The sequence below is a fragment of the Tiliqua scincoides genome, chromosome 10 (assembly GCF_035046505.1).
Source record: "Tiliqua scincoides isolate rTilSci1 chromosome 10, rTilSci1.hap2, whole genome shotgun sequence".
Lineage (NCBI taxonomy): Eukaryota > Metazoa > Chordata > Lepidosauria > Squamata > Scincidae > Tiliqua > Tiliqua scincoides.
The window spans coordinates 4,392,561-4,463,316 of NC_089830.1; the positions used below are offsets into that span (position 1 = coordinate 4,392,561).

Genomic DNA, 70,756 nt, shown 5'->3' on the forward strand with positions numbered 1-70,756 from the left:
CTTTGTTTCAGTGGGTCTTCTCTGAATTTTTGTGTGCTACCCTGTGTGTTTTCCTTTGACCCTTCTCGCTGCTTTTAAATTTATTGTTTTGCTTAACTCTTGACTTTGGTATTACCGTATTTTTTGCTCCATAAGACGCACTTTTTCCCCCCAAAAAAGTGGGGGGAGGGAAGTGTGTGCGTCTTATGGAGCGAATACTGCAAAGCTGCAGGCGTTCTCAGGGCAGCAGAGCCTCCTTGGCAGGTGCTTCTGCCCCTGACCAGGGTCCTGCCTAAGCTCAATGGTAATGCAAATGCAAATGCAACTGCAAAGGTAATGCAAATTGTAATGCAAATGCCGGCGCTTAATGGTAATGCAAATGTTCATCGCTTAGTGACAGTGCACTTGCAGAAAAATACTACAGTACCTCATTCTACCAGTGCAAGGATGATAAAGCAGAAAAGGCTAGCATATAAAATTCCTTTTAAACTAGAGGTAGTAAAATATGCTAAGGAGCATGGAAACAGAGCAGCGGAGAGACATATTTTACTACACTATTTGGTTTAGAATATTTTTTTTCCTGTTTTCCTCCTCTAAAAACTAGGTGCGTCTTATGGTCAGGTGCGTCTTATAGAGCGAAAAATAACGGCAGATGTTTTTAACTTTGTATGACAAGAGAAAGGTGGGGGATAATTGTATTTTTAAACCTCCATGCAAAAGAACAACTCACTGCATGTAGCAAATGCAGACCTTGGAGGTTTAATGCAGACCTCTCCCTCATTTATTGCATTCAGGATGTATGTTGGATTTTCTTCTCTTTAGTTTGAGCATGGCTCCCACACCGGCAGGCTGAAATGGAACCACCCGGAGTCCTGCCCCGTCAGCACTCTTTCTCCTTCTGTGCTGCATATTGTGGGTCTTAGAGAAATGATTCACCCTTTTGAAAAGCCTTGGCATTCAGAGCCATTGAATGAAATTGATTTTGGAGAGAGGCTCATAATGTGTGGAAGTGCTTCACGGGCACGCGTGGCTGGAATTATGGAAATGCTGGGTAGCGGCTGCTGTGGCGGCCCTGAGCTGCCTCTAAAAATTGGTCAGATTGGAATGGGGAGGGTCTGTGGATGGAGCTTTCACCCAGGTGTCTTCTGCTATTCAGAAGATGGTGTGATAAATGCAAAATGTTATTAGCTGACTTCCCTCTAGGGCTTTCCGTGGCTTTGGAGTGATCCACTGGTGGCATTTTTCCACTTAGAGTGGGAGATGAAGGAGCTGCTTGCTGTGATGCTCTTCTCACTGAAGGTAGCTCCCTCCCCACGCTTTGGTCTGCACAGATAAATGAAGGCTGCTCTTCCAGCACTTGCTCACTCTCAACATCTCCAGGCTACATCTGGGTAAAGCTCCCTGAAGATTTAATGTGCGTCAGCTGATTCTGCAGAATGTGGGAAACCTGAACTGCTTCCTCAAAGCAGCCAAGTTCTTTCATGGCTGCTGGACGTGGGGTTTTCCCAGCTCCCACTGCTAGTCTCCTGGCAACCATAACTTCCAGGACCCACAGCTGGGCAGAGGAGGAAGTAGCCTGGCTTGGTAGGCTGCCCAGTCAAGCCCTTCTGTCTGGGGTCAGACAGCCAAGTTGACTTCCTTGACTGCCAAACTGCTCCACGTGGAGTCTAGAGAAGCCAGCTAGAATTGCAGCTCCTTGAGCCTGGGTCCGGTTTGCAGTCCTGCATCCTCTGCATGGAGAGTTGAGTTCTGAAGCTTTTAGCATAAGACTGCTGGGCGGGAATCCAGGCAGAACAGTCAAACCAAATCCAAGCTCCTCTGTCTAACCATTCAGGCTCTTCAAGGCCTGTAAATTGCCTTCGGATTTGCTCAGCCTGAAGAAGCTTTGGCAGGAGAGGGCGAATGCAATATGGCTTGCTACTCCTGAGTCCAATCAGTAACCTGCTTAAGAAAGTCAGAAGGGGGGGGGCTGGGAACAGAAGGCCCTCAGGTTGGCCCTTCCAGGACGCTGACTGAAGCGGATGCCTCAGGTAGCAGTTTGGCAGGAGTTGCCAAGCTTCACCCATCTCTGCCATTCCTCTCCTGTGGAAATGAGAAGGGACAGGGAAACATACCCACCTTTCTACACATTCTTTGCTTCTCCCTGAACTCTTTCCTGCTGCCTTTAAGCAGCGAATGAATCTTAATTTGCTGAGCAAGTCCTTGAAAAAACCAGAAGCCTGGAGAAGATTCCAGTGCCTGTGTGGGGAGCCTTTCCCATCCCACCATAAACCAATGGCCGCACCAGCTCCTGTGGCCTGCCATTGCTTTACCTGGGTTGGGCCCAAGTTTCAACAGGCACCAAAAGCTGCCTGCATGGAAGGGGAGGTGGGCACTGCCTCCTTCACCTCTGGCATCGTGAATTTGCACCCAGAGAGGAAAGCCGGAGCATCTCCGCTGTACAGCTGGGCCATCTGGCGCACAGGCCCCTGAGCTCACGCATCTCATTGCAGCCCCCTCACTCTTCCACAGGCTGAAAATTTAATTCCCTTTTAGAAAACAGCTCCCACAACGTGTGCCTGCTGTTCTGAGGTCTTTTTGGGCTGCAGCTTGATTCGTGGCAGAGCACAATGACCTCGGCGTGAGACATGCACATCTCTTTGTGGCCAGCCTCTCTCTCTTCACATCCCCCCTCCCGTGAAGTCATTGCCTGCAGAGATCATAATAATATGTGGCTCCAGTGAAAGGTTTGCTCGGCTCTGATGCTTTGAAGGAACAATTCTTCAAAATAAAAAAAACCCTGAGGGGTCTTTTATGTTCCAAGTCTGGTGGGAGAGGTTGGATGCTATTAGTGGCTGTGGAGAGGGAACAGGTCTGGCCCTCTTGCGCAAGCCTCTTTGAAATGCATGGGAATGTGCGGGGGGGGGGGGGTTTGTATGGCTTTTTCCACCTCCAGCATTACAGTGCAGCTTCTGGTTGTGGCTTTTTAAAGCACAGCACAAAATTGCATCCTGATTGAGCGGTATGAAAAGGAAAGCCACACAGTGTTTTTGTGCTTAGAACAGCTTCCCTGTGTGATTATTTGGTGAATGGTACCCTGCTCAGGAGATCTTGGGCTAAATTGGTGCAGGAGCTCATTTTTGACCTTTTAAGGGAGAAAAGGGAGCAAAAAAATGGTGCTGAATGGTATCCAATAACTAAGGTTTTTCTGATGAAAGTTTTTAAAAAAATCCTTAATATTTTTGTAGAGCAATTGCCCAAACATAATTGCCTTCCAAAAATTTAGTTTCTACTGCATTAGTTTCTACTGACTGCACCCCATCTACTGTTACCCTGCACATGCCTGATCTTGTCTGATCTTGGAAGCTAAGCAGGGTCAGACCTGGTTAGTACTTGGATGGGAGACTGCCTGGGAATACCGGGTGCTCTAGGCTTATACCATAGTCTTTCGAGACTGAAGGTTGCCAACCAACCCCATCTGTGAAGCTACTTAGTTATTTTTGTGGGTTTAATTATGCACTGGGGCAGAAAGGGGTGTGTGTGTGTGTGGTGTGTATGTGGTATGGGGAACCTCTTCAGAATTGGAGTCTGCATTGATCTTGACCTGGAAATGTGTGGAGCATCTACTAGCAGACTGAAGCACTCTTGGCAAAGTGTGTTTGCCTCACCACAGAACAAGCCTTGATCCTGATTTTTGGCTGCCTCAGGCATCCCAGAAGCAGCAAAGGGGGGTGGGGGTGTGTGTGTGTGAGAGAGAGAGAGATCCTTTATAACTGCTGGCTTTAAAGTGAGTGGGAATAAATGGACTGCGTGTGGACCCTGTGAATCCCTTGAAGGTGCTGGCAGTCAATGGGGTGGAGGGACTGTACTCTGCTATGGAACGTAGCTTGCCAGGGTTGAAATTAATTCTGGTTTGCAAAAATGTGGAACTTAAGAGGAGGAGGTGGAGTGCTAACTGGAAGAGAGAAATTCATGCCTGTAGAAGTCACTGGTCTGGCCTTGCATGAGTTCCCTCTACCTACTTGGTTTGCACAAACTCATAAACCTGCATTTCAGTAGCTATTTCTAAGGTAGGCATTGGCCTCAAAACTAGGGTTGCAATGGAAAATCACTGTATTGAAATCCTGATTTTTCCCACCTTGAAGGTTATCTAATTATGGAATTCCACCCTAGACTTCTCAAGCACTGAAATGTTGGCAGCCATCCAAGGGAGAAAGAAAACTTCCAAAGGGAAGATGGCACCATCCAGTGAGAACACAGGGCACGGGCTCATCAGAGGTGGCACATCAAATGCTCTCAAATCTTGCCTGGCTGTGTTCCTCCTCTTTGTCCTGCTCACTGGCTTCAAAGGGGGGGGGGGAAGAATAGAATAGGAGAGGAGAGCGGTGGGCTAGAGGACTGGACAGAGAGATGCTCTTTACACTGTCACATAACACCAGAACCAGGGGACATCCACTAAAATTGAGTGTTGGGAGACTTAGAACAGACAAAAGAAAATATTTCTTGACTCGGCGTGTGGTTGGTCTGTGGAACTCCTTGCCACAGGATGTGGTGATGGCGACTGGCCTGGGCGCCTTTAAAAGGGGATTGGACAAGTTTCTGGAGGAAAAATCCGTTACGGGTTACAAGCCATAATGTGTATGTGCGACCTCCTGATTTTAGAAATGGGCTATGTCAGAATGCCAGATGCAAGGGAGGGCACCAGGATGAGGTCTCTTGTTATCAGGTGTGCTCCCTGGGGCATTTGGTGGGCCGCTGTGAGATACAGGAAGCTGGACTAGATGGGCCTATGGCCTGATCCAGTGGGGCTGTTCTTATGTACCGCTCTCCTCCCCACTTCCTCTTCTACTCCATTCCCCTCGTTTAAAATCCAATGAGGCGGGAAGAGGAATAGTAGAATTGGACCGATGGACCCCACTGCCGTTTGTGGCGACCACGTTGGGTGTCCTTGTGACGCACTGCAGGAACACCATCTCGAGAAGAAGGAATTGCAATTTCTGTAGGCAGACGCGAGGCTGGTCCCCATATCCCATCAGAACCAAGTCTGTGGTCTAGCCATTGGTCCTGATCATGGTCTTTCTCAGCTTATTAGGCAGCAGTGGTTTGCATCCCGGCTGTCTCACCTGGGATCTCATGCTTCTCTGAAATGGTCACCCCAGTCCCACCCCCTGGCCCAATTTCTCATTTGCTCATCCTGCGTATCCTTGCAAGCCTCCTGCAGCTCACTGTGCCTTTGAAGGTCTCTCTTCAGAGATTCTATGGCTGTTTTTGATAGCCTAAAATTCCTCTCTGTGAACCATGGAATTGCTTTCAGCCTTTATTTGTTTTTTTTTCTCTCTCTCACCAATAGTACAGGGTGTCCACAATAACACTCCCTGATTTCAAACAGGTATAACATGCAACTTGATTGTAATAATCTTTCACAGTTAGTAGCTTCAGATACAGGATTTCATTCAGTTTCATGTGGCATAGGGTAGCATTAAAGACACTCAATGTGCGCCCCTCTGGTTGCTCGGCAAACGTCGATGCAATAGTCCTGTTCGGTGCAGACGCTCTGCAGCATATCTGGAGTTATCATTAAAACTGCTTCAGTGATCGAAATTTTCAGCTCCTCCAGGGTTGCAGGTAGTGGTGGTACGTAAACTGCTCTTCACGTTCCCCCAAAGAAAGAAGTCAAACAGGTCCAGTGACCTCGCAGGCCACTTGCAGAACACCTGATCATCTCATCCAGCACAACCAATCCATCTGTTTGGCAGGTGCTCATTGAGAAATCTGACAGCGAGATGCCAGTGCAACAGAGCACCATCTTGCTGGAAAAGGTAGTCATCGCCCTCAGCAGCTAGTTCTGGAAACAACCAATTGGTCAGCATCTCCAGGTAACATTGACCAGTAACAGTTCCTCCCTCAAAGAAGGAAGGGCCATACACTGTCCTCTCTGAGACGGCAGAAATAACTGTTGTTAGGGAATCGGTTCACAACATGTTTATCAATATATTTGAATTAGTTTAGATATCATAACCTCGTGAAATCAGGGAATATTTTTGTGGACACCCTGTATTTATTACCGCTCGCTTTAAAGCCTGCAATTATGGAGGATAATGATCTCTCTCTCACACGCACACGCACCCTTCCTTCCCTTTGCTGCTTGTGGGAAGCCAGTCCGCGCGTGCAACATGAAAGCTGCAAGTGGACCTTGCCAACAAATTCCCCCATCTAATGAGAGCCCATCAATAGAACACAAACGCTTGCCCCCAGTGTGTGTGAAATAGTGCCTGCATCTTCTAAGGCAACTGCTCGTCTCTCTCTTTCTCTCCTACCCACCCTCTGGTTTTGCCACCACAGCTTTCCTACACACCAGTTGAAGCAAGACCTCTCACCACCTGAAACATTATGCCACCCACCCACCCAGAGGTGTGGCAACAGCAACCTGTCAGCCACCTACTTCATGCATTCAGAAAGGAGAGCAGATTAGGAGAGGAGGGGAGGGGTAGAGCATAGAGATGCTCTAGCCCACAACTCTCTGGTTCCCCCACACTTCCTGTTAATCCTCTTCCTTTTCAAATACAATAGGAGGAGGGGACAGGCTGAACCCCTTTCATCAGTCCACTGCCTGAGTTAGCCCCCTTAGCTATCCTCCTAGGCAGGCCTGCGGGGGGGGGGGGGGGTTTGGGAGAAGCACCAGGTCTGTCCGTGTGCAGAGTGCTGGCGTGACCGAGAGGTCCTGTGGGGGCACTGGTGTGCCAGGGTTGCCCGAGGAGTGCTCCAAAGCAATGGATGTGTGGAGCACGAACTCTGGGGCCATGGAGACCTTTTGGTGAGGCCTGTCAATTGTCTCCTTAACTGGCAAAGAGGGGAATGAACAGCCACAGCACCCTGCCAGTCACCCAGCACTTCGGCCTCCTTCCATGTTTGCCCTGATTCCAAAGCCCAGTGTACCACGAGAAATCTCTCCCTCCAAAACATTCCCCAGGAGTTCAGAGAAGGGCAGGGATGTCCTCGCTGTGGACTAGTGCTAATTGTGAACCCCTGCTAATTGGGTAAGAGGCACTTTTCAAGTGGGTGCTCCTTTTTTTTAGCAGGGGGAGAGTAACTGGCCCGCCTCACCCCAGCACTGTCTGTTCTAGTGGCTGTCTGCTGGTGTTCTTTTTGCATCTTTTTAGATTGTGAGCCCTTTTGGGACAGGGAGCCATTTAGTTATTTGATTTTTCTCTGTAAACCGCTTTGTGAACTTTTAGTTGAAAAGCGGTATATAAATACTGTTAATAATAATAATAAGAGCGCGATACCATAGTCTTTCGAGACTGAAGGTTGCCAACTATGGAATAATAATAATAGTGTCCCATGATGGAGCAATGCTGGAGGTGCTGAGAGCTCTGGGGGGGGAGAAGCCCTGTCCTGGACCTCCCCATGCCCTTACCAGTTCCGACAGCATGCTGGGCCCTACCAAGAGCTTGGGGGGGGTGGCCTTGATGATATAGGCCATTGGAGAAGGCTGTGCCCTCATCCAGTGCGCAACCCGAGTGCTGGCTGTCAGGGAGGTTGTCGTAGGCTCCTCTTGCGCTGGTGTCAGTCTTCCTGGGAGCTGAGAACATCACCTGTCCACCCTTCCAAGCAGGTCTTCATCAGTAGAGGAGGATCTTTTATGCCCCAGCCCTCCACTTGCCCCTTCACCACAATGCCCACTGCCCTCTGGCCCCTCTTCCTTTTCAACACAGGGAGCAGGACGGGAGCCATGGCCAAGGTAGGTGCTTCACTGCCAGGTTAGGAGGGGCACATGGCACAGTAAGGTGTGACAGGGTACAAGGGTGGTTCCATTTGGCATGGGCCTCAAGCACCAGGAGGTCTTCTTGGCCTGGTGCTTCCTGCCACCACGCCCCTCCTCTGCTCACACATGTGGTGTTCCTTCCTGAGCAGGTTGGGCACAAACAGCCTTCTGTTTAGAGCCTCTTGTTGACGTGCAAAGGAGCTGAGCCTGTTGCTACATTTGAAAATGTGGTTTATTGCTCACACTGCTGTTACAGGAGACAACCTTTTCCTGCCTCCCAAGTAGCCTTTCTGGCAAGAACTGACAGGATAGAGGGCTACTTCTGACCACACGTGTGTATACTGTGACCACTGATAAGAGGAGAGTGATGGCCTGGAGTGGCAGAGACACTCTAGCCTGCCACTCTGCTCTCCTCCACCTCTCCCAACTCTCTGTACCTCCTCCCAAACTCAGGGATCCTGTGGTATCAGGATGACCTCATACCACAAATTAAAATGTCACATTTTCCCATTTTGTCTAGTAACTGGTTTGCCATAGATCATGCGTGAACCTGGTTTTAGCCTTTTGTCTGACCTGGAAGTCCCGAACTGTACTTCTGGCTCTCCAATTCAACCTTCTGGGTACTCTGGAATGACTATAAAGGTCTGGGGGAAGCAGTCTTTGAACTCCATTTCTAGGGAGAGTCAAGCAAACGTCTACACACACACACACACACACACACACACAATATGTAAGGTCTCTAGCAGCCTTGGGAGCACAGGACCCCAGTTAATTCTATATCTCTTCTTTTTGGGGTCTAGTGGGTCATGATAGCTTCTCGTATTAATAATCGGGTCCTGGTGCGAAAAAGTCTGAGAAGCACCGGTCTGGAAAACCCCAAAGATCTGGCCTTGTATGGAGAACACTGGAGGTGCCAAAGCAGGTCCCTCCCCCTTCATTTTGCCACAAATTTTCCAACTGGAGCAGGGGGAAGGGGCTAACCCTTTAAGAAGCAGCCTGCCATGTCATGCCAGCACCTATTCCTGCTCAAGAGCTGCCTCGGCACCTATGGCGCTCTAGCCCACCACTCTCCTCTGCACTCATTCTTCCACTGCCCTTTGGCAATCTAGGGAACAAGAGAAGGAGGAAAGGGGGTGGCCTTTGGCACACTGCCTCAGGTGTTGAAACTGGCATCTGGGGCTGGCTCTGCCATCTTCAGTAGCAATCAGAAACCCAACTCTTTCCCCAGCATAGGTGGACTGGCTTGCTGGCAGCAGTGGGAATAAATAAGGCAGCCCAATAATGCAGCACAACGAGCCAGTCTTTCCCCTGCATGATCATAGGCCTCCTCCATTTGTGCCTTCCAAAACACCATCACTCACAGCAGGGCTGGCCCATCCATGAGGCCAACTGAAACAGTTGCCTCAGAACTCAAGCCTATGCATGTCTACTCAGAAGTAAGTCCCATTATAGCCAATGGGGCTTGCTTCTAGGTAAATCTGCACAAGAGTGCAGCCTCAGACAAGAGATTGGTGGGAAGCATTCACCCCTGTCCCCGTACTTGCCTCCGTGGCTCCTCCATCTCCTTCCGCTCCCTCAACTGGAAGTGAAGCGGGGCAGGGAGGAAGAGGAAGAGTGGAGGGCAGGAGAGTGCGGAGCTAGAACACTGGAGAGTGGAGAGCAGAGCTGGCACATCGTCACAATGGAGCACATTGACGATGGAGATGAGAAAGAAATCTAAAGCTGCCTTATGCTGAAGATCCTGCCCTATCAGACCCCAACTATCCACCTGCATTTGGAGGCAGAGCTACAAGGCAGTGTTGCTCAATGCTTGTCCTCCACTGTGCCACTTCACATGGTCCACCTATTGGAAGTACCAGCAGCAGTAACTGGTAATGATGTCATCACCAGTTACTTCCTGATTGGGAGGCCAGACACAATACAATAAACACTGGAAGAGGCTCAGTGTGGGCTTTTTCAAGCATGGAAAAGCATGCTTTGGAGCTCTGCCCACCAAGCTGAGCCTCCTATTGCTGTTTTTGTGTTGCAGGGGTGCAGGGGTTTCACGAGTACCACCAGACACCATCTCAAGTTCCACTGGTGGTACCTGTACCAGGGGTTGAGAAACACTGCTATAAGTTTTCATCTGAAACCAAACATGCAATCTGTGTGCCCCAGAGAACCCTGTCCACACACAAAGATGCACCATCAGTGTGTGGAGAGGTGAGGAAAGGGAGGTGGGACCATGCCTTAAGGATATCCCCTTTGCCCCTGCTGCACTTGTGTCTGAATAGGTTTGCCAGGCGTGCAGGATTGGTGGTGCAACAGCGAGGTTGTGTTTGGATACAGGAACTGTCATTTTAAACCTGCAAATCCAGGAAGCTGACCGGGTGATGCGGGGAGGGCAAGCTTCTCAGGCCAATCTACCACATTGGTTGTCATGAAGCTCCTCAACCCAACCTACCACATTGGTTGTCATGAGATTAAAATGTGGTGCCGGCAGAGAACCATTAAATGAACAAAATATATTTTTCTCACAGGCGGATTTTGTAGAAGTCCAGTTTAAGAGGTTAAAAAAAAGAAAAGAAAAGCTTCAGACTAAGAAGCCTGGTTGACGGGCACTTTAAGGCAATGATGTTCAGTTGACAGAAGCCTTCCCACCCACCACCAAAAATACCAAGACTGCTCTTTGTACCAGTTACAAAATCAGCAGCATTAATAACGGGGCCTGAACCAAACACTGAATTTGCTTTGACTTTTACAGGCAAATTTAAGTGACAAACAGCTTGAGATTTTCTTCCCAAGTGAGTTCCAGCTCTGTCTAGGGCCTGGCCTGGCCTCCAAGCCTTTCCTGCATTCACACAGTTGTGAGGACAACATTTGCATCGCAATCACCCAAGACTAGTGCAGGGCTACTCTATGGAAAGGTGTTTGACCCTCTGGGGACAGAGAATCTTTGGCGCAAGAAATGTTACTGGAATTACACTTGTGGGCACTTGCGTGCGATTAACTGGCGATGGTGTCGTGTGTGTGGCACACGCTGGCAGGATCAGCCCAAGGTCTTCCTGGTCCGAGGCAGTGCATCAAACGCCACTGTTGCTCACCTGGCATTGCACAGCTACTGTTGCTGCCACTCCTCTTCCCACTCTCTGGATTCAAAAAGAAGGGAATGGAGCAGAAGAGGAAATGGGGAGGAGAGGAGAGGTGGGCTAGAGTGTCTCAGACTCTTCTTCACTTGCCCTCCTCCACACTTCCTCTTTTGCTCCGTTCCCCCTCTTCTTTTCAAATCCTTGGTGTAAGAAAGAAAGGGCAGAAGCAGGCAGGTGGTTGCAGGTGGCCCCCCCTCCAATTTGCTGGCTGAGACTATCAGCCTCACGAACAGGCAGGCCCTCCACAGCAGGCAGATGGTATATAAGAAGCTATTGAAAAATACTGCGAAGAAAGGGTCTGATAAGGGCATGTCTGCACTACAGGCTGCAACTAGTTTAACAGTCATTGTCTCTCTCCAGGGACCCCTGGGAATTGTAGTTCTGCAAGGGGGGGTGGGCATCACTAGCAAAGCATTCTCTACCCTCTCTCATAATTCTAGAACTGAGGGTATCCAGTGATTGGTTCAGTGTAAGCAAAATAAAGTACTTCTTCATTCCCCAAGAACTTATGGTATTACATGACAGCCACTAGTCTAAATGGCCTTAGAAAAGGTCTGGATAAATTCATGGAGGGCAGGTCTGCCAACGGCCATTGGTCGTGACCCCTTTAGTGAAGCCTCCATGTGCAGAGGCAGGATACCTCTGAGGACTGGGTGCTGGAGACAAACAGAGGGGGAAGGACACTGTCTGAACACCCTGCTTGTGAGCTTCCTGGCCATGGCTGAAAAGTGGATGCTGAACTAGACGGCTCTTCAGGAAGACCTAGCAGCGGCTTCCTTGATTTTATTTTCTGTACTCATGCTCAGCACCTCACCAAACTACAATTCCCAAGTTTCTTTGGGAGAGGCCATGACAGTTAAGGTGGTCTAAAACAGGTATGAGGTTATAGTGTAGAAGGAGCCATGACACTCCGAGGGCGAAACGATGGATGTTTCGACCCTTGTCTGCAGTTGCAGTTGGTCCTTGCAGTTCTTAAGACTGGAGGATTTTGAGAGAGTATTTTTTTTTTTTTTTGCATTCTCTGTTGGTTATCCAGTAGGGAAAACAACACACAATACACTCAATGTGGGAGGAGGTTGCAACTGCTCAGAATGACCCACAATATGCAGTGAGTCTAGTCCTGAGAGCCCAGGTGGAGAAGGTGATGTGCTTCTGTTCTTTTGAGAAACCAGGCGAGTTGCTGGCAGTTAAGAGGTCTGTGTGACAAACACAAACGGCAAAACTTGCATGGGATTTACAGTCCCAGGACATGGTCTGGTCTGGGCAGAGGACAGAGTGTTCTCCCAGAGAAGGGATAGCCATGTCTGAGGTCCATGCCGGCATCTCCTGCTACTGCTGCTGCCAGAGGAAAGCAAATCAGACATGAGATGGAAGGTTTCCCAAGAAACAAAGAACAGGATGGAGACAGTTAGGGTAAAGGACGACCTGCTAGTCCTCCCCGCACACGGACATTGCTGGCTGTGCGGCACGGCCTGGTCGAGTATTCAGGCAGTGTGTCAGGACAATACCCCCCGCTTCACAGCTCTGTCTATTCCTCCTTGCAGTTTCTCTCGTTTAGCCACATGGCCTGGGGTTTGCAGGTGAAGAAGCTTGTGCCGGCCATCTGCAGCTGAGTCAGCCTCCTTCCAAAGAGCACTGACCATCTTTCACCTCTCTGCTGGCCAACTCTGGGAGAAAGGGCGAGAGAGGAGGAGAGAACAAGAAATGGAGTCCATCCATCAGGCTGTCATGCTTCAATGATATTCACTGAGGGCTTGTTTTTGGGAAACTAGAAGAGAGAAAAATAAATAAGACCGTCAAGAATGTAAAGACATGGCAAGCCAGGGGAAGTAATGACAGAGAGCCTAGAGCTGAGGCGAGAAATGAACCTGACATTAAGCAGTGAGTTCCTTGGTGGGTAAGAGGTTACCAGGCTGGCAGGAGACCTTCCTGCCCCTGGGTGGGATGCCACCTTCCTTACTCAGCAGTATACTAACAGCCTCCATTCCTCCTCATCCTCCTCCCCCCACAACCTGAATTCAAAAAGGAAAATGGAGCAGAAGAGGAAATGGAGAGGAGAGTGGTAGGCTAGAATGTCCTCCACTTCCTTTTCCGCTCTGTTCCCCTCTTTCTTTTTGAATCCAGGGAGTGAGAACAGGACTAGCAGCGGCAGTGGGTGAAAGTGGGTGGGCAGAGGAAGTATATACTTCCCAAAGCTCTAAAGTAGTGATTTTCAACCTTTATTCAACTCACTGCACTGACAAGCTACTAAAATTGTCAAAGCACACTATCAGTTTCTTGACAATTGACAAGGTACACCATGCTGTCGGTGGGGGCTCACATTCCCCAAAGGCCCTAAATGAGCCTCCCCCCCAAACTCTCACGGCACACCTGCAGATCATTCGCAGCACACCAGTGTGCCATAACTCAGTGGTTGAAAATGGCTGCTCTAAAGGGAACTGGAGGAATAATCAGATTGGAGAAGAAAGACTAGGAGCACTTCCTTGGTTATTTACTAACCCACATCCCTTTCTTGCCAAGGGCAGGGAATTATTGGGGAAACTAGAGCAGGAGGCAATAGCTGGCAATCCCCCAAACCACCCCCAAACCAAAACACACCCCAAACCACCCCCGTCCCCTCATGTTAAATATATATCAGTCTGCATACATACACGTATGCATGATAAATAGTAATCATCCTGAAGGGGAAAAAACTGTCTGTTTAGCAAATACCTGCCTAGGTCATCACATGGATCTTAGAGAGGGCCTCTCTTCCAGTGGTGTCAGTGGTGGGGGGGGGAATGCCTCTTTGAAGGGGAGTGACAGTTAAAATGTGTGTGCCATCATTCTGCTCCCCAAAGAGCACCCAAAGCAACTTGGAGTTAAATAAAACAATCAAACGATGATGGTGAATGTGATTAATGTGAAAATGTTGTGTTAATGCGTTGATTTTGTGTGGAAAATTAATGGGGGAAAAATTTGTTTTTCAAAGCCAAAGCAACCCGAAAATGGACAATGCAAACAGGCCAGGGAAGTTCCTTCATTGAAATACAACCTTCAGTTCAGCTCTGAGGACAGCCTGTGCCCTTCCCTTTGGGTGCTACCTTGTTCTGCCTCCAGCCCGCACTTTTGGGACAATGTCCCTCTTTTCAGTCCCCTTGACTGACCACCAGCTTCCCCTGCTCCCAGAATCTGCTGGCCGGGAACTAATCTCTGCTGTGGCCCGAGCCTTTCTAGCGATCCCCCCGGCTCAGTCTCTTGAAACGGTGAGGCTCTGCAGAACGGGGGAGCCCTCCTACAGCTTGTGCTGTAGGGAACGGCTCTGTGCCGCAAACAGTTCTGCAGACTTGCAGAAGTTGTTGAATGTGGAGCAGGTCGCTCTGAAGCTGACAAGCCTGTGGCTGGCAAGAACAGGCTGCTGGGACAAAGGGGGTATGGACACATCAGCAGAACATACAAAGAGCTGGAGAACAAAAACTGCTTGGCTGGTGAGAGGCAGGCCCAGGACTGAAACTGGGGTGGGGGCTGCTCACTTCATAATGTTCCCTGGATTTTTGGCTCTCTCTCTCTCTCTGAAGGATCACTTGCAAAACTCGAAAGGTCAAAACCATTACTCCTTTTGACCTCCTCCAAGGGTTTCTGCAAGGGTTCCTGTAGCACTTGCCAAAACTCAAAGGAGGTCAACAGAGAGTGGAGTTTGTGCTTCCTTTGATCTCCAGTTTTTTTTCAAATGTGCTGGCTGCTGGGAAGCAGCTTGCAGAGTGCTGTAAACCTCAAGGCTTACAATGCTCAGTTTGAGGAAGATTTCATCACCCAGTAAGGCCGAACTCCCTTGCTTCCTCCATAATCCAAACCCTCTGGACTTGAGTATCCACTAGGGTTAAGTTCCTGGAAAACCGAGTGGATACCAGATTAGTGCAGGAAACTGGACTTGATGGACCGCCTTTGAACAGCTCCAGCAGGGCTCTTCTGATGTTCTTATGTACTTGGGCACTCGACATGTTCTTTGCCTTCACTGGCTATGGTCACGGCTGTTTCATCAAGTAAAGTAAACTAGACCAGATGACTTGTATTTGGGTTCTGCAGTTCCCCTGCCCCCACCAGCCCCTCCTGACCTCTGCTGGACCTGGGGAGGGGACACGGATGTTCAGTGTGAACCAAGCCCAAGGTTGAGTTGTTGGGGGCGGGGCAACCTGCAGGGTTGAGACATACAAAATTATGATTGAGACATACAAAATTATGCAGGGGATGGACAGAGTGGATAGGGAGATGCTCTTTACACTCTCACATAATACCAGAACCAGGGGACATCCACTAAAATTGAGTGTTGGGCGGGTTAGGACAGACAAAAGAAAATATTTCTTTACTAAGCTGGTGGTCGGTCTGTGGAACTCCTTGCCACAGGATGTGGTGCTGGCGTCTAGCCTAGACGCCTTTAAAAGGGGATTGGACAAGTTTCTGGAGGAAAGATCCATTACGGGTTACAAGCCATGATGTGTATGCGCAACCTCCTGATTTTAGGAATGGGTTATGTCAGAATGCCAGATGCAGGGGAGGGCAGCAGGATGAGGTCTCTTGTTATCTGGTGTGCTCCCTGGGGCATTTGGTGGGCCGCTGTGAGATACAGGAAGCTGGACTAGATGGGCCTATGGCCTGAGCCAGCAGAGCTCTTCTTATGTTCTTAAACTACAATTCCCTGGAAGCCTTGCAGGTCTCTTGTTACCTGGTGTGCTCCCTGGGGCATTGGGTGGGCCGCTGTGAGATACAGGAAGCTGGACGAGATGGGCCTATGGCCTGAGCCAGTGGGGCTGTTCTTATGTTCTTAGGGCTGGTCCAAAACTTCCTGGCACTTGAGATAGCCCTGTGCCAAATGCCACCCCCCCCAACCTGGCAGTTCATCAGCCATTGGTTCTCCTCCTCGCCCCTCCCCCACTCTCCTCCACATTTCCTGCTCTGCTCCTTCCCACCCTTCTTTTTAAATTCAGGGAATGGGAGGAGGCAGCGGCAGGGGGAGCCCCCCCCATTCTCCTGCCTAAGGTGGGAAGAGGCTTGGCCTGGACCCCCCTTCCTCACCTTGCTACGCAGCAGCCCCCCGCTCTGGTGCTCAGGGGTACTATTCTCCGAGGGGTTCTTGGCTTTCTCCTTGTTGTTGTTCGGCTCGTTGTCCTTGATGATGTCATACTGCCGGCAGAAGAGGGCGATCACCCCTGCAGGGAAGAGAAAGCACGCCCTGTTGGTCACGCCCTCCCGCAGCCAGGCAGGGTCCTTCGAGCCCCCTCCTTTCCAGGGCTCACACTTGGCAGGATGGCTCGGCCTGAGGGTATGCTGAAGGGTGGTTGGCCCCACACTTGTGACCCTGGCAGGTCTTGCTAGGAGGAAGGAGTCGGGGAGGGGCAGGTCCTCCCCCCCAGGCCAAAAAATGACTCGCAGTCACACTGGGGCAGTCCCGGGTGCACTCCCTGCTCTGCAGGTCTCTCCTTTCTGCTCTCCTCTGATGACAAGCCGAGGCCAGCCCAAGAACCCTCCCCCCCAGCACCCCAAATGCTACCGCCCCTCTTCGGGCAATGCCTGGCCACTCAAAGCACCACAGCCTTTGCCCAGAGTTGCGCTGGCCCATTGATTTGCGCCCTTCCCCACGTCCTCACCCACTCTGCTCCCCTTTGCCACTTCAGTTCCTGGAATGGGGAGGAGAAGCAGGTGGGAGGAATGGAAGCAGGCAATGGCAGGTCTTGCTGCCCCTTCCAGACTTTGTATACTTGTCGGGGCAGGGACCTTTCTTTCTTTGCTCAGGCTGTCTCTGGGGAGCACCAGGCGTGATGATGGTGATGCACCAAGGGAGTGACATATCAACACACACAAGCAACTTCCTCAGCACCAAAGCCACAACACTTTCAGTTCAGAAAAGAAAATCCTGGGGAGATGGGCACAAGAATGGGTTAATTGCCATAGCAGGCAAGGGCAACATGCTTCACTCACTCCAATCTCAGTTTGTGGACTCCAAGCTGAGGAGCAACCAATGAAAGACCAACAGGGCAGATCTGGCCACAAAGTCATTCTTTTGATCACCAAGTAAGAAAACAAAGAAAACTCCAGTAAGAAAATGCGGAACTAGAATTTTTCAGGTAGTTGATTCAATTTGTTTTGGCTTCAAGGAAGGGGACAGTGGCATATCTAGGGTGTGGAAACTGGGGACATCTGCCCTGGGTGCCACCTGAACTGGGAGCTCCGGACGCAGACGTAACCACATTCTGTTGATGGTGTGTTTCCACACCACAGCCAATGGTGCGCTGTCCCAAGTTTCAGGGGATTTCCCAAAAAGGTAAATGTCTGAGAAGAAGTTCTGGAACTTGCTTCCAGGAATGGCCATTGTTGCAGGGTGCTGCAGCAGGCCAGTCACAGGTACAGAATGCTGCTTTTCAATTCTTTTTTAAGGGGGTTGCGCATCCATGGATTTTTGCAGAAATTCACTTGGTGAAGCAGGGCTGTCTTCTTCCCCATCTCCCCTTCTCTATGTAGCCCAGTGATTTTCAACTTTTTTTCATCTTGTGGCACACTGACAAGGCACTAAATTTGTCAAGGCACAACATCAGTCTTTTGACAATTAACAAGACACACCATGCTGTTGGTGGAGGCTCACATCCCCTAATGGCCGAACCCCAAATGACCCTCCCCCAAACTCCCACGGCACACCAGCAGACCATTTGCGGCACACCACTGTGCCATGGGCACAGTGGTTGAAAACGGCTGATGTAGTAAATTCACTTGGTGGGATGAACAGGACTGGCTTCCCACCTCATGATCTCCAATTTCAGTGCTTGTGCAATTTTCTCCAGATGCACCACTGGAAGGGGGGGGGGGCTTTTACTATGTAACATTAAGGAACTCCAGCCAGGAAGACTTTATTATTACCTATGATTGCTAATGAAAATTCATTGTACTGTACTTGTCTCATGCTTGACTTAGCTCCTGCATTTAACACGCACCCCTAAGAAGAGTTACCCACCCCCTACCTTTCCAGGCCCTTTGTGCAGAATTCTGCCCCTTAGTTCTAAAAGGGAATTATTATTCCTGCCTCTTAATTCAGCTTAGCCAGGGGGTGCCCCTCTGTTATCCTTGCTGAACTTACATAATAATGGAGAGTGCCTTTAACTTCTGTGTCCCATAGCTGCCCTGTGATCCCCATCTTTTCCCTTTTTTTCTCCTTCTCCATCCCTGTGTTGTACAAACACACACACCTGCCTGCCCGAAGAGGACTTCACGCATCTGACCAGTGGACTCTGTCCACAAAATTGTGTGTTGAAATAAATGGCTTCGTCTCAAAGGTGCTGCAAGCCTCCTTGTTGCTTTAGTCAAAAAGAAACACTTTTCTGTCTCACAAACACAGTCCCTCAGGATGCTGCAAGGACAAGGAATGCTTATGGCTTTTGGTAGGCTTCGAAGAAGAACCCCCAGCTGCAGTCCTATACATGCTTACCTGAGAATCCCATTGACTACAATGGGACTTACTTATAAATAGGCTTGGGCCCACAGGAAACAATGGGTATCAGTCAGGATTGCTGAAAAAGCAGCCTTCTGAAAGCTGGAGTAAATCCGCTTCCACCCTATACTCTCCCAATGGTTGGCAACCTTCAGTCTTGACAGACTATGGTATAAGCCTACAGCACCCGGTATTCCCAGGCGGTCTCCCATCCAAGTACTAACCAGGCCTGACCCTGCTTAGCTTCCAAGATCAGATGAGATCGGGCATCTGCAGGGTAACAGTTGCTGAGCTGTGGAGTCCTGGAAGCCCGCAAGGACTGCCTGGCCATTTTCCACACTTCACACTCAGCACCACAAGCACAACATACAGTGGGATTGATGATCTCAACAGCTGATATAATAATACAACAGTATTGATAGGACTCTCCCCTGGGGGCTGGGGATAAGAATAGGCCCTCAGTTTGGCTGTACTTGTCGTAAGAGGCGACTAAACAGCCACCGGGTAGATGGGACTCGTCAGCCTGGGAAAGCAGCTCATCTGAGAGGAGGAAAACTCTGATGCCAAACTTCCACTGCCTTGTGGCTACATCCAGTTATGGAAAAAGCTTCAGGAGTCAACCTCGAGGCAAAATCCGGAGCCAGAGTCCCTGAGGCAGTTCATGGCTGAACACGGTCATGTTCTGGCAACTCCTGCGACGCCGCTGGAACCAACCGTATTGGCCTCTGCCTTTCCATTGGACCATTTCAGCGACGTGGAGAGGGGGGATTTGCTGCATGGGTAACAGCCTATCCTCCATACCTACTTTACCCAGGCTTCGCGCACTGGAGAGGACACTGTTCCGGAATCACCATTCAGAGCATGACACCATAGTCTTCTGAGACTGAAGGATGCCAACCAAGATTGATAGGACAATAATGGCTCAGGGCATAGAACCAGTCAGATGAGCATCATGTGCTGTGCTTCTGAGGAATAACTGGGTGTGGCCTGGAACTGAAAGGGAGCGCAGGAGGACAGGGAGCTGGAGCAGCTCGGCACACGGGGGACTGGGTGCTGCTTTCAGCAGAGCCCCCCTGAGCCTCGCTGATGGCAGACTTGGAGCAGGGGCCTGCATGGCAGGGAACACTGGTGAGTGGAAACCCCATGAGGACGACAGGGAAGAGCAGGCCAGTGGAACATTCTTTGGCGTTGCGTAGGCCTGTGCAGGATCAGGCCAGGCCTGCTGGTGACAAACAGGAGACCACAGTCTCCACGGCAGCCACAGCAGCGCATTAGTGTGCCTCAGTAAGCAGCCTTCCTGCCTGCAGGCTGCAAACACAAAGTGACAGCTGGGCCAGGGAGGGGCTGGATTCCTTTTAGGGAGGGGCTGGAGTCCTCTCTGGGAGTCCCAGAGAGACCTCTCTTGGCCCTGCCAAGATCTGCAAAAAGGAGGGCACTTCAGAGGCTTCTGGTCCTTGCAGAGACTCTTGTGCTCATCTGTTTTCATTTGTCCTTTCGGGGAGCTGCTGCCTGGGGTTTTTGAGCCTGCTCCCTACCACTGTCCACTGTTCAGAGCTTATCTGGACGGTGCCATTCTGGGTGCAAAGAGCTTAAGGCATCCAAGGAGGAGTTGGGATGCCTGGGTCAGCAGATGACCCTTCCCTGGCATGGAAGAGGTCAGAGGGATGGCAGGCCCCTGAACACACCCAGCTCGCCGCAGCAGTAGCGTTGCTTACATGCAGATCAACAGATCTGTGTGGTGCATGCACCACCAAAACCAAACCAGAAATTCCTCTGGCTGGGTGAGCGGAGGGGAGGGGGAGTCATTTCTGCTGGAGCCAGGAATGAACGATACACTCTGCTGTTGTCTCTGGATGTGCCAGTCTGCTCGCCTCGCATGAGAGAGCCCCACTTCCCCCCCCAGGCCTCCTGCTCCCCCTTCCCCACCACCACTTGCAAGGCTCACTGAAGAGCTCTGCTGTTTTCATAAATGTTTCATGCCCTGGAAGGCGCAACAGCAGCTGCTGAATGGAGCTGAGGATGGCAAACAAACACACACACGGCCTTTTCCATTAACTCCTGCTTGGCGGGGTTCGTCTCGGCTAAAAGAGGCAGCAGCACTTACAGCCTGGCTTTGCTCAAGAGCTCAGAGCCTCCTAGGAACATGTGAAGTTAAACACCCTCCGGGATGGAGGGCCTGTGAAATGCAGTCACGCAGGGGAGGGGGGAGGGTCCCAGAAGCAGGTCCCTGGTCCAGAGCCTGCCCGTCTCCTCCACAGCCCCCCATCCGCACCGCGCCCCTCAATGTTTTCCAGCTGAGGGAGTGGGGGACCCAGTGGTTGGCAGGGAGGACAGCATCTGACGTGCTGCCTCAGGCACTAGGGAGTGAAGGGGTGCCCCTGAGGCCAACTGAGGAAGGGGGGTGTCATGGATATGTACAGTTCAGGCCTAGTAGCACTGCAAGGCCTGAACCAAGCTAAAACATTAACACAGAAGTGGCTGCATTTCCTAGCTGCCAGGATTTACAATTCAATGGAAGGTGATTATGTAGCACCTAGGAGCCAGAAAGACGCCCATCAAGGATGGAATGCAGCTGTAGATCTCCAGGGGGGAGGGAAGAGCTGAGAGGGCTAGCATCCAGCCCCACCTCCAGAGGACAGGGTCTTTGTTCCTTGTCTCTTGGTGAGAGAGGTGGTGGGTGCACATCCTGCCCCGCCAGGACCATGTGGCCTTATAGGTAACTGGCCTGAGGATCTACAAAAGAAGCTGATCCAGGTGAGCCTTAGGAAATAATAGAGTTAGCCAGTTAGCTTTGTTGTTTTATGCTGATATGTTTCCTAGAAGTTCTATGCCTCTAGCATTTGCTGCCTTTTGTAACCTTTTGTAACCCTATGTATTTAATAAAGTAGAAAATCCTTTTACCATGTTGGTTCATTGTCTGTTGGGGACAAAGGTTCAGAATCCTGCCTAGCTGTTCAGCAAGCTACCAAACATCCTCATTGTGGACTAGGAACTTGAGGACTGAGACTTTAAGTAAAGAAAGTGCTCAGTGCCTACAAGGGATACAGTTAAGCCTAAAGGGTCTCGGTTTCCCTGGACTGAGGCACTGGCTCTTACAGGGTGGTGGCAGTACTACCAAACAGGGATCTTTGAGGGCTCTAGGGTTCAGAACCAACAACTCTGAGCACCCAAAACCCTGGGAGTGAGACCCAAGTGTACGACAGGGGGTAGAGGTTTAGCAGGAAGAACTGTGAGTGGATTGGGCCTTCCATCCCCCCTGTAGCCTCGGCATTCCCTGGCCACTCCAGCCCCCTGCTTGGCAGGTCACACCAGCATCATGAAGGAAGCCGTTTTGCATTCAGAGAAGTTTTTCTTGCTCTGTGTTTTATTTGTTCCGATTTTGGTTGTTTCTTCTGAAGAGGGTCAGGGTTTGTTGCCCTCCTGCTGTTTTACGCTTTGATACGTCAGGCCATCTATTTCTTCAAGAGTTCTCATCTGATCTCGGAAGCTAAGCAGGGTCAGGCCTGGCTAGTACTTGGATGGGAGACCGCCTGGGAATACCAGGTGCTGTAGGCTTATACCATAGTCTTTCCATGCCCAATCTCGTCTGATCTCGGAAGCTAAGCAGGGTCAGGCCTGGTTAATACTTGGATGGGAGACTGCCTGGGAATACTGGGTGCTGTAGGCTTATACCATAGTCTTTCGAGACTGAAGGTTGCCAACCAACCAAGTCTATTATTGCAGCAGTAGCAGGACTCGGTTGCCATAAATCCTGAGGACCAACCAAGGTTGGTGAGGCAGACGGGAGATGGCAATTTCCTTTGGATGTGTATGCTGGGACTTCTAGGGGCGCCGGCTAAACCTTTGACAAGAATCCCCAGCCAGTGGGCCCAGATAGGCCTCTGACAGGGCAAGGGAGGGCAGCAGAGGCAGAAGGCAATTAGGATCACACAGGAAGGGGGGGTGCCTTCTCATTTAAGTTTTCCCATTTTGAATGGCCCAATCCACCATAGCTCCCTGCACAGCTATGCAGTGGGGCCAACGTGGCGTCTGCTGTATCCCACGGGGGAGTTTTGGCAGGTTGAGGCCTCCTTGGAGTAAGGGGGCATTTGTTCTCACGCTAACTAAGGCTCATGCCAGCCCGCTGGGTCTACTGTCTACTTGGAGTTGGACCTGCGCCAGTGATATCAACAGGCAAGGTGTTGCATCCCCATTGCTTCCCCATTCAAACCACCCCCTGCCCTTTCCCTCCCACTCCCCCACCCCCAGCCTCCCTCCAGCCCCCGGGGCAGCCTAACCTCAGGCAGCGGGAGTCTGGCATCCGTCACCTTGCAGACCCAGTCACTAACCACATGCAGCAACAGCCAGGCAGCGCACTGTGGCAGTGTCGCATTTGTGACGACTGCAAAGCACATTATGCCACTGGACCGCATGTTCCAGCAGCATAACCCACCATTGGGCTCAGGCTGTTGGGCAAAGCACTAAAGCTGCAATCCTGTGCAAAGGGCCACGTGGGTGGGGGGGAAGGCACCGCATTCAGTATGCAGATGCAGGAACTCTGAGACTTTGGGTCAGCCCTGGCCAAGTCAAGAGGGCACAGTGTCCTCACTGCCTACACAGCCCATGCTCTGTGAAGAACCGAAGACAAGCCTCTTGCAGTGAGAACGCCTGTCATGAATATGTACAGTTTAGGCCTAGTAGCATGTAAAGCCTGAACCAAGCTAAAACAGAAACACAGAAGTGGCTTGCAGTCGTAGCTGCTAGGAATTTACAACTCAATGGAAGGTGATAATGTAGCACCTAGGCAGCCAGAAAGAGCCCATCAAGGATTGAATGCAGCTGTAGATCTCCAGGAGGGAGGGAAGAGCTGAGAGGGCGAGCATCCAGCCCCACTTCCTTAGGACAGGGTCTTTTGGGTCTTTGTCTCTTGGTGAGATAGGTGGTGGGTGCATATCCTGCCCCGCCAGGACCATGTGGCCTCTTAGGTAACTGACCTGAGGATCTACAAAATAAGCTGACCCAGGTGAGAGTTAGAGAATAATAGAGTCAGCCAGTTAGCTTTGTTGTTTTATGCTGATATGTTTCCTAGAAGTTTTTATGCCTCTAGCATTTGCTGCCTTTGTAACTTTTTGTAACCCTATGTACTTAATAAAGTAAAAATCTTTTTTACCATGTTGTTTCATTGTCTGTTGGGGACAAAGGTTCAGAATCCTGCCTAGCCCTTCAGCAAGCTACCAAACATCCTCATTGTGGACTAGTAACTTGAGGACTGAGACTTTAAGTAAAGAAAGTGCTCAGTGCCTACAAGGGATACAGTTAAGCCTAGAGGGTCTCGGTGTCCCTGGACTGAGGCACTGGCTCTTACAGGGTGGTGGCAGTACTACCGAACAGGGATCTTTGAGGGCTCTAGGGTTCAGAACCAACAACTCTGAGCACCCCAAAACCCTGGGAGTGTAAGACAAGTATACGACAACGCCTACTGACCTGCCCACATGAACAAGACCACGACGATGATGAGGACCTCTCCAGCTCGCAGTTGCTGGTTTTTCTCCCCCATCTCCTTCATGGTCACCTCATCTGCACAGAGCGGGAGAGAGAAAAGGCAGAAGTCAGTCCAAGAAGAGACCTGCTGGATCAAGCTGTGGGCCTGCCTAGTCCAACTTCCTGCATCTCACGTGGACCCACCAGGTCTGGTTCTGGTGGCTTCTCTTTCCCTGCTGGGATCAGATGCAGGCTCTTGTTTGACCATCTTGTGCCAGTTCTGGGATTTGGCGACCCTCAAGAAAGCCAACCTTAATGGCTTCCTTTATCCTTGACAAGGCAAGATGCGTAAAAGAAGGTGGACAGGCAGTGGTGATGGTGATGATGATGGCAGTGACAGCAGCTCTGGTCCCCCTCCCACCTGAGGGGAGCATGAACTAAGATGGGCAGTAGTGGCTGCTGAAGCCTTTTGTGGAGACCCCCTCCCTATTTCCACCATCCAATGGGCTTCCTTGCAGGTCCAGACTCCCACAGCAGTCTTGTAACTGGTCAATGAGAGGACACCCTTTTTCTGAAGACCACTCCCATTGGCTGATGGAGGCTGCCCAGAAGCAGAGGCAGTGGTGCAGCAAGGCAGTTTCCACACAACTAAGACTGCAAAGGGGTTGGTCAGGGGTTTGCTTGCCCCTGGCCCTGCTTGCCCCTGGCGGGGGGCCCCTGGAGCCCTGCCTGGCCTGACCTGACCCAGTTGTGGTCATGGTCCTTCTGCTGGTCTTGAGGTCCCAGCAAACCCCCCCCCCACTTGCCCTCTGTTGAAGTTGGCCCTGCAGTCACAGCCACCCATTCTGTGTGTGACCCAGCCCTCCCCCCAGTCCTGCTTGCCTTTGTTTTTGGAGGCCAGTTTCTCAGCCTCCCGAGGGGTCTTGAAGAGGACGGGCTCGCTGGCCGGACTCTGGCCCTGGATGCTGATGGACTGCACATGCACAATGTACTCGGTGTCTTCCTCCAGGTCCCACAGGGAGCACGAGCGGGTCGTGGTGTTCACCTCCTGGATGAAACGCAGCATACGTACATCCTTCTTCTGCAGGGAGAGATGGCAGAGAAACACACGTGCTCAGGGCCCAACAGCTGGGACAACAATTGTTTATCCATTTATAAAGCACAGAATGGACATGGAAAAATTTGGCAAAGTTGCCATTTTGGGGAAGTGCGTTGAGGGCGTGAAATTTAGCCTTGACTAGTAAGATCAAGATTTGGCATCAGAATTCCATGGTCTTGATTGGTTTGACTTTTGTTTCAAATGACTGCCAAGCACAATCCTATATGCCAGGGGTGCCCAAACCCCGGCCCGGGGGCCACTTGCGGCCCTCAGGGAGCCCCCAGTCTCCAATGAGCCTCTGGCCCTCCTGAGATTTGTTGAAGCCCACACTGGCCCAGCGCAACTTCTCTCAGCGTGAGGGCGACTGTTTGACCTCTTGTGTGAGCTGTGGGATGAGAGCTCCCTCCACTGCTTGCTGTTTCGCATCTGTGATGCAGCAGCGGCAGCAAAGGAAAGGCCAGCCTTGCTTTGTGCAAGGCTTTTATAGGCCTTGAGCTATTGCAAGACCTTCATTTATTCATATAAGTTCATCTTTAATATATTCATGTATGTAAACTTATGTAAATTTATTCAAATTTTAAATGTAAAGTGATTCTTTTTTTGCCCCGGCCCCCGACACAGTGTCAGAGAGCTGATGTGGCCCTCCTGCCAAAAACTTTGGACACCCCTGCTATATGCATCTCTATGCAGAGGTAAGCCTCAGGGCTCAATCCTAACCAGATCTACTCAGAAGTAAGTCCTATTTTGTTCAATGGGGCTTACTCTCAGGAAAGTGTGGTTAGGACTGCAGCCTCACTGAATTAAATGGGACTTACTCCCAGATAAGCGTGTATAGGACTGCAGACACAATGAACGCAGTTAAGATATTTACTTAGTTCTGGTGCAAGTCTCTTGCTGGATACAGTCAAATATGAATTGCTGCTGCTGCAGGTCACCTGTTAGGTCTTGTCATGTGTTGACTGCTCCATGTCAGATACCATCAAGAGTTAACTGCAAGTCAGCTGTCAGATCTTGTCAAATGTTACTTGACACTGTTCTGCCAAAAACCAAGTGCTATAAATCTTTTTTTCTCCCAAAATTTTGACTGATGCTGCAGGGCAGCCATCAGATCCTGCAAAATGCTGAATTACGCTGGAAATGACTGTTAGAAGACGACACGCCATCAAGTGTTTGCAAAGGAGAATTGCGGGGAGTGCCCTCATTTCAGCTCTTGCATAGCCATTCTCAACAGGGACCATATGGCCCTTTGAGGTGTCCTGGCACATTTGAAGAGGGCCACAGACTGAAAACCAAAAAATGATAGGTGATTTCATGCACAGGCATATCTTGGGCAGAGCCTGAGGGGCACTTGCCCTGGAAGCCATGCTAGGGTCAGTGCATGACTGCCCTAGGCTCTGCCCAGTCATCTCCAGGTTTTCCCCAAAGGCTGGTGGCTACACCATGCCCTGTCCCAGCTTCACAGAAGCAGAGAGGAGGTGTGTGAAGCCCCACCCTTGGGGAGAATGTCACTTAACATTCTCCCCAAGGGTAGGGTGCTGCTGGCTTTGCAGTGCCCCTTCCTGGCTTCTGTGAAGGCCTTTGCAGAAGCCAGGCCGAGGTATGCAAAACTCTGCCCTCAGGAACAAGCTGGGGCAGTGACATCAAAATTTTGTGTGATGTTGTGACGGCACTGCCCAGGGCACTGGGGTGAGGTGTCACACCTCTGATTTTCTGTTTATCTGTTCACGTTATACCCTTATTTGACAGGGGAATGCTGGACCCTGAGAACAGCTCCTAAAGGGAACCAAAAAAGGTTGAGAATGGCTGCTAAGATGATTCATCTCTTCCCAGAGTCCGGTATGCTTGGAGGCCTGCTTGAGTAGAGCAATGATGGGAGAAGAATGGAGTCCTCTTTGCACTGGTGAGAGGAGAAAAGGGCTCTACTTGAAGCCCTGTTTGTGTGGCAGGAGGGAATATGGTGTCCCTGCTAAAGAGGGCCTCCATACCCACCACACTATTGTGGGCCGATACTGATGACGGCACATCCAACAGTAGCATCCGCACCTTTTCCATTGATATCAATCTGCCCAGCTCACAATATAGAAATATCCCAAGATGCCCAGTTCACAATATGAAGTACCCACAAGGCTCTTCTCTGACCAAAAGCCAGCATCTAAAATCCCTCTTGGAGAACAAGCTAGCTGTGGTATGGGTTCACAAGGGTAAACAGAAAGTCATAAATAAGAGCCATAAACAAATAAAAGGGATGCATAGAGTACCAGATCCTTTGTAATGGATATCTCTGTAAACAAATTGCCGATGCGTATCCAATTGCCCTCCAAGATGTTGATCTGATAACAATGCCAAATGTTGCTTGTGGGCCTGTTGGTCTGTTATCCTTCCCATCCTTCCCATGGATGTGTTTTGCTCTCTTTGGTGCTCCTGTCCCCCCTCCCCTATCTAAAAGACCCTATAAAACCTGCATCATTGTAATCCTTCGGGGTCCTCCACATGTGTGTGTGAGGGTCCCGTTTGCAAACGAGTAAACGTTTGAAGTCCTCTGAATTCTCCTGTCGCCTGTTTGTTTGCCTCTCCAAAAATCCAAAGAATCGTGTGTGTGTTCATTTGGGATCACTATGATTTCCAAGAATCAGCAACAAGCCAGGCCAGGAATGCAGTGGGGATGGGGGTAGGCAGGAGATTTCAATACCTGCTGGGAGATGGCAAAGCCAATGACCACTTCCTCTTCTAGGACATCCCAGGTCACGACTGCGGAGTTGGCCTTCAGGAGCTTCACAGTGACGTTGACCGGGGCAGAGGGGCTGTCTGCAAGGAAACCGAGAAAGGAGCCTGATAACCCACAGGTCTTTCAGGAGTGGAGGGTTCCCACTTGAAGAGGTTGAGCTCTAGGAAGAGGAGAGTGAAAAGCACCCTGCATAGGAGCTGCCAGCTCAGACCCACCAGACTTTAAGTGTCCCAGGAACCAGCTGGGGCACCAGCTATTAATTCTGATAGCCGAATGGAGCCCACAGGCTTCTGGGCCTCCTGCTGTGAGGAGCAAGCCCCAGAGGAGGCCCAGCCTCTAGCTCCTGCCTGTGTGCTCTCAGAACCTTACGGGACAGTCCCATTGGAAACTGGTCCTTGCTGGACTTGATGGGTCATGGCCTGGTCCAGCAGGGATCTGTTTATGTAGTCATGCAACAAGCAAACTCAATTATCAGTCTTCTGACTTGTATACCCCACAGTTCTCCCTTAAAGAGGCAGAATGCCTGGAATAAAAGCATGAAACTAAGGCTGCAATCCTAACCACACTTTCCTGAGAGTAAGCCCCACTGAACAAAATAGGACTTCTGAGTAGACCTGGTTAGGATTGTGCCCTAAAATGTTATGGGCAGCTGATGCAAGTGTCCCTTCAGCAAGCAGCCAGCCTGACCCTGACTGCCTCCAGCCCAACACTGCAGCGAACGAGCCTCTACACATCTGCTCGCTCTCTGGTTGACCCTCCTGCTAGTTTCCACGGCTTTCCTCCAGAATATGCCTGGTCTGTTTAGATGTTAAGCCCAGACGTGCTGTTTTCTAAAATGCCAGGACAGACCGATTTCTTCAACACGTGAAACATTAGGATCATCACAAAAACATTGCAAAGTGCTCTGAATGTGCAGAAAGCCCTTTACTTGTTATCATGTTGGCAACCTTCAGTCTCGAAAGACTCTGGTATCGCGCTCTGAATGGTGGTTCTGGAACAGCGTCTAGTGTGGCTGAAAAGGCCGATTCGGGAGTGACAATCCCTTCCACACCGGGAGCAAGTGCAGTCTGTCCCTGGTCTGTCTCCCTGGCTATAGGCCTTCCTTCTTTGCCTCTTTGCCTCAGTCTGTTGGCCAAGTGTCTCTTCAAACTGGGAGAGGCCATGCTGCACAGCCTGCCTCCAAGCGGGCCGCTCAGAGGCCAGGGTTTCCCACCTGTTGAGGTCCACTCCTAAGGCCTTCAGATCCCTCTTGCAGATGTCCTTGTTTCGCAGCTGTGGTCTACCTGTAGGGCGCTTTCCTTGCACGAGTTCTCCATAGAGGAGATCCTTTGGGATCTGGCCATCATCCATTCTCACGACATGACCGAGCCAACGCAGGTGTCTCTGTTTCAGCAGTGCATACATGCTGGGGATTCCAGCACGTTCCAAGACTGTGTTGTTTACTCGTTAATCGATCAAGTAATTAACTCTTGCTTTGGAATAAGCCAGGCTGTGCTTCTGGCCAGGTGGGACAAGCCTTGGTCGTGGGTTTCCCACCCACCTGTGCTCAGGATCCACTATGACTAGAACATCAAAGAAGAGGAAGCATTTGCAGAAAACAATTAATCCCCTCTCCAAGCTCCCAGCCTCTTCTAGTGCCTCATTATATGCTCAGCTGATTGTTAATGGACTTTGGGGGGAGAAACAGGAAAAGGTACAGCTAGGATGAGCTCTGCATCCTTCCCGCTCACAAAAGAAAATGAGCAGGAACAGAAGAGGTCCATTTTGTCTCTACTGTGGGATTACTACGCTGGCGTCTTCAGCATCAGGCCACCAAACAGTGCTTGGATTCCACCCAGTCTAGCCCCATCCTTAGGGCCCAGGACAGGTGACAGTGTAAAAACAAATTCACAGCCCAAACCAAACCCATGCTGAAATGGGTTCATGATATGGCCTGCCCCATATCCAATGCAGGGTTGGGTCTGCCTGCAGCTCAGCCCAGGGCAAGAGGAATTCCTTACCCAGGTAAGCGGAATGCTGCAGCAACCTAAGAACATAAGAACGGCCCCACTGGATCAGGCCATAGGCCCATCTAGTCCAGCTTCCTGTATCTCACAGCGGCGCACCAAATGCCCCAGGGAGCACACCAGATACCAAAAGACCTGCAAGGCTTCCTGGGAATTGTAGTTAAGAACATAAGAACAGCCCCACTGGATCAGGCCATAAGCCCATCTAGTCCAGCTTCCTGTATCTTACAGCGGCCCACCAAATGCCCCAGGGAGCACACCAGGTAACAAGAGACCTGCATCCTGGTGCCCTCCCTTGCCTCAATGGGGCTGCAGCCCGGAGCTGTTCCAGGACCGAGGTTAGGATCTGGCACAAATGCCGGATCCTGGTCCCATCCCTCCGCTCACCTGCGGCCCACCCACGGTCCCGCCTGCCACCTGCTCTCACCCCAGAATGCCTCCTTCCCACCCTGCTTGAGCCCCTGCACCGGCCTGCCCCGGCTGGTGTGTCCTTAACCCTCTGAGAGCCAAGTGGGGCTCATATTGGCTTCTGGAGACTGACACACAGCAGTGCGCCAGCCTCCCTCCTCAAATGTTAGTGTGAAAGTGTGTTGGTGTGGCACTTTCACGACACTTCTGGGCCGGCGCAAGGGATTTGCGCCAGACCACGAGGGGCTGGATTGTGCCCTTAGTTATTGCTTAACTGTGGCTGAAACAGTTGCCTGTGGTGGTGGAATCCCTTTGGACACCAGGTTTCACTACTTGGGGAAAGGTGGTCTTTAAGTCTGCAAATAAATTAATATTTGTATGGGTAGGAGCTGTCCCAGCATCAGCTTGCCCAGCTCTTGCTCCCTGCATTTGAAAAGGGAGAGGCAAGTGAAGCAGACAAGGAACCATGGAGAGAGGAGGGCTGGAGTCTGTCTCTACAGCAGGGGTGCCCAAACCCCGGCCCTGGGGCCACATGTGGCCCTCAAGGCCTCTCAATGCGGCCCTCAGGGAGCCCCCAGTCTCCAATGAGCCTCTGGCCCTCCGGAGATTTGTTAGAGCCTGCACTGGCCCGACCCAACTGCTCTCAGCGTGAGGGCGACTGTTTGACCTCTCACGTGAGCTGTAGGATGAGGGCTTCCTCCACTGCTTGCTGTTTCACGTCTGTGATGCAGTAGCAGAAGCAAAGGAAAGGCCGGCCTTGCTTTGTGCAAGGCCTTTTATAGGCCCTGAGCTATTGCAAGACTGTCATGCATTCATACAAGTTCATCTTTAATATATTTATTTATGTAAACGTATGTAAATTTATTTAAATTTTAAATGTAAATTAATTCTTTTTTCCCCCAGTGTCAGAGAGCTGATGTGGCCTTCCTGCCAAAAACTTTGGACACCCCTGCTCTAGACAAAGGAAGAAAAGGACACAGTTCTGACCCCAGAAATGGCCACATCCCGGAACCAGCAAGGGAGCAGATGCATTTGCTGAAGGCTGGCGCCAGAGTGGGAATTATTATTATTATAAGAGTGGCTGGGAATTATTGACTCTGGTCAGGATCAGGACCAGGCATTTCCATAACATCACAGAGTTAATTTCGCACTGCAAAGAGGAATCATCGCCATTGCTACTGCTGATCAGTGCCATGCTAATCTGGCCTACTTTTACACCCATCACCATACTGGGCCCCTGGCATTTCCTGCTACCTGGCAAACCTCTTTGCAGCAACACTGCCTCCCACCCCTCACCTCCTCTCTGTATACACCTGCCTGAAGGAGCTTGCCTCAGCCTCAGAGGAAGCAGGCTGTGGAGAGCTTCTGCTACCACCAGTGCACATCAGGATTCCTGGTGGTTGTCTTGCTGCTATAGACAAATGCAGTGTTTGCAAATGAACTCCAAGGAAACACAACTGCACTGATGGTAGAAATCAGCACCTGTCACAACACACACTCCACAACAGGTGTCCTGTCGACAGAGACACACACAAGCAACTGGGTCTTGTAATGGACATTAGTACTCCATTTGCACATTCACAGCATGACTACTCAGAAACAAGCCCAGTTGATTTCAGTGGAGCTTACTTTCGGCTAAGCGAGTATCGAAGTCAGGAATGTCTACATCATAAGAACATAGGAAGAGCCCCGCTGGACCAGGGCAAAGGCCCATCTAGTCCAGCTGCCTGTATCTCATAGTGGCCCACCAATGCCTCAGGGAGCACACAAGACAACAGACACAACCTTTGTCCCGGTGCCCTCCCCTGCACCTGGCAATCAGAGGCAGCCTGCCCATTGTGTCACGAAGAAATGATGCTGGGGTGGAAAACTAAAGTTAGCAAGGGAAAAACAGGCAACTGAGCCAGGGCTCACAGTGATCCCAGTGGGCAATTCACTCCCTACTTCTGGGATGTCGACCCCACTTTTTTGCTCACAGGATGGAAATTGTTCGTGGTAATCCATATACCAGGCACCCAGTGACACAACGGGCTGTGGATGTTCCTCACCCGCGCGGGGCTGACTTCAGATCACAGGACGGACCAGCCACAGACAGAGTGTGGCTTCCTGTCCCTAGTCACTCCCGTTGTCTGAAACTTGCAGGACAAACACACACCTGTCAAAATGGGGCAGGTTTTGCAGACTGCTCAGAAAAGCTTTGGCCAGGAGCACCAGTTCCAGACTTGGTCACCACGCTGAAGGGTCAAACAGCAGACTCCTCCCCTGCAACTAGGAGCCTCTCTCTGCTCCAAAGGCTTTCTCGGCTATGCTTGGAAACAGCACAAAGTCTTCTGAAATTTGTATCAAGGCCAAATCGCCAGGCTTTTGTAGGTCACTCTGTTCCCTGTTCTGCGGGGCGTAGCCTCAACGTGGCGAACACGGAAAGATCAAGAGATACTTACAAACCCTTCAATTAGATAGTGCGCCAAACATGCCGCCACCCCTCCCATTTCTCCAGCAGTGCAACTCCTCCCCCGGAGCTCTGGCTTCAAAAAGTGGTGAGCTGGACTTCCTGTGACTATCTGCCACACTTCCTCCTCCTGTCTGAATCCAAGGAGCAGGTGGAGGAGGCCTGGAGCAAGCAATAGGCTGGGGCAGCCCCTGGCCGGCACTCCACCTTGCACACCAGGTGTGGTCGTCCTGAACATTCTGCGCATAGCTCCGCTCACACACTGCCGACTCTGCACACTGCGTCCATCTGGTCCGTTTCCCATCAAGTGCCTGATATTCTCTCACCTTCTAGAGGCATGTGGGAAGGTACATGACCCACAATACTGTTGCGCAGCCTTGTGCTTTCTCTCCCTTAGGCCCCTCCCTCTTCTCCTCCTCCCACCTTCTGGGACTGTGGGGGTCCACTGACTTTCCTGAAGCGGAGGAGTGGATCTGAAAGGCTTTCTGCACCACCACCACCCCCCAGCCACTCCTGCCTATTCTTTGCTCCCGCCCAGTGGGGCTCCCTCCACTGGGCAGGGGTGGCCTGCCAACTTCAGGGGGTCTTTCTTTAGCGAGGGTTCCAAACACTCCCCAAAGTGCTCTCGTGACAAAGGCTCACTGCAAGGGGGAGGGGGTCTGGTCCCGGCGCTGCCATTTAGGCCTTGAGTCATGCAGGGCTGCAAGAAGAAGCTCATGCGCAAGGCTGCCTGCAAGGTCACTTTTTCCCCCCTGCCATTTTTAGAGAACAAACCCTGCCACCCTCCTGTGACCAGCAAGCCTCAAGCTCTTGAAAGAACCACAGAAATTCTTGGAAAGGAAACAAGCAGGCTGCTTGGTGGGACTTGGAGTGCCAGAATCCACGGCTTCTGTGCGGTTTTGATCAGCACTGTGAGAGGGCACAGGCCCTCAAAGGAATGTCAACAGGAGAGACTGGGGTTCTCAATGCCCTCCAGCCCCCAGGCCTCTGAGTTGCTCCTCAGTGAGGTGAGAACCAATTGGGGAGACTCCACTTGGCTCTCCGCTTCTGGGAGAAGGGGGCGTACCAGGAACCGTCTCCTGAAACATCACGCGTGGTGTCATACGTGAGCAGGAGGGCTTGCCCAAGACCCACTGATATAATAATATCAGTATATATTACTGATACTGATACTGATAATGATAACGTTTTCCAGACTCACAAAGAGAGTCTGGTCCAACAAGAAACTGACAGAACATACCAAGATCCAGGTCTACAGAGCTTGCGTCCTGAGTACACTTCTGTACTGCAGTGAGTCATGGACTCTTCGCTCACAACAGGAGAGGGAACTGAACGCTTTCCACATGCGCTGCCTCCAACGCATTCTCGGCATCACCTGGCAGGACAAAGTTCCTAACAACACAGTCCTGGAACGTGCTGGAATCCCTAGCATGTATGCACTACTGAAACAGAGACGCCTGCGTTGGCTCGGTCATGTCGTGAGAATGGATGATGGCCAGATCCCAAAAGATCTCCTCTATGGAGAACTTGTGCAAGGAAAGCGCCCTACAGGTAGACCACAGCTGCGATACAAGGACATCTGCAAGAGGGATCTGAAGGCCTTAGGAGTGGACCTCAACAGGTGGGAAACCCTGGCCTCTGAGCGTCCACTTGGAGGCAGGCTGTGCAGCATGGCCTTTCACAGTTTGAAGAGACACCTGGCCAACAGACTGAGGCAAAGAGGCAAAGAAGGAAGGCCCACAGCCAGGGAGACAGACCAGGGACAGACTGCACTTGCTCCCAGTGTGGAAGGGATTGTCACTCCTGAATTGGCCTTTTCAGCCACACTAGACGCTGTTTCAGAACCACCATTCAGAGCGCGATACCAGAGTCTTTCAAGACTGAAGGTTGCCATAGTCTATTGATAATGAGCGGTATATAATAATAATAATAATAATAATAATAATAATAATAATAATAATAATAATAATAATAATAATAATAATAATAATAAAAATAATAACCTTATGGGACACAGACATTACCATCAATCAACTGCAAACAGCAGCGTTATGGGGAACAGCTTACATTTTGCGATGGCATTTATATTATTAAATTATTATTAACAGTATTTAATACCGCTTTTATGTTTATAGGATAAAAACCTGGCATCCCAGGTCCTTGGGATGGACTCGATGTCTGGATAAAACAAACCAGTCAATAACGTCTATCTCTGTGCAAAAATCTCATAATAATGCCATGGGGGGAGTCTCCGCACATGTGACTCCAGCAGAACACCCACCCTGGATTCTGCACGCGTCTCTCTACCTGGATGTCCTCCTGGGACGCTGCTTGCCTGTGACTCAGAGATTCTCGTTCCTACCACATGAACCAGCCTTGCATCAGATGGCACATTTTGTCCTGATTAACAGAATCTGACCATCAGTGTCTCTGGGGAACAGTATCTAACGAGGTGTTTGGCAAAAACAGTTAATTGGCCTAAAATGTGCTTAGGAAATGAATTCTGTTGTGAGCTTAAGAGTGTAAGAGGCAACTAAACAGCCACCGGGTAGATGGGACGTCAGCCTGGGAAGGCAGCTCATCTGAGAGAAGGAAAGCTCTGATCCCAAACCTCCACTGCCTTGTGGCTACATCCAGTTAAGGAAAAGGCTTCAGGAGTCAACCTCGAGGCAAAATACGGAGCCGGAGTCCCTGAGGCAGTTCAGGGCTGAACACAGTCACGTTCTGGCAACTCCTGCGACGCCGCTGGAACCAACCGTTTTGGCTTCTGCCTTTTCATTGGACCATTTCAGCGACGCGAAGAGCGGGGATTTGCTGCATGGGAAACAGTCTATCCTCCATATCTACTTTACCCAGGTTTCGCGCACTGGAGAGGACACTCTGTTCCAGAACCACCATTCAGAGCGTGACACCATAGTCTTCCGAGACTGAAGGATGCCAACAACATGTGAGCTTATCTACTTCCTGGCTCAGGAACTAAAGAGTGTTCCATAGGCCTTGCCCGGAGAAACCGTGATGAATCTATCAACCTGGTGCGTCTCCACTGGCTCCAACCTGAAGCCGCTTGCAGTTGGCCGATGTCTTATAAAGCAGGCAGACTGATCCAAGGGTGGAGGGGGTTTTCTGCGTTTTGTGTGCTGCTGCACATGTCAGAAGGTCTTGGACCTGTCCTGGAGAGATGGAGGCGTGTAGGGGAGGGTGGGAGGCTGAGACTCCCACTGACTCACTAGGAGTCATTTCCCTGAGAACATCAACTGAATTCCGTCAAGAGGGGAGGCTGGAGCCTGAGGCTTCCCCTTGGCCCAGACACTACGCCTGATCTTGGAGGCAGACTTTTCAGCCCACCAGACCCCAATGGGTCTCAGTGATCTAATGATCAATCAGATCTGGAGCATCTGGAGTTTTGATTGGATGAGCTCAGAGGGACCACACTTTAGTAGTGCTGGTGGGGCACTGAAGCAGAACCCTTGCACCGGGGTCCCCCATGGTGACCCCCCTCACCCCTGTTAATAGATACAGTCCAAACTCGCAGCATCCCCTCTGTCATGAATATGTGCAGTTCAGGCCTAGTAGCATTGCAAAGCCTGAACCAAAGTAACCCAGTAACATAGAATGGCTGGAATCCTAGCTGAAAGGTATTTACAACTCATGGAAGGTGATAAATATAGCACCTCAGTAGCCAGAGAGGCACCCAGGAATCCCCAGTGGGGAGGGAGAGAACTAAGAGAACTAGCATCCAGCCCCACTTCGAGAAGATTCTGTCCCCAGGAGTTCTGACTGGGCAGTTTGAAATGAGTAGAGAGTCACACCATCCTCTTGGCATGAGAAGTATAAGAACAAAGCCCAAAGGGGTGTCTTTTGTCTTTTGCCCTTTGTCTTGGTCTTTGGTCTTTGTCTTTTGGTGGATGCACATCCTGCCCCAGGCCAGGACCATGTGGCTTCATAGGTAACTGAGGATCTACAAAAGAAGCTGACCCAGGTGAGCCTTAGGAAATAACAGATAGCCAGTTAGCTTTGTTGTTTTATGCTGATATGTTTCCTAGAAGTTTTATGCCTCTAGCAATTGCTGCCTTTTGTAACATTTTGTAACCCTAAGGACTTACTAAAGTAGAAAATCCTTTTACCATGTTGGTTCATTGTCTGTTGGGGACAAAGGTTCAGAATCCTGCCTAGCCATTCAGCAAGCTACCAAAAAATCCTCATTGTGGACTAGGAACTTGAGGACTGAGACTTTAAGTAAAGAAAGTGCTCAATGCCTACAAGGGATATAGTTAAGCCTAGAGGGTCTCAGTGTCCCTGGACTGAGGCACTGGCTCTTACAGGGTGGTGGCAGTACTACCGAACAGGGATCTTTGAGGGCTCTAGGGTTCAGAACCAACAACTCTGAGCACCCCAAAACCCTGGGAGTGAGCACAAGGGTACGACACCCTCCTCTTAGCTTCTCTGTGAAAGTTTGGTGACTAACCATTCCAGCAGCATTGCAGGTAAAGTGCCTGGAGATCAACCAGTTCTAATATCCTCCTCCATCAACCTCTGGGTGATGGGCATCAGCGGTTCTTGAGCAGAGCCACGGACTGGTTCAAGCTTGGCCACGTAGGCCAACAGCCTGGTGTTATTACAGAGCTAAATCATGTTTCCAAGTCATAAATACGGCCTTGGCAATTGCCTTGAGCAGACAACTGTGGAAATTAACGGGAGGGAGAGAACTAAGCCAAGGCAGTCGCCACTCCTGTTCAAACCTGGGAGCCATCTGAAAGCATCCCTACTTGCCCTGCAGAGCAGAAGGGCAGATTAACCTGCTTGCTCCCCATTGCTCCCTGCCCCCCCAAAGCAAGCCTGTCTCCCTCCTTTGGTTCCAGTTAACAGATCAGGACAATAGACCTTAATGAGCTGTGTGTCAGATGCTAAAAGATGTCCACTGAAGTGCCCCCAGAGTCTGGGGCTGATGCTTATCACTCCTTGATTGCTGAAAGCATGTGGGGTGGGGGGAGCGCAAGTAACTAGCCAGGAGGGCCTTCTTCAAGGTTGCATCGCTTGTCCTCCTCTGCATGGACCCTCACAGGCCACAGGTACATACCTACTCACCAGCTACTCTCACTTGCCAGGGAGAGTCCCTGCTTTATTGTCACTGCTGTTGCTGCCAGAGACAAGAGATATCTCCCCCCCCCCCCCCGCTATTGGCTCTGCACATCCCAGAGAATGGTCCCAGGGTCCTTCCTCTCACCAGACAAGGCCGAACTCCCTGAGAGCAGGCCAGATCCCACAAGGAAGCAGTACATAACCCACTGGGAAATGATCTGAGTGGACCCCACTGAAACAAACAGCTCTTGCTCCCCCCCCCATTCATGTCAGTGAGGTTCAGACAGGAGTGCTTCCCAGCAGAATGCACTCCATGTTAATTAGCGTGGAGATGGTGGCAAGGAGAGGCCATTTGGGGGCCCTGCCTTGGCCACACATCCAACAGCCCCCACATGCATCAATTAAAACCAGCTCCTGTTTTCTAGGGCTCTGCAGAAGCAGGGAGGGAATGAGCTGAAGCTCCAGCCCATTTCATTCTGTTTTCTTTTTCAACTTGCTCAGCTGGCTGCATCTGAGGTGAGCCGAGGATAAGGTGAGAGGAGGAGATGTGGGAAGCAGATGGCCATTAGAATTGCAAGACCTTTGATGCATGTGTGTGTGTGTGTGTGCACCTTCCCTCCCTGTCTCCCTTCCCTCCCCGTCCCTTAAGGACACCTTCATAAATCCTCAGCCGTGTCTCCTGGACACAGCGACTTCCTTCCAGAGTGCCACGTTCCTTCACAACATGAACAGTCAAGGGCAGCTGTGTCAACCCAAAGGCACCTTCAGTGATGGGGTGTAGGCCTGTGTCGCTTCCTCTATCCCAGCATTTTCCATCAGGGGCACAGCACAAATGAGCAGTTTCCAGAGAAAAGACGTCACTCCATGAAACGGGGGGGCCAGGGGGGAGGGAGGGCATCTGTTCCAAGATGTCCCCTGGCAGTGTGGGTTGGCTCAGGGGATTTCATTTTTGCGTGGCTGCCGTTCCCAGCCAGTTGTCCATCAATCTCTTATAGCAGCCTTGCCTTGGCTGCTGGAAAGTGAGTGCTCCAAGTTGGCAAAGTCTTTGGGGTGGTGTCTAAACCACATTGCTAGGGAGTGGGCAGGACAGCTCAGAACCAAGTCTGCTATTGCTTTACTCCACAACCGACTCCACTCTGGGTCACGTGAAGCAGCAGTGCAGAGAAGAGACAACTGAGTGTGTACAAGCTGCCTTCGACACTGAGGAAGTACAACTATCTAGTACTGCAGCTACCTGAAATCAGGGAGAGAGGCATCCGTGACAGAACATGTAAGTTTTGTATCATGTACTCAGGAATCTACTTATTTAGGAAGAACCTGTAGTCAGAATACAGGGGGAAACAGACATGCAGACCCAGACCCAAACTCACCCCCACACACACTCCATTTGCTCCAAAGAGGGGATTATAAAAGTCCCTTCATCCAGTTTAGCATGCACTAGAACAGGGGTCTCCAAACCCCGGCCCGGGGGCCAGATGCGGCCCACAGCCAGCCTCTATCCAGCCCACAGCCAGCTTCTTGTCTCCTGAAAGCCTCTGGCCCACTTGGCCGAACATGATTGCAGCTGTGCTCTGGTTGCGTCTGGAGGGGGTTCCAAGGGCCTGAGAAGTTGAATGAATGAGCCAATTCAGTCATTTATTCACTCATCAAAGTTCCATCTCTAATTTATTGATATAAATTTTATATTTAAATTCTTTTTCTGGCCCTCTACACTGTGCCAGATATATGATGCGGCCCTCTGGCCAAAAAGTTTGGAGACCCCAGCACTAGAACATAAGAACAGCCCCACTGGATCAGGCCATAGGCCCATCTAGTCCAGCTTCCTGTATCTCACAGCGGCCCACCAAATGCCCCCAGGGAGCACACCAGATAACAAGAGACCTGCATCCTGCATGCCCTTCCTTGCATCTGGCATAGCGCATTTCTAAACTCTAGTTTTATACATTTCTTGGTGGTCTGCAACAGTTCATGAAAAGGAATTGAAGGTGCACACCACTCGTAATCAGGTGACCAACTGTGTGCCAAAGACAGGGCCGGCCTTAGGAGCTGTGGGGACCAATGCTAAACATTTGTGGCAGACCCTCCTATATCCATGGCCCCCCCTCATCAGGACGAAGGCAAGTATGGGGAGCAAAGGCATCCCATGTGAAGCACAGCACCCAGAAGCAGGTAAGTGGCAACAGGATGATGTCACTGCCAACTGCTTCTGGAAGGCCCATTTCAAGCTGTTCAGACCCAGGGGCTGTCGGGAGGGCCTCACACACCAGTGCTCCTACTGGACACACCTTAGTAGGGATAATTCCATGCTGGGGCATCAGCTATGGAGCGAGCTGGCAGTGGGGCAGGGCCCCTTCAGAGCGTGGGGCCTGATTTGGTGCAATCGGTTAAATCGCCCTAAGAAACTCATGTTCCATACCGAAAAGAAACTGATGGTTGTACACGTATCATAAGACATTTGGCACAATTACCTTTTTTGCTTCACCATTCTGACTGCAACACTGCAGTCAAAATGCCCTGATTATCTGGGGGCAGCCATGAGGGTTGCTTTAGTTTAAAACATGGTTGAAATGTTCATAAGCAAAACTGTTCTGGCAGATTCCACATGGCATGATGAGCATGGAATATAAACAGACCCAGATGTGTTTTGATGCACTGCTAATACAAATGTAAACTGGTTGGAATCTGGTTAGTCACAGTCTCCCTCCCCACTCCAAGACAGCGCTGAGATGTTTGCTAGATATCCTTTTCAGCAGTGGTTCCCAAACTTTTTTGCACCAGAACCCCCTTTATAGAACAACATTCTATCAGGACCCACTTAATTTTACAAGACTTTTATTGGGTAAAAGTTTCATTTTACCAGCTGCTCAAGCCTCTTTTGCCTCTGCTCAAGCCTCAAGCCTCTGCTCTATCCTTTTTACTATGGTGAAAGAGCCACATTCTGGGGGGGTTTTGGGATCATTCTGGTGGGTTTGGATTCCCTTTTGCCTGGCCTTTGATACAAGCCATGGCATGGTTGCGTATTTGTGAGTAAACATGCACATGTGGCTTGGCTTCACTTTCTATAAAGCTCAATACATTTTCTTGTCAGGCTGGAGGTGGGAACTTCCTTCTCAAGAGTTTGTCGGGGGCTGCATTCATCAGGATCTTGACCATTCTGGTGGCACTGCGTTCTATTTGGCCTGTCCTTCAAAGTGGACTGAGGCACGGTTGCCCATTCATGAGTAAACATGCATGTGTTGCTTTGTTTCAGTTTCCATAGGGCTCAGTACATTTCCCTTGTCAGCTATCTGCTTGTCAGTTTCGGGAAAAATTGGGTCACGACCCACTGGTGGGTTGCAACCCACAGTTTTGGAACCACTGCTTTATAGGAATGCAAGCTTCTGTGATTGGAAGCCATGGTAACTAAACAGGCCTACATTGGTTGCCTGGGGATGCTTTGTTACTGTTTTACCAACTCATAGAAAAGACTAAGGATGCAATCCTAACCCCCTATGTCAGTGCTTCCCGGCACTGACATAAGGGCAATGCAGCTCCAAGGTAAGGGAACAAACATTCCCTTACTTTGAGGAGGCCTCCGTGAGTGACACTCAACTGCAGGATGCAGCGCATGTCCCATTGGCATCGCTATGCCAGTGCTGGGAAGCACTAAGGGGTTAGGATTGTGCCCTATGTGGCCTAGAGATCTATGGTCTCCTGAGTTAAACGTCCTCATCCACTGAACCCCACAAAGTGTCCAGGCACCAGAATCCCTCCCAAGCTCCAAGAATATGTTGGTCATTGCAGGGAAAAGGGAAAGCCAGAAACAACATGGACTAGCTTGTACCACCCTCTCCCGAAATACTGAACCAAGTAAGAAAAGAATATTTTATGAGAGGACAAAACTCCCTGCTATGGAGTCTGTGTTTGAATTAAATGAAAATTAATCTGTGGAAATCTTTGGCACAGGATGTGGTGATGGCACTTGGCCAAGATGTCTTTAAAAGGGGGCTGGACAGATTTATGGAGGAGAAGTCCATCAGGTTACAAGCCATGATGGGAATAAGCATCATCCTGGTTTTAGAGGCAGCCTCCCTCAGAATGCCAGCTGAAAGAGAGGGCACCAAGATGTAGGTATTTTGTTGTCTTGTGTGCCTCTGAGGCATCATTCGGGCCACTGTGAGATACAGTAAGCCGGTCTAGAAGGGCCACTGGCCTGATCCACTAGGGCTTTTCTTATGTCCTTATATTCTTATATGTTCCATAGCCAAAAAGGACAGCTTCTATCTTCTTAGGAGCTGCTCTGTTCTTCAGACAGCAGCTCAGGGACTGGAGATGTAGTTTGTCACCCAACTGAGAATCCAATCCTGAGCTCGGTGCGCCAGCTTACCACCGGTGCGCACTGTCGCAAACGTGCCATAAACTGCCAGTGGGCGCCCAACCTCCACCACTCGGCGGTCGCACGAACCACCGTGCAGCAGAGACGTAAGTGGGGGCATGGGGGAGGCGGGGAGTAGGCGCTCTGAGGAGGGGGAGGCAGGCAGAGGGCGGGGAGGAAGCATTATGGGGAGGCAGGAGGCGGGGAGAGGGCAGGAGAGAGCTCACCCCGGACATGGAGGCTTTTGATTCGCTGTGGACCTTTTCACTGGTGGTGAATCAAGGAGCCCCATTGTGGGGTTACTCTCTTTACCCGGGGGAAGGGGACAAAAGTCCCTTTCTCCAGAAGAACCGCTGGTGGCTGCCCAAAGCGTGTAGGATGTGGCAGCAGCCATTTTCAGCACTGCCGCAGCCCCATGCCCCGGGCAGCTCAGGACTGGGCTGTGACTCTCTCCCCAAATGGCCAGGCTGCATAAACACCTAACAGGAGGGGTTCTCCAACATCAGTAACAGGAGGGGTTCTTGCCCACATGCAAGGGATTAAATACGCAATCAAAATGACAGAGGCAGCATTCATGAATGGAATTTTGCCATTTCTCACAATGTAATATTGTCTCCCTTGTGTCAGTATCTCAGCTGCATGTCCCTTCGGACAGAGATCCGTCTTTTCATTCTGAATAAGGTGCAATGTCCAATATTGTGACAACAGTACACAGAGGATTAAGAATAAGAATAAAATCCCATTTTTCTTATGAATGAAACTGGGGAAACCCCTTTCATCTGAATTTGATCATAATACAACGTGGCTATTTAGGCCTATAAGGACTGAATTCTTATACCCCTGGGGGCTGGGGATAAGAATAGGCCCTCAGTTTGGCTGTACTTGTCGTAAGAGGCGACTAAACAGCCACCGAGTAGATGGGACTTGTTAGCCTGGGAAGGCAGCTCATCTGAGAGAAGGAAAACTCTGATCCCAAACCTCCACTGCCTTGTGGCTACATCCAGTTATGGAAAAGGCTTCAGGAGTCAACCTCGAGGCAAAATCTGGAGCCGGAGTCCCTGAGACAGTTCATGGCTGAACACAGTCACGTTCTGGCAACTCCTGCGACGCTGCTGGAACCAATCATATTGGCCTCTGCCTTTCCATTGGACCATTTCAGCGACGTGGAGAGGGGGGATTTGCTGCATGGGTGACAGCCTATCCTCCATACCTACTTTACCCAGGCTTTGCGCACTGGAGAGGACATTGTTCCAGAACCACCATTCAGAGCGCGATACCATAGTCTTCCGAGGCTGAAGGATGCCAACAAGGACTGAATCTGGAGCACTCTTGGGCCATTACTTTCCTACTCCTTCACTCCACCTGATGATTACTCGGAGTTTGCATGACCCAAAATTGCTCACAGTGACACATTTCAAGATCAACCAAGTTTCCAAAGATGAAATGATTCTCGGTATGTTTTTTGAAATGAGGCTGTTTTAAGAGGTGTCAAAAACTGTGCCCCCCTCCCAGATAACTTCTGATCATTTTCTGAGCCATCTCCATTTTACAAGAAAAAAACAGCGTAAACAGCAAGCTTGACCTTGTGAACTACGGCTCTCAAACCTCACATGGAAAACCCACCGACATGCACCGTTCGACCTTTCCCTCCTGTAAATATTCTTCAAGCTATTTATCTACCAAGCACCCCCCTCTGGCTCTGATGTTGTCCTTCCAGCTTAACTCTCATAAGAGACATTATTTGATCAACATGCAAGCAATAAAAGGGAATGCCAGAGACCTTGGTTCTTCACCAGACCTACCATGAAGTGTTGGCTGAACGGTCAGCCCCAGCCCCAACCCCAGCTGGTGTTGAAGGGCAACTCTGGTAAGGGTTGGACGTCAGGGTTGGAAGTCCAGGGCTGGACTTTCTCCCACTAGCTCCAGAGGAGCCTGCCATCAGGTCCTGCCCCATGTCTATTTTGCCCGTGGATTGGCAATTAGGTATGTTGGGCTGGCCAGCTGCTGCTGACCCTGGTCTACCCTGCCCAGTATTTCATCTGGACATTGGCCTACACCAGTTACTTCCCTGGAGGACGATTCTGAAATGAAGCAGAGGTCATGCATGCTCTTGCCTCCCCAGAGTTTCAGCAGAGGGGCAGGGCCTGATCAGACACAGGCCCACAGTCTGCCCCTGAGGGGGTCACCTGGTGTCCTCTTTGCAAGAGGTCGCCTTGAGCACTAACCACTTGATAGCCCAATCCTATGCATGTCTACTCAGAAGTAAGTCCCACAAGAGTCAATGGGGCTTACACCCAGGAAAGTGTGGATAGGATTGGGCTGTGAGACTGCAATCCAATACACACTTTCCTGGGAGAAAGCCCTATTGAATATAATGGGACTTACTTCTGAGTAGACACGCCTAGGATTGGGCTGTGAGTCCGCAAAGGGCCCCCCCCTGTTGTCTTCTGCTTTCAGTGCCTGGGGTCAGGCATGAGTGGGGGGCACTCCGACGGTCTCCGCGGACGCGGAGTATGGCTGGCAAGGGAGGCTCTCCTGCGCCATCAGGAGCTGCCCCGCGCAGCGCTCTTGGTCCTGTAGCGGGGAGTTCCGGGGACGCCCCTTCCCTGGCGGAACCCGCGAGAAGGCAGCAGGGCTGGGCTCCCGGCCCCAGGGAGGCAGGGCCGCGGCAGGGCAGCCCGAGCAGGCCCGGGAAGGGTCCCCCCCCCCCCCGAGACGGCGCCTTACCTGCGTCTGCCAGGCACCAGCTGGCCCAGTGCAGGCAGGCCAGGAGGGCTGCGCCGGTGCGGAGAAGCGGGCGCTCCATGCTGCATCCACATGGGCAGGGCCGGCGCAGCCCGGGGTCCGGCCGGCGGGGCGGGCAGGGCGACGCTCCTCGGCGGCGGATCAGGGCGACGGCCGGGCGCCCGGCAGGGCTGGACGCGGCGGCGGCGGCGGGAGCATGTCAGCTCTACGGAGCGCTCCGGCCGGCAGCGGCCCCTCGCCGCCCGGGAAGCCGGGCGAAGTTCTGGCGGCGGAGGGCGGCGGAGCCCGGGCGGCGGCGGGAGGAGCGCCGGTCTCCGCAGCTGCAGGTGCCGCCAGCCAGCCAGCCAGCCAGCCGCCCGCCTCCGCCCGCCCCCCGCGGCCGGCCAGGCAGCGCAGCCCTCCAGGCGAGCCCCGCGCCCGCCGCCCCCGCAGCAGCTCGCCGGCCCCGGGGAGAGCCCGGCCGCCTGGGGGAGCGGGGGGCCGGGCGCGCAGCCCCGCATCGCAGCCGGGAGGAAGAGGCGGCCCGGCCCGGCCCGGCCCGCCCTGCTCGCAGGCCGAAGATCGCCGGGGGCGGGGGCAGGTCCGCAGAGCCCCATGTGCGGGGGAAAGGGGGTGGCTGCGTTCCCTGGGCTGCCACAGATGCGGATCTCACCAGGACTCGCTGCCCACGTGGCTGCTGCCGGGGCTCCCAAAGCCCTGCGTGCTGGGCCAGGGGATGCAGACGTGACGCTCCTTGACACGTGTCAGATCGGGGAGGAAGCTGTCCTGCCAGGGCAGCTCCTGGGCTTGTACATCCACTGACCAGGAAGGAGCTCAGGGGGGCAGCCGGGGGGCTAGAGAGGCTTCGGTGCACACCGGACACTTTCCAGGACCCTAAAAGGGATGATGCTCATTTTCTGCGAGGATTTTCTATTTCGTAAAGATTTTAGAGAGACTCAGGGCACAAGCCTAGCCAGTTCTACTCAGAAGTAAGTCCTATTTTGTGCAGGGGCGCTTACTCTCAGGAAAGCGTGGTTAGGACTGCAGCCTCAGGAGTGTGTTTGGTTTTCTGCCCGCTGCCAACTCTGCTTGGAAGGTAGACCGGGCTGCAAAGACTTTTCCAGCTGCTGCCGCCATGCCTTGTTCTGCCCCCTCCTCACAGCTGTTCTGCCCCCCATTGTCACCACCCTCCCCCACTGTTTTATCCTGTCCCCCTTTGGGAAGGGGCCCAAAAGAAGCTTTGTACCCCCTGATCAAATTCCTCTTGGAGGCCCTGTGTGTATGTGTGTGTGTGTCTGTATACCCAAATGCAAATCCCCTGATAATAATAATACTAATAACTTTATTTATACCCCGCCCTTCTCCCCAAAGGGACCCAAGGCGGCTTACAACAGGTTAAAAGCAGATTAAAACATAATTTAACAAACAGATAAAAACATATTAACACATTGACAGATATCATAAAAAACAGTAGTCAGATAAAAAGTCAGGTAAAAAGAGCATAGAGCAGCAGATCATAAAGGAATCAGGCCTGTAAAAACATACTAAAAGATGTAGAAAAGATGTTTAAAAGGCCAGGAACTCAGAAGGCTTGTTTAAATAGAAGGGTCTTCAGGCCTCTCGGAAAAGTCTCAAGAGAGAGAGCCATTCTAAAGTCAAAGGGAAGGGAATTCCATAACATTGGTGCCACTACTGAGAAGGCCCTATTTCTTGCCGACGCCCCACCTACCTCCTTAGGCGGTGGCACTTGTAAAAAGGCCTTCTCTGATGACCCAAGAGGACAAGCCGGATTGTACGGAAGTAGGCAATCTCTAAGATACCCTGGCCCAGAGCAGTATAGGGCTTTAAAGGTCAAAACCAGCACCTTGAATTTGGCCCGGAAATGTTCTGATCTGATCTGTTCAAGCCAACTTCTGTCCTCCACTGTCCAGGGCTCGTGGCCAGGAGGCAGGGCAGTGGACAGGACAGGCAAGCCAAAGGCCAGATATCATCAAGGTTAGTGGGCAATGCAAAACAGGCAGGAGGTTGGACAGGTGCAAACAGCTTGTCCACCATTTGCTGTCCTCACAAGAAGCCAGTGGCTCAGACCATGGAGGAGTCAGGCTTTTGGGAGGCAGGCAAGACTCCCTGAGCTCCTCATCAGTGCATGTTTTCCCAGAAGTGAATCCTGCTGTGGTCGGTGGGACTCACTCCTAGGAAAGTGTGCCTAGGACTACAACCAGAGTCAGCTGTGCCAGCTCCTTGTGGCTCTCAAGTGCAGCACAGAGCAGGTGAGAGGCTGGTTCAGAACTGCTCATACCTTGAACTGACTCATGCACAACCATCCACATGACCACAACAAGGCCATCATGCATTTGAGAGGGAGAAGGGCCATCCTGAGATACTCCCAAAAGAGAGGAATGGAAGCCTGCAACCAAGGGAGGTGAATTCCTCTTCCCACCCTTAGGGTGCAAGAAGTGAAATAGCAGATGGAAAATTAAGTTGTCCAGCTATGTTTGAACCCAGCATGGTCCATTGTTCCCACATTAAGGCTGCAGTCCTAACCACACTTACCTGGGAGTAAGCCCCCTTGAGTATAATGGGACTTACTTCTGAGTAGACATGCCTAGAATTGGGCTCTGACTCTTTTACAAGCATATACAAATCATTAGAGACTCTCCAACAGCACACCTATAGAGACTCTTATCTATAGCACACCTTCCATGTGCAAACTATGTACAGGGCTATTGTGGGATGGGGAAATGTTCGCTTAGGACAAGGGCAGATTCCCATTTTTCATACTGGACTGAGCTGCAGTGAGGGAGAGTTTTGCAAGGCTGCCCAGGAAGTCTGTGGCAGAAGAAGCCCTGAAATTCAGGTCCAGTTTTCCACCCTGGGCTGAGCTGTCCATCAGGCTGATTCAGGTGGTCACCTCCAATGGTTGATTGGCAGGGGGCACCAGAGCAGAAGTGGAAGAAGGCTCCAATACCCTTGCTCACCATTCTCCTCTCCTGCACACTTCCTCTTCTAGCCTGTTCCTTTTCAGATCCAGGGCAAGGGAAGACGAGTGGGGCAGGCAGGAAGCAGACCTATCACATCAGTCCTGGGATGTCTTGAGTCGCTCCTTGAACTACAGTGTCTCTGCCTCAAGATCTAATTTCCAGCTTACTGGGAAACTGTTCTGCGGTCTGCTTTTGCTGACCATGGGCCTTCTGAGACACAGCGATGCTTGATCAGGAAGGATTAGTGCAGCTGGAGTGAGAACCTGCAGTCTAAATGCAGAGTTATGTGAGTATTAGATGGGGCTCTGGAATTAATGTGCATTTAGGTTAATTAAACTGGCAGTGGCCTGATTTATCGCAACTAGTTGATGAGAACAGAAGCAATTTTCCACTCTCGTTCATGAGCTGTCAAGCAATATGTCACTAAATGTGAACGTCGGATCTTGGTGTTGATAGCAGCTACTGTGGAAGTGTCAGGAGCTTGGGGAGAAGGAAAAAAAAAAGCAGCTCTTGACTCAGTTAACCCCACATGCTAGTTGGAGATTAAATGGGGGGCTCTCACCTGCCGCAGATGTGGCCCAAAGTTTCTCCAAGTGTCAATGCTGGGCTGGGGGCAACTCCCGGGAAGGCAGGAGGTAGGAGGAGTGCTGGGCAGACCCCAAGGGAAGCCGAGGGAGTCCCTGTTCAGACTGTGCAGGGAAGTCAGTATGGGTGGATGGAATTGGGAGGAGAAGGCAAGAGGGATGGAGCAGGTGTGCAGGGGGAGGGAGAAAAGCCAGGCAAAGGTGTCTGGAGCAACAGCGTCATAGATCATAGAGCTGGAAGGGACCTACAAGGCAATCTAGTCCAACCCCTTGTCTGTAGCAGGAAATCCTCCTACAGCATGTCCAGCATTTGCTTGTTGGGCCTCTGCTTGAAGATTTCCAGTGAGGAAGAATCTACCACCTCCTACAGCAATTTGTTCCACTGCCAAACCACCCTGACCATCAGGAATTTTTCCTGATGTACAATCAGAAATTCTTGCAGTTTGTCCCCATTGAATCTACGTAGTTCTGTTCTCAGACACAGTTGAGAACAAATTTGTCCCTTCTTCCATATGGCAGCCCTTCAGGTCTTTGAAGAGCGCCCTCGGATCTCCTCTCAGCCTTCTCCAGGCTGAACATACCAAGTCCCTCCGCCTTTCCTCACAGGGCTTGTTCTCCAGTCCTCTGATCATCCTCGTCACTCTCACTAAGGCCGGGCCAGAGTCCGGTTCCTGCTCAGGTCAAACCTCAGGCCTGCCCCAGAAGCATACAGATCCCCAAACCCATCCCAATAGAGAGATGACAATTTGTTTTAAAAGACAATTCAGGCTGCCAAATGAAATGCATTTCCAACACCTCTGACAGGAATGCTCCAGGGGCCTGCCCACTGCTTTTCTTCCTGCTGAATTATAAATCTATTAACCGCACGATGTGTCATTCGAGTTTCTGTGATTGTCAGACAGGGCTTTGATGCGAGAGCAGAACAGCACGGCATTTTTAGAACTTTTGTGTTTCGCTGGCAGGGAACAAAAGAGGCTTCGGCAGATGGAGAAAAGGGGGCAGGAACTTGAAACAGGAATGAACAATGTCCCACAGGCGCAGCATGACAAAGCTGGCAGGTTGCTCCAGCAAGCCAGCCAAGCTGTACATTATGAAAGAAGGGAGAGAACAATCCAATAAGACACTGGGACTGGCTTGGGACATGTGCTGCCTCTGCTGGAGACCGATTGCCTCTTCAAATACTGTGGGTTTCATGCTGAAGCCACCGGAAAATGCATCCTTATTCCAGAAGCTCGACACAAGGGTTGCAACAGGCTAAAGCCACAAAGTCTGTATGTGGATTGCACCAGTTGTGTTCAGTTTCCAGCCAGTTGCAGGAAAATGATTTATGTCCAAGCTCTAATACGTCATGCTCTTAAAAATATTTCAAAACCATCCTGGAACGTGCTGGAATCCCTAGCATGTATGCACTGCTGAAACAGTGACGCCTGCGTTGGCTCGGTCATGTCGTGAGAATGGATGATGGCCGGATCCCAAAGGATCTCCTCTACGGAGAACTCATGCAAGGAAAGCGCCCTACAGGTAGACCACAGCTGCGATACAAGGACATCTGCAAGAGGGATCTGAAGGCCTTAGGAGTGGACCTCAACAGGTGGGAAACCCTGGCCTCTGAGCGGTCTGCTTGGAGGCAGGCTGTGCAGCTTGGCCTTTCCCAGTTTGAAGAGACACTTGGCCAACAGTCTGAGGCTAAGAGGCAAAAAAGGAAGGCCCATAGCCAGGGAGACAGATCAGGGACAGACTGCACTTGCTCCCAGTGTGGAAGGGATTGTCACTCCCGGATTGGCCTTTTCAGCCACACTAGACGCTGTGCCAGAACCACCTTTCAGAGCGCGATACCAGAGTCTTTCGAGACTGAAGGTTGCCAATACTGTATACCATTAATATACAATGAAACAATGAAAATGCAGCCCTGGGTCAGTCAAAAGATGGCCCTCACCAACCAGGTGGCCAGCCATTCTCCAACCTGCACCATTTGGAAACAAAGGGGTTGTGTCACAAACTTAGGGGGGTTTGGGGTGCTGAGAGTTCTTGGTTCTCAAAACCCTAAAGCCCTCAAGGCCCCCTCTGCTTAGTAGTACTGCCACCACCCCGTATGTGCCAGTGCCTCAGTCCAGGGACACTGAGACCCTCTAGGTTTAACTCTATCCCTTGCAGGCACTGAGCAATTTCTCCAGTTAAAGCTTCAGTCCTCAAGTTACTAGACCTCAATGAGAACTTGGTGGCTTGCTGAACGGCTAGGCAGGATTCTGAACCTTTGTCCCCAACAGACAATGAAACAACTTGGTAAAAGAGATTTTAGTTTATTAAGTACATCAGGTTACATAAGTTACATAAGGTAGCAAATGCTAGAGGCCTAAACATCTAGGAAACATATCAGCAATAAAATAATAAAGCTAGCTGGCTATCTCTCACCTGGGTCAGTTACTCTTGTAGATCTCTTAACTCCAGGCTACCTGTGAGGCCAGATGCCCATGGTGGACAATGGAGCAGGATGTTGCACCCAAAAACTCTGCCCAAGAAGAACCAGACACACCCCTTGGGGCACTCATTAGTATACTTCTTATGCTAATAGTACAGACAACAAGAATTGCAACCCATTGGAATGTTTAACACCTCAGTAGACTGAGGGGCGCCTGATCAAGCAGAATGGAATGCAGCTGTGGATCTCCAGTTGGGGGGGTAAGAACTAGGAAGGCTAGCAACCAGACCCACTCCAAGAAGGTTCTCAAAAGTTTCTGATTGGACAGTCTAAATAAGTATGAAGTCACCTCAGCACTATTAGCATAAGAAGTATAATAATGAGTGCCCCAAGGGGTGTGCGTGCTCCAGGCAATCTGGTTGTTGCTCAGAGGCAGGGGAAGGAGCGGAAGGATGCAGCCCAAGACCCTGGAGAGCTTCCACCACTTGGAGCAGATGATGCTGAGCTGAATGGACCAGCGGCTGCCCCAGTACAAGGCAATTTCATATGTTCTTCTGTGGCCACAGGAGGTTGTGGCAAGTGAGGAGCTCATCATTTTCACCATTCTAAGTCTTTCCATCACATGGCAATGGATGGTAAGCAATGGGCTCTAGGCACCCCTCAAGTTAGTCTTCCCTGGGGAAGGCACCTAAAGCTGCACCTATTCCAATGTTTTGGAAGTAGTGCCATCGGAATATATGCTGAATCTGGGGGGGGTGACTCAGAAGTTTCCTCTGGGTAAGGAAAAATTTATTCCCTTGCCTGGGGGTAAGCCTCCATCACCCAGATAAGTCTACTCAACCCCGTGCCAGCAATTTAACTGGCAAAAGTCCAAGTGGATCCACAGTTGGCATCCTTCAGTCTCGGAAGACTATGGTATCGCGCTCTGAATAGTGTTCTGGAATGGTCCTCTCCAGTGCGCAAAGCCTGGGTAAGGTAGATATGAAGGATAGACTGTTTCCCATGCAGCAAATCCCCCCTCTCCACGTCGCTGAAATGGTCCAATGGAAAGGCAGAGGCCAATACGGTTGGTTCCAGCAGCGTCGCAGGAGTTGCCAGAACGTGACTGTGTTCAGCCATGAACTGCCTCAGGGACTCTGGCTCCGGATTTTGCCTCGAGGTTGATTCCTGAAGCCTTTTCCATAACTGGATGTAGCCACAAGGCAGTGGAGGTTTGGGATCAGAGCTTTCCTTCTCTCAGATGAGCTGCCTTCCCAGGCTGACGAGTCCCATCTACCCGGTGGCTGTTTAGTCGCCTCTTACGACAAGTACTTAGGACAAGTACAGCCAAACTGAGGGCCTATTCTTATCCCCAGCCCCCAGTGGATCCAGGAGGGCTAATAGTGACTGGGAAGGGAATAGGATATCTGTGGTACTGCTGTCCCAACACTGCCCACTTCCTGGCCTCGATCCATCCTCCTCTCTGCCCCAATCTCCTCTCCATTTCTCCTTTCCCTGTTCTGCTTATCTCTTGCCTCCTTCCGCCCCCCCCAAGCTGACTTGCCAGGGCTGACGCATGTGGACTGATGTGCTGCAATCACTTACTGCTTGCAGGAATAGCCCAGCAGCTCAAGATGGTGCATCATGTTTTGCTGCAACTGTAAAGGATCTTATGCCGCCAGAATGCTGGTTCTGGCAGCTTACGGTTTACATAAGTTTGGTCCACAAAAGCTTATTAGTCCCAAAGCCCCGGCAATCCATTCTCCATTGTCTTAGGAACTATTTCTACTAGCTGGAAACTCCTTAGCAGTTTCTTGCAGTGAACTCCAGACTCTGACGTGTTTTCCACACTCTGGTTACAAGAATTGTGTCCTCCATACCTGTACCAAGCCATGCGGTAGGACGTAATCTCCAGTGGTTTGGAGTAGCTACCAATGACCAAAGGTAAATAATCTGGAGCCGACTGTCCACTGTCAAGCATGGAGATGTACACAATTCTGGAGAGCGAAAGAGGATGCTCACGTCTCACCACAGAACACACTTACAATAGTGGTTGTTATGGTAATATCCAACAAAGGCAGATGCCCTGCTGCCTGATCAGACACACAGAGGTGTGTTCTACACACACATGCATGCCCCGCACTCCTGCAAACGCACACACAGCTGTTTTTGTCAGCTGTCCTTTTGCAAGATACAGCCTCATATCTGCAAGAGTGTTGGGACCAGGATTTATATTTGGGGTGTCTCTATGCAAGGCTGTTTCTCCATGCCCCTGGATACCAGCCTCCTGGTAGCAGCTCTCCAGCTTTTAAAGGAATATTCATTGAACGTTAAAGTGCAACAGAAAAAAGCACTCCTTGGCACAGCGGCAAGAATATTGTATGCGCAAATGTGGAAATCCATATACATTCCAAATAGAGAAAAATTAATAGATAAGATTTATGAAATAGCAGAAATGGATGTCTTAACAGAAAGAATGAAAGAGAGATATAGGTAAAATAAGAAGATATTGGAAGCCTTTTTATGACTGGATAGATAATTTTAGATAAATATTATTGATTGATTAGTACTATAATGATAAATGAGATAACATTTACATTGATGTTTTTTCTTTTTTTTGTAGCTTGTTGTTTTAAAAATTTATAAAAATGCATGCTGTAACCCAAGGCTAATATCCTGACGTGTAAACCGTGTAGACCTATCCCTAAGTCTATCCCATTTCACACAGCCCTGTGACACAGCCCTGTGAAAAGCATCAGAGACCCCTCTCACCACAGTTTGGGCATGTGTATACATTTGAAACTCAGGGGTCAATCCAAGGGTTGGCTGACTGGTGTACCTATGAGGCAGCTGTCCGACAGACAACACTGCAAGTCCGAAACAGGGCAGCCTTGAAATGAGGAAGCAGATCAGGGAGGTGACAAGGAGGGACAGGGTTGTAATCATGGGGGACCTCAATTATCCTCATATTGACTGGGTCAATTTGTGTTCTGGTCACGAAAAGGAGACCGGATTCCTTGACATGTTAAATGACTGTGCCTTAGAGCAGCTAGTCATGGAGCCCACCAGAGGACAGGTGACTCTGGATTTAATATTGTGTGGTACTCAGGACCTGGTTAGAGATGTCAGTGTTTTGGAGCCATTGGGGAACAGTGATCATTCTGCGATCCGTTTCGACATGCACGTCGGGGGAAGAATACCAGGCAAATCTCTCACAAAAACCCTTGACTTCCGAAGACTTCCCTCAAATGAGGAGGCTGGTTAGAAGGAGGTTGAAAGGGAAGGTAAAAAGAGTCCAGTCTCTCCAGAGTGCATGGAGGCTGCTTAAAACAACAGTAATAGAGGCCCAGCGGAAGTGTATACCGCAAAGGAAGAAGGGCTCGACTAAGTCCAGGAGGGTGCCCGCATGGCTAACCAGCCAAGTTAGAGAGGCCGTAAAGGGCAAGGAAGCTTCCTTCGGTAAATGGAAGTCTTGCCCTAAGGAAGAGAATAAAAAGGAACATAAACTGTGGCAAAAGAAATGTAAGAAGGTGATACGGGAGGCCAAGCGAGGCTATGAGGAACGCATGGCCAGCAACATTAAGGGGAATAATAAAAGCTTCTTCAAATATGTCAGAAGCAGGAAACCCGCCAGAGAAGCGGTTGGCCCTCTGGATGGTGAGGGAGGGAAAGGGGAGATAAAAAGAGACTTAGAGATGGCAGAGAAATTGAATGAGTTCTTTGCATCTGTCTTCACGGCAGAAGACCTCGGGCAGATACCGCTGCCCGAACGGCCCCTCCTGACCAAGGAATTAAGTCAGATAGAGGTTGAAAGAGAAGATGTTTCAGACCTCATTGATAAATTAAAGAACAATAAGTCACCGGGCCCTGATGGCATCCACCCAAGAGTTATTAAGGAATTAAAGAATGAAATTGCTGATCTCTTGACTAAAATATGCAACTTGTCCCTCAAAAAGGCCACAGTGCCAGAGGATTGGAGGATAGCAAATGTCATACCAATCTTTAAAAAGGGAAAGAGGGGGGACCTGGGAAACTATAGGTCGGTCAGCCTAACATCTATACCGGGTAAGATGGTGAAATGCCTCATCAAAGATAGAATCTCAAAACACATAGATGAACAGGCCTTGCTGAGGGAGAGTCAGCATGGCTTCTGTAAGGGTAAGTCTTGCCTCACAAACCTTTTAGAATTCTTTGAAAAGGTCAACAGGCATGTGGATGTGGGAGAACCCGTGGACATTATATATCTGGACTTTCAGAAGTTGTTTGACATGGTCCCTCACCAAAGGCTACTGAAAAAACTCAGCAGTCAGGGAATTAGAGGACAGGTCCTCTCATGAATTGAGAACTGGTTGGAGGCCAGGAAGCAGAGAGTGGGTGTCAATGGGCAATTTTCACAGTGGAGAGAAGTGAAAAGCAGTGTGCCCCAAGGATCTGTCCTGGGACCAGTGCTTTTCAACCTCTTCATAAATGACCTGGGGACAGGGTTGAGCAGTGAAGTGGCTAAGTTTGCAGACGACACCAAACTTTTCCGAGTGGTGAAGACCAGAAGTGATTGTGAGGAGCTCCAGAAGGATCTCTACAGGCTGGCAGAATGGGCAGCAAAACGACAGATGCGCTTCAATGTCAGTAAGTGTAAAGTCATGCACATTGGGGCAAAAAATCAAAACTTTAGATACAGGCTGATGGGTTCTGAGCTGTTTGTGACAGATCAGGAGAGAGATCTTGGGGTGGTGGTGGACAGCTTGATGAAAGTGTCAACCCAATGTGCGGCGGCAGTGAAGAAGGCCAATTCTATGCTTGGGATCATTAGGAAGGGTATTGAGAACAAAACGGCTAGTATTATCATGCCGTTGTACAAATCTATGGTAAGGCCACACCTGGAGTATTGTGTCCAGTTCTGGTCGCCACATCTCTAAAAGTACATAGTGGAAATGGAAAAGGTGCAAAAGAGAGCGACTAAGATGATTACTGGGCTGGGGCACCTTCCTTATGAGGAAAGGCATTTGGGCCTCTTCAGCCTAGAAAAGAGATGCCTGAGGGGGGACATGATTGAGACATACAAAATTATGCAGGGGATGGACAGAGTGGATAGGGAGATGCTCTTTACACTCTCACATAACACCAGAACCAGGAGACATCCACTAAAATTGAGTGTTGGGCGGGTTAGGACAGACAAAAGAAAATATTTCTTTACTCAGCGTGTGGTCAGTCTGTGGAACTCCTTGACACAGGATGTGGTGATGGCATCTGGCCTGGACGCCTTTAAAAGGGGATTGGGCAAGTTTCTGGAGGAAAAATCCATTACGGGTTACAAGCCATGATGTGTATGTGCAACCTCTTGAATTTAGAATTGGGCTATGTCAGAATGCCAATGCAAGGGAGGGCACCAGGATGCAGGTCTCTTGTTATCTGGTGTGCTCCCTGGGGCATTTGGTGGGCCGCTGTGAGATACAGGAAGCTGGACTAGATGGGCCTATGGCCTGATCCAGCGGGGCTGTTCTTATGTTCTTAACTACAATTCCCAGGAAGCCTTGCAGGTCTCTTGTTATCTGGTGTGCTCCTTGGGGCATTTGGTGGGCCGCTGTGAGATACAGGAAGCTGGACTAGATGGGCCTATGGCCTGATCCAGTGGGGCTGTTCTTATGTTCTTATCTGCCAGTTGCCTCACCTGGTTTATTTATTTATTTAGTATATGGCATATAATACATGGACTTATATAACAAACTGTCTCGTTCATCCAGCCATTCAAGGACAGAGTTAACAGGTAAAAAAGTCAGACCACGGGCCAGTATACCCCCTCAGTTTGCAGCCAGATACAGTGTGGTATATGGTTTGGCGTTGAAACCTGCAATCACACTGTGGGGTAGATACTATCCCCCATTTGAACATTGAGTCCTGACAAACACTAAGTAGGGTACGAATCCTGTTCAAAGTTTTCCAGTACTTACCTCCCCTCACCTGGTGACTCTGCAGAAGTCCAGCCCATCCAGCTCTAAAAGTGAGAGTCCAAGCCCGGTATGAGTCATGGGCATTTGCTGCCGTCTGCTGGGGCTTTGTGAAATGGCAACCTGCAGGCAAGGCAAGAAACGTGTTTATTTTCCCAGGGTAGTTATGTATTGTGCATCTATTGTAGGAAAACCAACAAGGAATCTTGTAGCACCTTAAAGATTAACAGCTCCAGCCAACTATTATGCGATGCAAGAAAGTGGCATTCTCAGGACGTAGGCAGGGGCAGGGAGGATGGAGAAGAAGAAGCTGTGGGGTTCCCAGGGCTTTGGGTGCAATTATGCCAGATCCCAAAGGATCTCCTCTATGGAGAACTCGTGCAAGGAAAGCGCCCTACAGGTAGACCACAGCTGCGATACAAGGACATCTGCAAGAGGGATCTGAAGGCCTTAGGAGTGGACCTCAACAAGTGGGAAACCCTGGCCTCTGAGCAGCCCGATTGGAGGCAGGCTGTGCAGCATGGCCTTTCCCAGTTTGAAGAGACACTTGGCCAACAGTCTGAGGCAAAGAGGCAAAGAAGGAAGGCCCATAGCCAGGGAGACAAACCAGGGACAGACTGCACTTGCTCCCAGTGTTGAAGGGATTGTCACTTCCGAAGTGGCCTTTTCAGCCACACTAGACGCTGTTCCAGAACCACCATTCAGAGCACGATACCAGAGTCTTTTGAGACTGAAGGTTGCCAACATTATTATATGAGACATATTCAGTGAGGATCCACAACAGCACAGGAAGGCAAAGCCCTCTGCTCCATCTGAGTCCTGCAGAGAGGGGAGGCAGTGGCTGTCAATGAGAGCCCAATGAGAGGTTTACTCAGTAGTGAGTCCTATTCTGTTCAATGGGGCTTACACTCAGGAAAGTGTGGTTAAGACTGCAGCCCAAGTGTGTCAACTGAACTAAAGGGTGACTGTTCCCATGTGCAGCCCAACACAGGCTGAATGAAGTTTTTCAACCACCAAGCCACACTTGCTGGAGTCTCCTTTTGGAATGCCTTTGGAGCAAATCTATGGCACTCAGGTCAGCCGCAGAGGATCCTGGGAGGAGACTGATCAGCAGCAAATTGCCAAACATCCAGGCGCAGAAGCATTGAAGTTTGGGTGCTGCTGCCCATCCTGGAGAAGAGACCAGGGACGTGCTGGATTCACTGCACCTGAGCTGCGGGACGAATCAGGAGTTGCCAACCCCCTAACTCTACGCTACTCTTGAGTCACAGGGCGTGGCTGTTGTGACTTGATTTGAGCCACATTTACAGTCATTTTGACTCAAGTCGTGAGTCATTATGAGAAATGAATCTCATGCAGCCAAAATCCCACAAAGAACCTTGGGGAACAAAAGTCCCCTTCCCTGAGACCTCCAGCTACTTCCTGACACCCACTGGATGCAGAGGTAGCCATTTTGGCACCACTGCTGTGTAGGTGCTGGAAAGTTTAGAATTGAGCTGTTAGTTCTGCAGCACACCTGAGCTTTTCATTTGTAGCATCTGTTTGCCAGTTTGGTTTTCTCCCTTTAGGTCAGCGTCATTGTTAGTTAATGAGCAGTTTTTTTAAAAGTGTATTTATTTAATATACAAAATGCAAATTAAAATACAAATTAAAACTATCCTAAAAATATTCCAGACATGATCCAAGTGCAACACAAGCATCAGTTATGCGCACGTTCAAATCCAGGAGAAAATCTCCTGTCAGACATTTTCTCTGGGCACAGTTCTAGTCCAATAGGATAATAAAGGCTAATGAGCAAGTCTGAATTAACGAACATTTACATAAACGTGCCCCTGAGAAACAGCCGATCAGCAGGAGGGCCATTTGGGGTGCATCTGTGTATGTGTGTTTCAAGGTCACACCAACATTGAGTCCCTGCTTGACTTTCCTCCTATTACTGTGTCTCTAGATACCCACATCGGAGACTGCATGTCCCTGAATTCAGTGGAACTCCTGAACCAATATTTGCATAAGGTTATGGCACTGAAAAAGTCCTTTTCAGAGTGCTTAGAAGAGGACTCTGCACATGTCTGATCTTGGAAGCTAAGCAGGGCCAGGCCTGGTTAGTACTTGGATAGGAGACTGCCCGGAATACCGGGTATTGTAGGCTTATACCATAGTTCAGTGGTTCTCGACAGTGCTTTTTTTTGTTAAAAAAAAAAAAAAAAAAAAGGTGCAGGAACTCACAGTTTGTTAATCTTTTATTTATTTTGAAACCATTTTTTATTGGAGAAATAAGTAATAAGATACAACTAGACAACATGTGATTAACATGTAGAGTTACCTTTAGGGTGCTAGGGTGTTCGGCACCCCCAGGCGTGGGGGACTGCATAAAAAAGGTGCTGGAACATCGTTCCGGTGCATTCTATTAGAAAAAAAGCCCTGGTTCTCGAACTTTTCTGGCTTGTGCCTCCCCTGATCCTTGTAGCCATTGGCCAGGGCTCCCCGTTACAACAGCTCACCTCAGTCACCCCCAAAATGGGGATGAAGGTGTTATAATTATACACTAGAAACAAGGCTGCCAGCACTCTGAGGCTGCAATCCTAACCACACTTACCTGAGAGTAAGCCCCATTGAACAAAATAGGACTTACTTCTGAGTAGACCTGGTTAGGATTGTGCCCTGAGTTTGTTAGCAGCACACCTGGATGGTTTTGGAAAGGGAGGGGGAAGTGATGAATTTGCTGGGGGAGGGGAAGACTTTGTTTTGTGTGTATCTGCTAATTGTAAACTGATGCAAACTGAGACCCAGATACTGTTTGGCTGGAATCCTAACCCCACTTTCCTAGGAGTAAGTCCCATTGAACACAATAGGACTTACTTCTGAGTAGACCTGGCTAGGCTTGTGCCTTTTGTCTTACAATAGCAGCCAACAGAGTACCCCCCCCCCCAAAAAAAAAGGGGGAATGGCTAAAAAGGAATGGGGATTTTTATTTTTAATCAATTTTTGGAGACAAAGCCATCAAGAGTGGCTTTTTATCTTTTTTGAAGGGGAAGGAAGAAGAGAAAGGTAAGGATCCTTCATCAAGCTGACACAGACCCCAAGTCTATGTAGGTCTACTCAGAAGTAAGCCCCATTTGAATCAATGGGGCTTACTCCCAGGAAAGTGGGGTTAGGATTGCAGCCACACCCAGCAAGATTACAACTCACCTCAAAGTAGATGGAGGCTGCTCAGACACATACACCCAACATGCAGATGCCACCCCTGTTCCCCCCACGCACCACAGAGGGATGCAGGCTGGGACATTTGGACACCCCCCCCCCACTAGGAGCAAGCTGGCTCCTTCCTTCCCAGGCAGAGGAGGAGCAAGACCTGTGCTGATGAGATGCAGCACCTCCGCCCTCTTCTCTCCTCCAGCCTTGACCAATCCCAGGATGCCCAGGGCAAGGGGCACACTGGGAAATGTAGTCCTTGGGGCAAGGTTGCACATGGAGAGAGCTCCATGCTGAGATGAGGCACCTCTGCCTGCCCAGCCAGCCTTCTCTTCCACCTCCCCCCAGCATGCCTCACAGCCCTCCCAGCCTCACGCTGCCCCACCCACCTCATTCACAGCTGCAGAAAAGCAGCAAGTCAGCAGGCAGTACGTGCAGCAGAGCAGCTCAGCCCCTCTCCCCGCGATGCCTGGTGATGCTCCTGGAGGCCAACCACGCCTCCCTAAGGAGGCAGGACGCACAGATTGAATACCTCAGCCATAGTCTTTCGAGACTAAAGGTTGCCAACCAGAAGAGGACTTTATTTTTTTAATTTTTCTGTTTTCATTCTGTGATTACAAAATCAGTAAGTCATTGTGTGAATTGTGAGTGCCGTGCATTACAAGTTGAGGATCAATCCTTTCCCAAGTTCTCAGCCACTCTGCTGGGGAGCTGCACCAAAGAAAAGGAAAAATTCAATGAAAGGAATTTGAAGAACTTTGTTTTCCTTTTGTGACCTCAGTTTGTTTGAGAAGCTCCATATAGAACAGCTCAGGGACAGTCAAAACCCATCCATGAGGCCATCTCGGGCAGTTGCCTCAGATTGCAAGGACTGCCCACCTTTTTTCACTCCCTGGGTCGGAAAAGGAAGACAGGAATGGAGAAGAAGAGGAAATGCAGAGGATAGAAGAGTGGTGGGCTAGAGGGTCAGAGACCCCTCCTCCACACTTCCAATCCATCCCCCTTTTCTTTTTCCAATCTTGTGAATGGGGGCGGGGCAGTGGTGCCAGTTGATGGTCAGGCAGCATTTGGTGCACTGGCTCAGGGGCCAAGAGATCTGAAGCAGGTGCCTCTTTTCCTGGGCCCTCTTTTATCTGAAGGGGAAGCCCCCTTTCAGCACTTTTCATTATCCTGCTCGAGAACAAAAGAGCTTGTTCAAAACAGAACTGAGTGGTCTGAGTCAATTATTGCCATTCCAGCGGTTCTTCGGCAATGCACGAGCATTTCTCAGCCCTCTGGCACAATTTTTGTGCTTTAAACAGCCAAACTGACCCAGAATGATCTGGAAGCCACTCAGCATCCATCACTCTTCTGACTTCCAAGGGCTTGTGGCACTCCCAGAAAACTCCAAGTATATAAACTCTGGTGCTGTCACCGCTCCAAAGAACAGCACTCCTTGCTGAAGAGATTATCATAAATTAAATCCAATCCTACCAATGTGCTTTATGTGCAGTTGCTTTAGAAAAGTTTTGGAAACTTTAGCTCAGGCATCCCCGAGATCTGGCTGCCAGGACACCCCTTCTTCCTCTTGGCCGCTTCCTCTGGGTCGCTCTTGGAGACAGAAAGAGAGAAGCACCATAGCTGTGCCACACCACATTTTGAATATCTCATTTGCCAACTGTGAACATGCTTAAGAGTCATGTGCAAAATGCATATATTATTTTCTCTAATTGACCCCCTCTGGTAGCAGTACTGCTGAGAGATGTGACCCTGGAAGCTGAAAGTTTGGGATCTCCTGCTTTTGGCAGTAAGAAATGCAGCAGCCAGCTCTTACAAGCACCCATTTTGTAGAAGGTGGAACTTGATTGTTTTTCCTTGAATACTGATGTCCATTTTGGAGCCCAACTCCAGGGCTGGTTGTGACCATGTTACAGACTTAAACGGCCCGGGAATGAAGAAAAAAAGGTGCAGGAACTCACAGCTTGTTAATCTTTTATTTATTTAAATAATCTCTCTATTGGGATGGGTTTGGGGATCTGTATGCTTCTGGGGCAGGCCTGAGGTTTGACCTGAGCAGGAACCGGACTCTGGCCCGGCCTTTGTGAGAGTGACGAGGATGATCAGAGGACTGGAGAACAAGCCCTGTGAGGAAAGGCAGAGGGACTTGGTATGTTCAGCCTGGAGAAGGCTGAGAGGAGATCCGAGGGCGCTCTTCAAAGACCTGAAGGGCTGCCATATGGAAGAAGGGACAAATTTGTTCTCAGCTGTGTCTGAGAACAGAACTACGTAGATTCAATGGGGACAAACTGCAAGAATTTCTGATTGTACATCAGGAAAAATTCCTGATGGTCAGGGTGGTTTGGCAGTGGAACAAATTGCTGTGGGAGGTGGTAGATTCTTCCTCACTGGAAATCTTCAATCTTCCGTGCCCCCCACAATTCTGCCCATCACCCAGTCTGATCTTGAGGGTCCTGGCACCATCATCATCTTTCATTATGCTCTCTTCCTCCTCCTCCTTTCCAAATCTATGGAAGAGGAAGGAGGAGCAGTGGAGGTAGGCAGCTCCCCTCCCATCACTTTACCACCTGACACGACTGTCTCAACCAGCTGAAGTCCTGGGTCAACAAAAGGGAAGAGGGGTTGTAATTCTTCCTCTTTGGAAGATGTGACTAGCTGACATTGTATATACTCTGAAACAAAGCCACCCACAGCTAGGATGGCTTCCAGCTGCAATTTCCATCTTCCTACTAAAACTGGTAAGCCAAATATGTTGATTTTTGCCTCAGAAAGCCAGAAGGGGGAGCCCCAGGATCACAGCAAAGGAGGGTGGGGCACCCAGTTAATCCTGCTGGTCCTGCTCAGAGAATACCATCAGCAGGGGGTCTGGATTGTATCCCTCTATAACAGGGGTGCTCACACTTTTTTGGCTCGAGAGCTACTTTGAAACCCAGCAAGGCCCGGAGATCTACCAGTTTTTTTTTACAATGTTCGCACCATCATAACATATAACATTTATGTGTACAATGGATGTTGGTGTACCTGGAGCCCCACTGAGTATAACAGGACTTACTCCTGAGTAGACATGCCTAGGATTAGGCTGTGAGGCTGCAATCCTAGCCACACTTACCTGGGAGCAAGCCCCATTGAGTACAATGGGGCTTACTCCCGGCGTTTCCTCCCAGAGGCACCCGAAAGGGGGGGGTCGGCACTCCGCGATCTACTCATTTTGCCTCGCGATCTACCGGTAGATCGCGATCCACCTATTGAGCACCCCTGCTCTATAAGGATTGCACACAAAATTCAGGCATTGCTCCGACGATGCTGACATGGAGGTACAAGGGCCAAACAGCTCGTCCTGTTCAATGCCCACATGTCAGCGAGGGCCTAAGGCTCCGGTTAGGGGATAAGACACAAAAAGTGCCAACAAGAAGGTCTTGAGGGATGCAGGGCTCATCCTTCTAAAGCAGAAGCTGTTGCCATGGATACCCTCTCCCTGTATATCAAGCAGCACCAGGAAACCTTCGAAAATCTTTGCATCCAATACAGAACAGCAGCAGCAGCAGCAGAGTCTCCCTGGGGTGGGTGGGGGGGGGCTTCCTGGAGATCACAAATAGAGAAGGGAATGTGCTAGCAATTGTCTCCCAATCTCAAAACCTTCTGAAATACAAATACGAACGATTTGGCACCCGTCTAGCTACGCCACTGGGCGTGAACAAACCAGGGGTCTGGATGAATGGGAGGGGCACCAGACGTCTGAGTCTGAACAGCAATGCAGGAGATTCAGTTCAGCTGGCATAGTCTAGGACTGGGGTCGGCAACCTGTGTTTTCAGAGCCGCATGCGGCTCTTTCAGTCCTCTGATGCGGCTCCCCAGTGGGGGCTGGAAGTGGGGCGCCCTTCCCCTTGGCCTCCGCCCAGCCAGCGATGTGCTGCGGGTGGCTGCTGGTGAATGCGGGGCGCCGCTCCCCCCTGCAAAGCTGCAGCTCCTTCCCTGCAAAGCGCCCCCCCCCCCGCGCACAGCAGCTCCTTCCTCGGCAGGCAGGCAGGGGCAGCTGCGCTCTCCTGGACCTGCTCTCCCCACCCCACTCCGAGCAGGTGCAGGGGGGCAGCCGGGCACCTCTTCCCTGCGCTCTTCCTTCCTTCGCCCTGCAGCAGGCAGGGGGCTGAATGGAAGAGGCGAGGCTGGTTGGAGAAGCACAGGAGACGCAGCGCTGCTGAGGCAATGGGCAGGAAGGAGTGAGGTGAGCTGCGTTCCTGTCCCCACTTCCCTGGGAGGAAGCCCCGGTCCCTCTACTGGGGCTGACTTCTGAGTAGACAGGGAGAGGAGCCTGTCCACACTTCCCTGGGAGGAAGCCCCAGTCCCTCTACTGGGACTGACTTCTGAGTAGACAGGGAGAGGAGCCTGTCCACACTTCCCTGGGAGGAAGCCTTGTTCCCTCTACTGGGGCTGACTTCTGAGTAGACAGGGAGAGGAGCCTGTCCACACTTCCCTGGGAGGAAGCCCCGGTCCCTCTACTGGGACTGACTTCTGAGTAGACAGGGAGAGGAGCCTGTCCACACTTCCCTGGGAGGAAGCCCCGGTCCCTCTGCTGGGGCTGACTTCTGAGTAGACAGGGAGAGGAGCCTGTCCACACTTTCCTGGGAGGAAGCCCCGGTCCCTCTACTGGGGCTGACTTCTGAGTAGACAGGGAGAGGAGCCTGTCCACACTTCCCTGGGAGGAAGCCCCGGTCCCTCTGCTGGGGCTGACTTCTGAGTAGACAGGGAGAGGAGCCTGTCCACACTTCCCTGGGAGGAAGCCCCGGTCCCTCTGCTGGGGCTGACTTCTGAGTAGACAGGGAGAGGAGCCAGTCCACACTTCCCTGGGAGGAAGCCCCGGTCCCTCTGCTGGGGCTGACTTCTGAGTAGACAGGGAGAGGAGCCTGTCCCCACTTCCCTGGGAGGAAGCCCCGGTCCCTCTGCTGGGGCTGACTTCTGAGTAGACAGGGAGAGGAGCCTGTCCCCACTTCCCTGGGAGGAAGCCCCGGTCCCTCTACTGGGACTGACTTCTGAGTAGACAGGGAGAGGAGCCTGTCCACACTTCCCTGGGAGGAAGCCCCGGTCCCTCTGCTGGGGCTGACTTCTGAGTAGACAGGGAGAGGAGCCTGTCCCCACTTCCCTGGGAGGAAGCCCCGGTCCCTCTACTGGGGCTGACTTCTGAGTAGACAGGGAGAGGAGCCTGTCCCCACTTCCCTGGGAGGAAGCCCCGGTCCCTCTACTGGGGCTGACTTCTGAGTAGACAGGGAGAGGAGCCTGTCCACACTTCCCTGGGAGGAAGCCCCGGTCCCTCTATTGGGACTGACTTCTGAGTAGACAGGGAGAGGAGCCTGTCCACACTTCCCTGGGAGGAAGCCCCGGTCCCTCTGCTGGGGCTGACTTCTGAGTAGACAGGGAGAGGAGCCTGTCCACACTTCCCTGGGAGGAAGCCCCGGTCCCTCTACTGGGGCTGACTTCTGAGTAGACAGGGAGAGGAGCCTGTCCCCACTTCCCTGGGAGGAAGCCCCGGTCCCTCTACTGGGGCTGACTTCTGAGTAGACAGGGAGAGGAGCCTGTCCACACTTCCCTGGGAGGAAGCCCCGGTCCCTCTGCTGGGGCTGACTTCTGAGTAGACAGGGAGAGGAGCCTGTCCACACTTCCCTGGGAGGAAGCCCCGGTCCCTCTGCTGGGGCTGACTTCTGAGTAGACAGGGAGAGGAGCCAGTCCACACTTCCCTGGGAGGAAGCCCCGGTCCCTCTGCTGGGGCTGACTTCTGAGTAGACAGGGAGAGGAGCCTGTCCCCACTTCCCTGGGAGGAAGCCCCGGTCCCTCTGCTGGGGCTGACTTCTGAGTAGACAGGGAGAGGAGCCTGTCCCCACTTCCCTGGGAGGAAGCCCCGGTCCCTCTACTGGGACTGACTTCTGAGTAGACAGGGAGAGGAGCCTGTCCACACTTCCCTGGGAGGAAGCCCCGGTCCCTCTGCTGGGGCTGACTTCTGAGTAGACAGGGAGAGGAGCCTGTCCCCACTTCCCTGGGAGGAAGCCCCGGTCCCTCTACTGGGGCTGACTTCTGAGTAGACAGGGAGAGGAGCCTGTCCCCACTTCCCTGGGAGGAAGCCCCGGTCCCTCTGCTGGGGCTGACTTCTGAGTAGACAGGGAGAGGAGCCTGTCCCCACTTCCCTGGGAGGAAGCCTTGTTCCCTCTACTGGGGCTGACTTCTGAGTAGACAGGGAGAGGAGCCTGTCCACACTTCCCTGGGAGGAAGCCCCGGTCCCTCTGCTGGGGCTGACTTCTGAGTAGACAGGGAGAGGAGCCTGTCCACACTTCCCTGGGAGGAAGCCCCGGTCCCTCTACTGGGGCTGACTTCTGAGTAGACAGGGAGAAGAGCCTGTCCCCACTTCCCTGGGAGGAAGCCCCGGTCCCTCTGCTGGGGCTGACTTCTGAGTAGACAGGGAGAGGAGCCTGTCCCCACTTCCCTGGGAGGAAGCCCCGGTCCCTCTGCTGGGGCTGACTTCTGAGTAGACAGGGAGAGGAGCCTGTCCCCACTTCCCTGGGAGGAAGCCCCGGTCCCTCTGCTGGGGCTGACTTCTGAGTAGACAGGGAGAGGAGCCTGTCCCCACTTCCCTGGGAGGAAGCCCCGGTCCCTCTGCTGGGACTGACTTCTGAGTAGACAGGGAGAGGAGCCTGTCCACACTTCCCTGGGAGGAAGCCCCGGTCCCTCTGCTGGGGCTGACTTCTGAGTAGACAGGGAGAGGAGCCTGTCCCCACTTCCCTGGGAGGAAGCCCCGGTCCCTCTACTGGGGCTGACTTCTGAGTAGACAGGGAGAGGAGCCTGTCCCCACTTCCCTGGGAGGAAGCCCCGGTCCCTCTACTGGGGCTGACTTCTGAGTAGACAGGGAGAGGAGCCTGTCCCCACTTCCCTGGGAGGAAGCCCCGGTCCCTCTACTGGGACTGACTTCTGAGTAGACAGGGAGAGGAGCCTGTCCACACTTCCCTGGGAGGAAGCCCCGGTCCCTCTGCTGGGGCTGACTTCTGAGTAGACAGGGAGAGGAGCCTGTCCCCACTTCCCTGGGAGGAAGCCCCGGTCCCTCTGCTGGGGCTGACTTCTGAGTAGACAGGGAGAGGAGCCTGTCCACACTTCCCTGGGAGGAAGCCCCGGTCCCTCTGCTGGGGCTGACTTCTGAGTAGACAGGGAGAGGAGCCTGTCCACACTTCCCTGGGAGGAAGCCTCATTCCCTCTACTGGGACTGACTTCTGAGGAGACAGGCAGAGGATGTCCCCTGGTTTTGGTGTTATGTGAGAGTGTAAAGAGCATCTCTCTATCCACTCTGTCCATTCCCTGCATAATTTTGTATGTCTCAATCATGTCCCCCCTCAGGCGTCTCTTTTCTAGGCTGAAGAGGCCCAAACGCCGTAGCCTTTCCTCATAAGGAAGGTGCCCCAGCACCTACAAGGGAGCTACAAGAAGGGGCTACATTATAAAAATGGGACCTGTAAGAGGGGTGCGCATTATAAAAGTTGCATATACAAGAGGGGAGTGCATTATAAATTGGGACATACAAGGGGGAGTAATAACTATAAATCTCTGTATTGTATTGAAAAATACTAGTCATTAGATTTTGTATTTCATTGTACCTCTTTTACATTACTGTGGAAAAGACACAAAGATTACTATTTACTGTTGGTCAGGATTTTCTGCTAGGGAGGGCCTATAGCACCAAATTGGCTAGGGCAGGCCCTGGGAAAATAAATTAGTATTTAATTTAAATGTATTTTATTTTAGCTCTTTCGTTTTTTATATGTAATTCTAAATTTAAGATTATGGTGATCTTGTAACATTAAACTATGTTACATATTGTTTTCTCTGTAGCAGTTCATTCATTTCAAAAATGCAACACACTATAGTTTTTTTATACATAGCATAAAGGTAAAAAAAAAAACTATATATGCAGTGTTATCTACATTTTAGATGTCAAAAGGGTTTTGTGGCTCCCGAGGTTTTCTTTTCTCCAGAAAACAGGTCCAAATGGCTCTTTGAATGTTTAAGGTTGCCGACCCCTGGTCTAGGAGGCCAACAATCTCCTCAGGCAGTGGATTGACGGAGGGGGGAATACTCGCCTCTGTCCACCTAACTGCTTCCACCTTCTTCTGTCCCATTCCCTGAATTCATAGAATCCTAGAATTGGCAGGGATCCCCAAGGTCATCTATTCCAATCCCCACCTGTAGTGGAAAATCCTCCCAGAGTATCTCCAGCAGGTATCAAGCCTCTGCTTGAAGATCTCCAGCGGGGAGAGTTTACCACCTCCCTTGGCAATCTGTTCCACTGCCAAACCACCCTGAGCACCTAGAATTTCTTCCTGATGTCTGACCGAAACCTCTTCTCTTGCTGTTTGTACTCCTTGGATCTAGTTCTGTTCTCAGAGGCAGCTGAAAACAAATTTGTCCCTTCATCCATATGACAGCCCTTCGCATCTTTAAAGAGTACTGTCACATCTGCTCTTGGTCTTCTCTTCTCCAGGCTGAACATCCCAAGTTCTCTCCACCTTTCCTCATAGGGCTTGTTCTCCAGGCCTCTGATCATCCTCGTTACTCTCTTCCGAACCTGCTCCGTTTGCCTGCATCTTTCCTCTAGTGAGGTGCCCAGAATTAGTGCCCAGGTCATAGTACTTCAAGTGAGGTCTGACCAATGCAGAGTAAAGCAGAACCACTATTTCTTGCCACTTGGAAGCCAGGCACTTGGAGTGTTGGGGGTGACAGGTGAGGCAGAACCACCTGGAGGCCTGTGATCATCATTCCCCGCTAGATAGGGCTGCAGGAGAAATTACACCTTCTGTTGCTTCTCCCCTCAGGGCAGCTCTGTGATGGGAAGAGGTTGGGTGGGTGGTGTTCTCAGTTCTAAGGCGGTCTTAGAGGCAGAGGAGCTGTTTAAACAATGGCAACCTGACTTTGTGGTCCTGGGAAGACCTCTGGACTGGCCTTCTGGATCCTTCCTCTGGAGGCCCAACCCTACTCAGCACCTGAGAGGCTGCAGGTCTCTCTCCCTCTCTGGTGGAATGTGCACCCTGCTGGCACACACCCTCAGTAGGGTTGAACTGTAACTGTATATACAAGAGCCAAACATCATGTGACACCGAGCCTGTCTTCAGAAGACTGTCAGAAGTGGCTCTTGTATATTCCACAAGGGGTCTAGGAGTGTGGGACGGGGGTGGGGTGGGGTGGGGTGGGGTGGACTTTCTCCTTGGGATGTTCTCACATCATTCATGTTCTGTTTTTATTTCCCCACCTCCAAGATCTGCAATATATACAGTGGCAAAGGCAGCTCAATTCCTGTCCAGGCTGCCCACTTTCATCTTATGTAGTGCAGCGATGAAGAGACTGAGCTGTGAATCAGGCTTCCTGGGTTCGAACCTCACCTCTGCTTTGACCTGAGCAGGGGCTGGAGTAGGTTCCCTCCGCCTCAGGCACAGCACAGGGAAGATCTTCACTTCCCTGATAGTGTTGTTGTCGAGATGTCCCCCGTGTAACACAGGTGTGATGTGGTGTGTTTTGCACACTCTACAAACGTCAGAAATTATATCCACTGGCCACAGTTCCTGTTTCTTTAAACACAGTATAAACTTGTTGGCAACCTTCACTCTCGAAAGACTCTGGTATCGCGCTCTGAATGGTGGTTCTGGAACAGCGTCTAGTGTGGCTGAAAAGGCCCATTCGGGAGTGACAAACCCTTCCACACTGGGAGCAAGTGCAGTCTGTCCCTGGTCTGTCTCCCTGGCTGTGGGCCTTCCTTCTTTGCCTCTTTGCCTCAGACTGCTGGCCAAGTGTCTCTTCAAACTGGGAAAGGCCATGCTGCACAGCCTGCCTCCAAGCGGGCCACTCAGAGGCCAGGGTTTCCCACTTGTTGAGGTCCACTCCTAAGGCCTTCAGATCCCTCTTGCAGACGTCCTTGTATCACAGCTGTGGTCTACCTGTAGGGCGCTTTCCTTGCACGAGTTCTCCATAGAGGAGATCCTTTGGGATTCGGCCATCACCCATTCTCAACAGTATAAACACAGTACAGGTAAATAACCATTGTTCTCCCCTGTTGACGATCACACATCCTGCAGAGCAAGGCGACACTTAAAGCATGAGAGCCCAGTCTGGCTGCGAAGTTGGCACCCCTAATCTAAGGCAGCTCCTCCTTCTCTGCATTTACAAGAAAACTCCAAAATCTGTACTGTGACACCAAATCAAGATCCATCTCCAAGAGATGCTGGCAAGGAGACAGCTGCTTCCACGTTCACCTCCCACGCCTGCCTTCTGCTGGGAAGCCACAGGTGCCACGTCGATAGCTCTCTGGGTATCTCTAGGCTTCAGTGTATATCCGATGTCTGCCCTCCCCCCAAGTAGGAATCCTGGGAATGATCCAAGTGTGATATAATGGATAACAGAAGCTCATGGAAGATAATGGGCGCTTTGCACCTCCACTGTGGCCAAGTGCGAGTATAAATGGATAGAGTGAATTCTCCTCCCACGTGCTGGAGGACAGGGACATCCTGTCTGTAAGGCCAATGGAGGCGTTCATCTGAGGGTGGGTGGTTGGCAGGAGGTTCCCACAGCTGCCACTGTTCCTCTTTACCCTCCAGCTCCCTGGAGTCAACCCTCAATGCTCCAGCCCGCCACAACCCTCTCCTTGAACACTTCCATTCTGCTCTTCCTTTTGGGATCCAACAGGGAGCAGGAGGGTGAGAGAGGCAGCTGGTGTGCTGCTGGATCAGGGCCAGCATTTGGCCCTCCATCTCAGGCACAAGGCAGCTGTAGACTGGCCCTGGTGAACCAGGCACAAGGCAGAGGATTCCTGCCTCTTCTGGAGTGAATCTTCCACTGTCTGTTGTGCTCTGGTTTCAGTGAGGTGCTTATTCACCTTGGGAGCATCTTCTTTGAGACAAGATGTATTTGAACACAATCTGGTTGGGCATCTTTGCCTGCTTGCTGGGGTGGAGGGTGTTACGTATGCAAGTTATGCAGGATACAAGGACATCTGCAAGAGGGATCTGAAGGCCTTAGGAGTGGACCTC

At 50.9% G+C, this 70,756-nt stretch overlaps 1 protein-coding gene and 1 pseudogene across 1 annotated transcript; both read right to left on the reverse strand.

The window, feature by feature from the left end:
• Window positions 1-12,538: 12,538 nt before the first annotated feature.
• On the reverse strand, window positions 12,539-44,741 carry FNDC5 (fibronectin type III domain containing 5). The gene is made up of 6 exons (XM_066638753.1): window positions 44,615-44,741; window positions 27,556-27,671; window positions 24,650-24,848; window positions 23,771-23,863; window positions 15,904-16,037; window positions 12,539-12,619 (listed from the first exon to the last, which is right to left on the reverse strand). The coding sequence occupies exons 1-6, from the start codon at window positions 44,691-44,693 to the stop codon at window positions 12,578-12,580; spliced, it is 663 nt and encodes a 220-aa protein (XP_066494850.1). The 5' UTR covers window positions 44,694-44,741; the 3' UTR covers window positions 12,539-12,577.
• On the reverse strand, window positions 18,483-18,599 carry LOC136661786 (5S ribosomal RNA; annotated as a pseudogene).
• Window positions 44,742-70,756: the final 26,015 nt, after the last annotated feature.

What these genes read in the sequence shown, in the direction of transcription:
- FNDC5 (XM_066638753.1), bottom strand. Translation starts at nt 44,693, where the DNA reads ATGGAGCGCCCGCTTCTCCGCACCGGCGCAGCCCTCCTGGCCTGCCTG. An exon ending in GGTCTTGTTCATGTGGGCAG is followed by an intron (nt 16,038 to 23,770) that starts GTCAGTAGGCGT and finishes TCTTCCCTGCAG; the next exon opens with GGGTGATCGCCCTCTTCTGC. An exon ending in GGGGGCTGCTGCGTAGCAAG is followed by an intron (nt 12,620 to 15,903) that starts GTGAGGAAGGGG and finishes TCTCTCTTCTAG; the next exon opens with TTTCCCAAAAACAAGCCCTC.